We start from the raw sequence: 72,089 nt of genomic DNA, 5'->3' as shown, positions 1-72,089 counted from the left end.
ACACACCCTTGTCGGTAGCACTCCCTTCCTGTAGATAGCGCCACTGTAGCTCCCTGTGGCTGGGGATTCCGCTCCTTGACGGAGTGCTTGATGTCCATATATGAACAGTGACATCGGGCAACTAACTCCTGAAGCGGAATCCCTGTCCACAGCGTTGCCAACGCTGTGACCGGGGATTCCACTCCAGGAGAAGCCCCTGACGTCTCTGTCCATTTAGTCGGGGGGTGCCATCTACTGGGGTTCTGCAAAAAAATCTCCTCCTCCTCCTCACATCCACTTTGCGCTATGAGGAGGAGGAGAGAAAGCACATCCGTGGCAGTTGTCCAGAGGAGTGTCGCGGCACCTGTGGAGGGTTCTCATGGGAACCTCATGCTGGGAACCACCAGCCTAGTAGATCGCAGAGCAGGGAGATACCTCCCTGCTCTGCTATAGTGTTCAATGGTATCTGCGTCTTTAGCAGGGCCGTATTTACAACTCACGCTGCCCTAGGCACTAAGCCTGAATATACCCCCATTAAAGGCCTATTTAGTTTAGCCAATAATCATCATGATTCGCCAGTTTCTGACCAATTATAATGATATTTGGTCAGTGTTAACAAAGGGGAAGATCAATGATAAAAACTTTGCTTATCGTTAATCTCTAATGAGAAAAAAAAAAGGTAATACACCCGGCCGTAGTCATAGCGATGCATATTCTGTTCTGAGCGTAGCCCGGCCTCCAGGGATGACGATGCGTCCCATGTGACAACTGCAGCCAATCAAAGGCTGCAGCGGTCACATGGACTACAGCGTCATCGCAGGAGGCCGGGCTACGCTCAGAGAGAGAGAGGGACTATGGCTGGGAGTATTACCTTTTTTTAAAATTTATTTCTGCAGTTTTTCCGCCCAAAAAACTGCACCAAAATTTGGTGCTGTTTTTCAGGTGAAATTCCCTGCGGTTCTCAGGACGTATACACTGTGTGGTTTTACGTATCCACCCTGTGTGTTCCTACCCTTATAATCAAGTTGCTCTCCCCCACAAATATTATCTCTAAGGGCTTATTTAGACAAACGGGATATACGTCCGTGCAACACGCGTGATTTTCATGCGCGTTGCACGGACCTATATTAGTCTATGGGGCCGTGCAGACATGTGTGTGATTTTTATGCTGCGTGAGTCCGCTGCGTAAAAGTCATGACATGTCCGTTCTTTGAGCGTTTTTTGCGCATCACGCACCCATTGAAGTCAATGGGTGCGTGAAAACCACGCATGCCGCACGGAAGCACTTTCATGCGAACAGCATGATTCACGCACCAGCTGTCAAAAGGATGACCAATGGAGTGTCATAATGATGGCGGCTGCGCGAAAAGCACAACAACTTACCTCCTATTCATTCTCTATGGGAGCGCCGGAAAAAAGCAGAACACTGCACTCGGCTATGTCCGGCGCTCCCATAGAGAATGAATGGAGCGGCAGTGCGCATGCGAATGTAACCGAAATACCCCTTAACGAGGTAATTGACAGCCGCTCCTACATAGTGCCAGCGCGGTTGTTGGCCGCGTTGCGACAGTGTGAGGGCCGCTCCGTGTGGCCGTACCCTAAAGAATCCTTTCTCCCCATACATAACGCTAAGTTCCCCTCCCCCATGATTCATAATAAGCTCCTACACCACAAAATAAAACTATACAGAAGTCCCCCTCCCCACAAAATACATTTATAAAGAATCCCCCACACTCCTATAGCATTTAGGGCAATGTCCCCTCACCCTCAAAATCGATCTGTAAAAAATACACTCAAAGTACCTCTAACCTAGTCTCCCCTCCCCCACAAAATCGATCTGTAAAAAATACACTCAAAGTACCTCTAACCTAGTCTCCCCTCCCCCACAAAATCGATATTTAAAAATAAAAATAAACATCCTGTTACACATCACATAAAGCCCCCTCTCTCCCCCTCCCTCACACTGCACATAAATAGAAATAGATTAAGCTAAAGCTGCTGCTCTTCTTACCTGACTCTGGAGCTCCGTGGAGGAGTCTTCACTGGGGCAGCACCACAGCAGGAAGGAGCTGCGTGAGGTGCTGAGTGTGTGTGACACTGCAGTACAGGCTGTGCTGATTGGTGGAGCAGACAGAAGCACCTGCTGCTCCTCCAATCAGCGCTCACTTCACGCAGCAGTGCAGAGGGAGGAACATTTCTCCTCTATTCTGCTCGTACCCACTGGCGCCCCCTTGCAGCATTGCGGCCGGCGCCCTGTGCGACCGCACGTGTCGCACATAGCTAAGGCCGGCCATGTAGATGTATAACCTTGATCCCTGAATTTCCTATGCATTTCGGATGCTCTTAGATTCAATCTAGTGGGATCAGACACTATCCTTTTGACCCTGAGCATTTGACTCCACGGTAAGGACTCTATCATGGGTCGAGGGTGTTGACTATCAAAGGGCAACAAATTATTTGGATCAGTGCTTTTAACAAATAAATCGGTCTCAAGTTTACCATTATTAATCTGGACCAAAGTATCTAGGAACTGTATAGATGAATAGACCATGGTGAACTGTAACTCCGAGTACCTCCCATTTAATTAATCAAGGAACTGATTTAGGGTAGTAAGATCACCTCTCCATACAACAAAGGTGTCATCTATGTATCTAAGCTAGATTAATACATATTGGAAAAAGTTAGATGTATAAACAAATTTATCCTTAAAGGACGGGTGTCGCAAATATTTTTTTTTTATATATATAATATTGCTTTTAGTATGTCATTAAAATAAATTGTATTTATTTGTGTTTATGTGTTGTACTTTTTCTTTTTTTTTTTCTTTTACTTCTCTATGGGGACTGCCATTTTTTTTTTCATCTCTGTATGTGTCGATTAACGACACATACAGAGATGGAATACGGCAGCTGCAGTGCATAGGACTCAATGAACGGAAGCCGTTCCATTGCCTCTGCTCTCTGGCTCTGTACTGCGCAGACGCAGGTCAGAGTCACACAGCAGATCAGCTGTTTGGAGGCGCCATCATGAAGACCAGCTGCACTGCAGGTAAGGTGTGTGTCTCCGTCTGTCACACTTCTCTCACAGACCGCCGCTCTCGTGACCCCCGAAGGGCCACACCCGGCGGGCCACCCCACCTGGCGGGCGCCCCCCTCCCCGACGGGGCCCCTATAGTCGTGCAGGACTCTGTATAAGGGACACATGATGTAACTGTCCTGGGAAAGCTGGGTGATAAACAATATGCCCGCTATTAGTGTGGTACCCATCTTTCCCAGACACCTGAACGATAAATCTCTCTAGTTGTGCTGCGACTGAGAGGTTTATTAGTCACATCCCCAAACAGTCTCAGTACAACTAGAGAGATTTACCGTTCAGGGGTCTGGGAAAGCTGGGTGACCACCATTACCCCTCCTACTGGAGTGTGAGAGGTTCATTAGTCACATCCCCAAACACTCCAGTAGGAGGGGTAATGGTGGTCACCCAGCTTTCCCAGACCCCTGAACGGTAAATCTCTCTAGTTGTACTGAGACTGTTTGGGGATGTGACTAATAAACCTCTCAGTCGCAGGACAACTAGAGAGATTGCACTTTTTTTTTACGTACCTGTCTGGATAAATCTACGGCAGCTTTTTTACACTGCTAAAGAGTCTCCGTGGTGCTGTGTCCTCCTTGACCATATTGATGTTGTATTAGGCTGTGTTCACACTGAGTTTTTTGCAGGAGGAAAATTCTGCCTCAAAATTCTGTTTGGATTTTGAGGCAGATTTTGTCCTTCCTGCACGCCGTTTGCCGCGATTTTTGCCGCGTTTTTCGCCCACAGCCATTGAGTGATACGGGCAAAAAACTCAGTGAAATACGCTCTCTCTGCCTCCCATTGATGTCAATGGGAGGTCAGAGGCGCAAACGCGCGAAGATAGGGCATGTCCCTTCTTTCTCCCGTGAGGCGGTTTTACCGTTCGTGGGAGAAAACCGCCCCCGCCTCCCATTGATATCACTGGAAGGCATTTTCAGCCGGTTTTTGACGAGTTTTGCGGAGCAGTTTCCGCTCCAAGAAGCTCGTCAAAATACTCTGTGTGAACAGGCCCTTAGCTATCCCATTGACAGCGTGCACACTGGAGCTCACCTGCGTGCTTGTTTTTCTTCTTGAAAATATTAGATAGATAGATAGATAGATAGATAGATAGATAGATAGATAGATAGATAGATAGATAGATAGATAGATGATAGATAGATTAGATTAGATACTCCATGTGCAGTACAGAGCTAGACGGCAGAAACAGAGGACATGCAAACGGGAGCCGTTTGTATGTCCTATGGCCTGTAGCTGCCATATTCTATCTGTGTGTGTGTCGTGAACAGACACATACACAGATGAAATAAAAAATGGCAGCCCCCAGTTAAGTAAAAAATTGTAAATAAAAAAAAACACTTTTTGGGACAAAAAATAAAGTTAATATAATCAATAAAAACACATAAATGAATAAAAAAAATAATCATGACACCTTTTATAATGACAGGGGGGGTAGGGAAACAGACAGTGAGCCCTAATCTACCCACCACTCAGTCCCTGCCTACTTGCAACGACGCGCCCTAGGCGACGGGGTACAACTGGGCGGCGGTCCCTATGCTTAGTAGGTGCACGACAGACAAACAGACAAGGGGACACAAGCAAAGGGAAATTGGGCAGTTGCCCACGGCAACACCGTGAGCACCAAGAGAGGTGAATGAGCCGAGTCAAACCAGGAGTGTACGAGGTACCAAACGCAGAGCAGGAGAGTAGTCAGTAAGCCAGGGTCAGTAAGAAGCAAGGTCAAATAGCTAGAAGGCCAGGAAACCACACAAGAAGAATCACAAGCAAAGGAGGAACAGGAAAGGCAGGTATAAATAGACAGAGGGCGGGAGCTAGCTCCGTCTGGCCAGGCTGCGATAGGCTCTCCCACTCCTAAGCCTGCCATCCTGAGTGGTGGAAGATGGAGTAAGTCTCAGAGACATAGAACCAGGTGCAGACTGATTACCCATGGGCGTATACACAGAAGTTGTGCCTGGCAGATCCTTTACACCTTTCCTATAGAAGGAAAAAAAATGGCCCCTTTTTGTTCGTCTTTGCAAAATAGACGTTAAAGGGAAAGTGTTGCGATTCTTTTTTATGAAGTGACTTATTTTTATGATTTTTTTAAAAAAAATTGTGTCTTTTTTTTTTCACAAAATAGAATATTAAAAAAGAAATAATAATTTTTCCCCATGCTGGCCCCAGAGGGTGCCCTTCCTATAATTACAGCAGGGTGAATCAGGCAAAGTAACCTAATGCAGGGTTGCTGTGAATGTGGGAGGGATACCCTCCCTACCAGTGAGCACACCCTATTAATCAGACTACGGCTATTACTAAAGCGATAATAAAGTATTAAAAAAACAAAGACATAAGAATTAAATTTTTTTTTATTGAAACAAAAACTCCCCCACACTACCCTCTTTGACCATTTTATTTAAAAAAATAAATAAAATGAAAAACCGCAGATCATCGAAGTAGTCCAACGAGTCTATGACATAATCCAAACGGTCCCACGGAACCAGCAAACCAAATAAAAAACCCAAAAAAAAGTTAGCAGCATGAAAAATAAAAAAAGTTATACTTAAAGAGGCTCTGTCAACACGTTATAAGTGCCCTGTCTTGTACATAATGTGATCGGCGCTGTAATGTAGATTACAGCAGTGTTTTTTATTTAGAAAAACTATCATTTTTGACGGAGTTATGACCTATATTATCATTATGCTAATTACTTTCTCAATGGACAACTGGGCGTTTTTTACTATATGACCAAGTTGGCGTTGTGGAGAGGAGTGTATGACTCTGACCAATCAGCGTCATACACTTCTCTCCATCCATTTACACTGCAGATAGCGATATAGCTATATCGCTAAACACACTATAACACTACTCATGTGTCATGACAATGAATATACATTACCTCCAGCCAGGACGTGATGTGTATTCATTCTGCTGACCACTTCTGTAGCGTCTCTGTGATTTACAGCACAGCACAGCGAGATCTCGCTGTGAATGACAGTTTACAGCCTAATCTCGCGAGACTACGCCTGCTATGCTGTAACTCACAGAGACTCTACAGAAGTGGTCAGGAGAATGAATACACATGACGTCCTGGCTGGACGTAATGTATATTCATTGTCATGACACATGAGTAGCGTTTTAGTGTGTTTATGTGGCTGGAGATAGCGATATAGCTATATCGCTATCTGCAGTGTAAATGAATGGAGAGAAGTGTATGACGCTAATTGGTCAGCGTCATACACTCCTCTGTACAACGCCCACTTGGTCATATAGTAAAACACGCCCAGTTGTCCATTGAGAAACTCATTAGCATAAAGCTAATATAGGTCATAACTCGTCAAAAATGACAGTTTTTCTAAATAAAAAACACTGCTGTAATCTACATTACAGCGCCGATCACATCATGTACAAAATAGGCCACTTATAATGTGGTGACAGAGCCTCTTTAACTACAGCAGTCTTCTATCCTTTTTCTTTCTTCTCCCCTGCACCACAATGGAACCTAGAAGTCAATGAACTCTAGTGTGGCGCACAGGACCTAGAGATGTGCCAGAAATATTAATAGCTATTAATAATTCTGGCACATCTGGGAGGTCCCGTGTGCCAGAAAGGGTTAATGCAGCAACTCCTAAAGTTGCAGAAGAGTCCTTGCATTAGCTTTGCGACCGGGATTACTAGCAGTCACATTGAAGGCAGGTCAGTGGCCGCTGGTCAAAGTGGAGATTTAGGTTGAAGTGCGGGGCAGGAGAAAGTGGCAATTCAAATGCACTGCCGGGCAGTCTTGTATTCACAGCTGGCGCGGCCCAGCAATTTATTTAAATTGGCGGCAACTCCTGTGATGACTGTAGGGGCCACCACTCTTCAATAAAATGGCGGCCATGTTCCTCCCTAGAAGCGAGGGTCGCTGTGAACTGCGCATACAGATCAATCTGTTTAAATAGTTCTTCTCACTAACCAATCAATCGGACATACTTCTATTTATACGTACCTTATATTCAGGCATGGTGACTGTGCGCTCACGCCGGGGGGAGTGGCTGGATTGTGCTGCGGTCCGGGCGTCTGTATCTCGGTGGGCGCGGCTTGACGATGTCAGACGTCGTTGATCCCCGCCCTCCTTGATGACGCTCGGCCGGAGACACGCCTCCGGCAATCTCCACACCTGACGTGTGACGCCCGTAACAGCACATACATGACCGTGGATGGTAACGCCTTCTTTATATCTGATTGGCTGATTCTTTCTTTTAATATTGGTCCCCATTGGAGAGACGCCACCCCCGGACGAAGGCATTTCCGCCGAAACGCGCGTCGGGTCTGGCGTTTCTCTCCAGCAGGTTTAACCACATGGGTATGTAATAGCAGCTTCAATGTTTCCATGCACTGTTGTATCTTGCACATGTTACTAGCAGTTGATATAGTTTGGGACTTGCTGCTGATATAATACATTTTGCACCTTATGCTCTATTTACTCATTTATTTTTTCATTCATGCCCATGTACTACATAGTCTTGTGTACATATTATTCCTGCAAAGAGCGACGCCTTGTTCATGCTCTGCATGACTCATCTTTTAATCTACATTGTTACAGTTTTTTGTGAATAAAGTTTGTATGTTCTCCATAATATATTGTCATGTGTTAATTGAACCCCACACCCTGTAGGTTTTATGTTAATTGGTAGGGTCAATGCACCAAGGTTACTTGGCGTACATATTGTTCCTGTCTATACATGAACTTACACAGGGGCGTAACTAGGAAAGACTGGGCCCCATAGCAAACTTTTGACTGGGCCCCCCCCCCCTCTGCTGGGTATCACACAACCCCCCCCCCCTTGTAGATAGTGCCTCCCTATAGATTCCACCACACAGCGCCCCCCTATAGATAGCACCATACACAGCCCCCTGTAGATAACGCCATACAGCCCCCCTGTAGATAACGCCATACAGCCCCCCCTGTAGATAACGCCATACAGCCCCCCCTGTAGATAACGCCATACAGCCCCCTCTGTAGATAACGCCATACAGCCCCCTCTGTAGATAACGCCATACAGACCCCCTCTGTAGATAACACCATACAGCCCCCTCTGTAGATTACGCCATACAGACCCCCCCAAAAAAAAACAAAAACGGCCTATAGTTTGTCCTACAAAAGACATGCATCCCCTATCCACAGGATAGGGGATACATGTGTGATCGCTGGCAGCGATAAGGAGAACGGGGGACCGAAAGTCCCCCCAAGTTCTCCATGACTAACCTCGGACTTCTGGCGTCTGCGCAGCTCAATAAAAATGAAAGGAGCGCTGGTCACGCATGCGCACAAGCACGACCGGTGCGCAAGTCATTTCCATGGAGCTGCAGACAGACTACGGAAGTCCGAGGTTTGTCATGGAGAAGTTAGGGGGGACTTTCGGTCCCCCGTTCTCCTCATCGCTGGGCGTCCCAGCGATCCCACATGTATCCCCTATCCTGTGGTTAGGGGATGCATGTCTTTTGTAGGAACAACCCCTTCAGTGGCGTCGCGCTGTAGCAGCCATAGCGGCTGCTAGCGGAGCCTGCGGCCATGGGAGGGGCCGTGCCGGCAGGTGGCACGGGCCCCCTCATGCTGCAGGCCCCGTAGAAGTCGCTACGGCTGCTATAGCGGTAGTTACGCCACTGCGCATAGGTTTGTACGGCGTAAAACTACAGCTCCCAGCATGGCCGAAACAATGATAAGGATATGCTGGGAGATGCGGTTTCACAAAAAAAAATCATACCACCATCATCTCGCTGCAGATCATACAGTGACTACAATACTGATTAGAGGCAGAATAAACATTTACATTAAGTGACTCACCGGTGACGTCTCAGATTCTAGTTCTTTTCTTCTCCCTCCGTTTCAGACATCTATGATGGATTTCTCCCGGCCATGACCCATTTCTGCAGTTTTCCGTTTAGATGTCTTCAGCTTCTCACTTTTAAAACATTTCTGCACCTGTAAACAAAGTTAAAATTCTCAACACCTCTAAATATAAGGGTATGTGCACACACACTAATTACGTCCGTAATTGACGGACGTATTTCGGCCGCAAGTCCCGGACCGAACACAGTGCAGGGAGCTGGGCTCCTAGCATCATACTTATGTACGATGCTAGGAGTCCCTGCCTCGCTGCAGGACAACTGTCCCGTACTGTAATCATGTTTTCAGTACGGGACAGTAGTTCCACGGAGAGGCAGGGACTCCTAGCATTGTACATAAGTATGATGCTAGGAGCCCAGCTCCCTGCACTGTGTTCGGTCCGGGACTTGCGGCCGAAATACGTCCGTCAATTACGGACGTAATTAGTGTGTGTGCACATACCCTAACTGTCACACACACACACACACACACACCGTGCCCCCTGTAGATAGTGACCTACATAGAAGCCCCTGTAGATAGTGCCCACATATGGACTCCAGAGCTGCAAGGCAATAGTGCTAACCACTGAGCCACCGTGCTGCCCTACATATAGCTTCCCCTACAGTTAGTGCTCCACGTATAGCCCACCTCTGTAGATATTGTCCCACATATAGCCCACCCCTGTAGACTGTGCACTACATATAGCCACCCTGTTGCTAGTGCCCCACAGGTAACCCACCCCTGTATATAGTGTCCCACACATAGCCCACCTCTATAGAAAGTACTCTAAAAAATAGCTCCCCTATAGATAGTGCTCTACATATAGCCCACCCCTGTATAGTGTCTCACATATACTGCCCCACATATAGACCCCCCTGTAGATAGTGGCCCTCATCCCCACATACAGACCTCCCCTGTAGCTAGTGCCCCACATATAGACCCCCCTGTATATAGTGGCCCACATATAGACCCCCCTGTATATAGTGGCCCACACCCCCACATATAGACCCCCCCTGTAGCTACTGCCCCACATATAGACCCCCCTGTAGCTACTGCCCCACATATAGACCCCCCTATATATAATAGCCCACATAAAGACGACCCCCCCCTGTAGATAGACCCCCCCACTATAGATAATGCCATTCACATTTTTATGAGGAAAAAAATATATGAAGTTGACATACTCACATTCTCCGGTTCCCACGCTGTTCACTGGCGATGCAGACATGCTCTCTTCTGAGCATGTCTGCAGGAGCTGAATGAGCGTCCTTCAATGACGCTGATTGGCGGGGCAGAATGACTTGCCCCGCCAATCAGCACCTTCCAAGCATGGAAGCGGCGCGATGATGTCATCGCGCCGCTAGCCAATCAGTGTCATTGTAAGGCACTGGATGGTCAGGCACGGAACATGCCCGGTCATTCAGTGCTAATACATGTATTTGGCTGCCGCTAGCACCGGGGCCCCCTCCGGTGCTAGCGACACCTACAGGCATGAGAGTGCCTGTGTAAGGCTCGGTGGCGCAGGCCCCACAGTAGCGGTGCTACCCCTGTAGCAGCCATAACGGCTGCTAGCGGCGCCACCGGGCATTTGGGAGGGCGTGTCGGCTGGCGGCACGGGCCCCCTCAAGCCCCGGGCCCCGTAGCAGCCGCTACTGCTGCTACCGCGGTAGTTACGCCACTGAACTTACATATTGACTTCACATGTATTTTGACAGGACTTTCCTGAATGTACCAATAGGTCTGAACTGCGCATACCATAGAACATGTGCAGCTAGAACAGCTCTAGCTTAGGAGATAGGGTCGGCTCCCGTGCCAACTTTCCTATGTCGTACAGAGACACATATACAAATGGTAATAAAGAAGGTTACCCCCAGAAAACTAAAAGCATAGTAGTAAATCAATTTACATTAGGGAACACATTGACGCCTTAATGACCGCCAATACATGTTTTCAGGGTACTTATGCCACAGCGCCGTGAAAAGGTGACGCTGTAAAATAAAACTGAATCTATAGACAGCTGGGCACCTACTGTAGCGGACGGGCTTTAAAACAGCATCGATTTTAGACTATGTAGTCAATAGCGACCGTGGCATCTAAATGGTTTGAAAATGTGGGTGCTCCTTCTCTCACCCCATTGGCACACCCGTGATGCGACTGCGGGGTGTCAATGGTTTTATGGCAGTCGGGGGGCCTAACAAAGTCCCCCAGGTCTGCCTATAGTGAATACCCATTAGGCCCTGCCAAAGGCATGGCCTAGTAGAAGCCTGTCAGTTTTACACTGACAGGCATAATACACTGCAATACAGGAGTATTATAAAAGCAATCAAAATGTTGCACAGTAAAGTCCCCTAGCAAAACGAAAAAAAAAAAAAACGATATAAATTTGGTATCACCGCAATTATAACAACCCGCTGGATAAAGTTATTATGTAATTTATACCACACGGTAAACGGCGTAAATTTAAGACTCAAAAAAGAAAAATGAAAAAAATTGTTGGGTCATTAAGGCCTAAAATAGGCTGGTCACTAAGGGATTAAAATAATTAACAAAAATAGGCCCATAACTTAAAACACATCAAATAAAAAATAAATTAAATTTTTTGACACCTTTCCTTTAAACTAATGTGTTTGGTCTATCTTTCCATGGACCGGAGAGTCAGGTCCGTTTTCACAGACCAGATTCACCCAGTGAAGTGAATGGGTTCATGAAAACTATTGGGTGCTGCACGGATGCTGTATTTTGCACATACGTATAGTGCATTTGGAAATCTTCAAACCATTTCACATTTTGTAACGTTGAGGCCTTGTGCTAAAATAAAAAAATAAATTGTTTTCCCCCATCGTTGTGCACTCAATACCCCATATTGACAAAGTGAAAACAGAATTTTACAAATTTTTGCAAATTAATTAAAAATAAAAAACTCACATTTTACTTTGGACCCTTTGCTGTGACACTTGATATTTAGCTCTGGGGGCCTCTCATTTCTCTAGATTAATCAAGGTGTAGAAACATTTCGAAGATGGAGTCCAGCTGTGGTAAATTCATTTGATTAGACATGATTTAGAAAGACACACCCCTGTCTATATAAGGTCTCACAGCTGACAATGTATATCAGAGAAAAAAAAACAAGTAATGAGGAGGAAATAACTGCCTATAGAGCTCAGAAACAGGATTGTGTGGAGACACAGATCCAGAGAAAGGTACAAAAAAATTCTGCACTGAAAGTTCCCAGGAGCACAGTAACCTCCATAATTCTTAAATGGAAGACGTTTAAAACAACCAGGACTCTTTCTAGAGCTCGCCACCTCACCAAACTAAGTAATCGAGGAAGAAGGGCCCTGAAAAGAGAAGTGACCAAGAACCCAATGGTCACTCTGGCTGAGCTTCAAAGATTCTGTGTGCAGATGGGAGAAACTTCCAGAAGGTCAACGATCACTGCAACTCTCCACAATCTGGGCTTTATGGCCAGAAAGAAGCTTCATGAAAGCCCACCTGGAGCTTTCAAAAAAAGCATCTAAAGGTCTCTCAGACTGTGAGAAATAAGATTCTGCGGTCTGATGAAACCAAGATTGAACTTCTTGGCCTCAATTCTAAGTGTCATGTCAGGAAGAAACCAGGCACTGCGCACCACCCGCTCAATACCATCCCTACAGTGAAGCATGTTGTTGGCAGCATCCTCCTGTAGGGGGTAGGGTTGCACGAGGCATCAAAATTTAGATATTGCTTTGATACCGTGCACCCTCGAACGGTTAAATACTGTTAATTAATGCATTTTGATACTAAGCTGTGTAGCCGCACAGCTAAGTATAGTAACACATGAACGTTGTTAGAGTGGGGCTGCGGCTGTGTAATATAGCCATTTCACCGCTCTTGAGTCCTGACAAGTGCGCGCGTGGTCAGCATGATGTGATGCGACCAGCACTGCACTAATGTTTGCCGGCACTAAAGACAGAACATGGGGGGCGCACTACAAAACACCCCCATGTTCTGACTTCAGTGCCTGTGCCACTCATTAGTGCAGCACTGGCCGCATCACCTCATGCTCATTGCGTGCGCGCAATTATTGTCAGGAGCAGGGCAATGACTGTGTTACACAGCCGCAGCCCCGCTCTAACGCCGGAGATCAGCGAAACCTCTCATCTCTGCCGCTACTCCCCTGAATGCTGCGATCAAAGCTGACCGCAGCATTCAAGGGGAAAATGAGAAGGGGGATGCCCTTTGGATTGCGTCACAGGGAATCCCTGTGGCACGATCGAGGGACATACCATATATGGGCAGACAGCCCAGCATCCATTGAAGGACCCCAGGGCTCTCTGACCATATTTCCTGTTGTTAGGGTATACTTGGGTGAATGCTTTAACCCAGTTTCAATCTCATCAACAGGTTTAGAAGGTAGCAGCTGGGCTCCCAAAGTTGCCACAGTAGTGTGCTCCTCATCCTCTCGCTGGCGGTCAATGGCCTCTTTAATTGTCTCTGCAAGAGTTATAGTTGCATCTGCCTGGATGTAATTTCTCAGCGCTTGCCGGAGGGAACAATTCTTTAGTCCGGCCATAAACTGTTCCCTAATCACACGATCATGGTCTGGGATTGTAGCACAACCATCTGGGTCTTTGTGTATCAGTCTCTTCCACATGCTCTGCAGACCTACTGAGAACTGTTGCAAAGTCTCTGTTTCACGCTGACTCTGTGTATAGAATCCCTTACGGAGTTCTGTAGCTGGTGTGACGTCCCCATACAAGGTTTCTAACCTTTGGAATATATCGTCCGCACTCAGACGTAATTCAGTGGGCAGAACTACTACTGCTTCACGGGCATCTCCTTCTAGTGCATTTAGAGCTAAGTCTGCCTGATGAGCCACTGGTACTTGATACAACCATGTCGCGGTCTGGACCCTCTCCTTCCAATCAGACAGCGTCAAATTCTTGCTATCAAACTTTGGCACACAGGCCATTGCGGCACCAATTGGGATAATAACAGGCATGGTGGTCCCTCCTACTATTCTGGCACTGCTGCTTGGAGCATCTCCATTACTCTGCCACATGGTTCTGGATCCTGCCGACTACGCCAAATATGTAGAGCGGCAATAAGGAGAAAACTGGTTTCTTTCGTACTTTATTAAGATGAATTACAGTAGTAATACGCTGAGTGGTCAACTCGAGGCCGGGGACCTCAACTGAACGCAGGAGTCCCACCCTGTACCGGTTGCGTCTAATATTAGTGTCCGACCGGTCGGTCGTTGTTCCTACTGCGCCTCCGTGGGTCACTGCGGGAACCACCCCACTACCTCACGGCCTACTCCAAGAGTAAGGGAGGAGCCCTCTGCTCTTGGTTGCACCACGAACTTAGTGAACGTCGCTGCTACGCCACTGCGAGTCCTAGTGGCAGTTAACCACTACCTTTCACAGTATCACCGGTAACACACTCGAGCAAACATCACAAGCAACCCAATTTACTCTGCCGACAGTGAAATGGTGCCATAGCATTAGTTCGTAGTCCACAATTCAATTTGCAGGCTACTGTCCCAACCAACTCGCCATTAAACAGCAGCTTTGCAGATAACAAAACCCTAACTATTCCTCACAGGGTGCAGTCTCTGTTCCTCTGTCTGTCTCTCTCTCTCTCCACCGAGTCTCATGGCTCCCAGTGACTTCCACTTCCTGTCACACAGCTCTGTCTCCTCAGTCACTGGTCGTGCAGTGACACCTTGTGGCTGCTAATAATATAGCAGGCTAACACAGGATAAAAGACATAGTAGGTACAGATAAAACAGGAGAATTCATACTCCAGACAAGAGGGAACACAGAATAGAAGTACCACTAAACATGAAAGATGCACAGGGAAGACAGTTAAATTTAGAAGGGCAGTATCACCCCCCTTACAGACGCAGTAACGAGGTGGTTTTGAATTGGTAAGTGCCAAAGCCTACGCGTTTCAAACACTAACAGTGTTCTTATTCATGGCTGATATTCATTTGCTGTGTGGGCCTCTATGGTTTATACTCTAGATCCATGATTGGGGCGGTATAATTCTATGTAGCACCTGTGGTAATTAACTATGCATATGAAAAAATAACCCTTAGGGATCTAAATTGATCCTGGGTGAATAGAACGTATGGGAAGAATTATATATACAAATGTTTAGAATCGTGCCATTTACATAACTGTGCAGGAAACTAATTTGTGTATAAGTTCAGACAGCACCAGATATGTGGAAGGATGGGGTTTTGCACAGATAGGGGCCCAACCCGAAGATAATTATAAAAGAGTATCCGGCACACCAATTTTTGAAACAAAAGGTATTTTATTTTGTTTTTAATGCCAGTGGCAGAGTGCGACGTTTCGGTCAAAAGCGACCTTCATCAGGCCCTGGAATAATTAAAGAACAATAGTAAAAATGAGAATGTATATCATACAACACAAGATATAAGGAAAAATAAATACATAGATACATGTTATGCTGAACAAGTGTATGAAGATGTTTAGGCTTATCAATTACACCAAAAGGCAGAGAAAACAATAAGTAAAATATCGAGTAAAAATAATAGTAAAACTGAACCACAATCAGGAGTAGGTAGAAAACATCCAAATACAGGTATGGATAAAGCATTACATTGTCGCAACAAGAACTACATCGAAATGAATTGAACAAAGCAGTCCAATTGAGTGGTGGTATCTAAGGACACAGGTTGAGGAAAAATATTCTTATATATAGACATGAGTGTAATAATCCACTAGATGAAAGTGTAAGCTCAAACATCAAAGGATCCAGCTGTAGAAACACTCTGAAAACTATCACTTTGCATCATCACCATAGACTCATAGACACATTGTATCAGGAAGGTAAAGTGACAGGTGTATACCCTAGACTCTATGCAAAGTGATAGTTTTCAGAGTGTTTCTACAGCTGGATCCTTTGATGTTTGAGCTTACACTTTCATCTAGTGGATTATTACACTCATGTCTATATATAAGAATATTTTTCCTCAACCTGTGTCCTTAGATACCACCACTCAATTGGACTGCTTTGTACCTAGAGTCCTAGAGTCATAGCGAGAGGAAGGCAGACGTTGGAAATACAATGAAATAGACTAAGGACCAAAGAAGGGACAGAGACTAAGTCTAAGTATCGTGAGTATGGAGTTGTGAGTAGATTATTACCTGAGCAGTGCTGGAAAACTGTATAGACGAGCGCTAGCGGTGCTGAGAGTGGCTGGCCGCTGTATCATGGCGCTGAATGTGAGCGTACCATGCTCACTTTAATTATGGCGCCAAGGAGATTCCCTCTGACGTGGGTGCAGTGGGCGGGGCGCTGATGTCATAGATGACAGGTCAGCGTGATAGACGCCAGTGAGCATGACTCATGGAGAGCCATGATTGGACACAGCGTCCTATGCTGCTCACACTGTAGTGAACAGGGAAGTAAACAGTAGAGATGCTGAACGGTTGCTAGGTAACCTGTCGGGGAAGGAAGAGAATGTGTCAGCGGCAGGGGCGGACATACCGCATGTGCAGCCGGTGCAGCTGCACAAGGGCCCCGCGTGGGAAGGGGGCCCGTTCCTCTGCTGGCCGACTCAGTTCTCAGCTGCGCGATGCTGAGGACTGAGACAGAGGCCCGTGGACAGTAGCTGCGAGCCAGTGGCGTAACTACCACAGTAGCAGCAGTAGCAGCTGCTACGGGGCCCGGGGCATGGGGGGGCCCGTGTCGCCCTGACAGTCAGGCACATTACATTATATGCCACTGCCAGGCCTGGAGGCACGGGCCCCCTCATGCCTAGTAGTAGCATCACGAGTCACGAACATCACGAGTCACTAACATTACACTAGGCATCCGGGGGGGGGGCCCGGTGACAGCCACGGGGGGGGGGGGGGGGTGTCCGGGGGCACGGTGATATTCACTGCACACTGTGCACTCCACTGATAGTCCTCCCACACACAGTGGAAGAGGACATGGTAGGAGGAGCGCTCAGGCAGGGGAGAGGACAGGGGGCGGAGCTAAACGACCGACGCGAGACTTAGGGCGGAGGACAGTACAGTCAGGAGCCAAGGACTGCCGGAGTAAAGTCAGGACTGCCGGAGTACTAGCATCCCATAGGACGGGCGGAGGACGTGCAGACTGCAGAGGACAGGTACATGATGTACATCAAATAAAAAAGTTCATTTGAGAAGGGAAAAGTTTTTAGGTAGAAAAATCTGCCTCATAATTCCTTCCGGAATTTTGAGGCATATTTTGAACACTTCCCGCGTTTTTGTTGCGTTTTTTGGTGACGTTTTTCGGCCTTCGGGCCGTGGGCAGAAAAACGCAGCAAAAAATGCATTTTCTGCCTGCCATTGTTGTCAATGGGAAGTTGGAGACAGAAACGTCCGAAGAAAGGGCATTAGGCTATGTTTACACTGAGTATTTTGACGAGTTTTTTGACGCGGAAACCGCGTCGCAAAACTCGTCAAAAACTGACAGAAAATGCCTCCCATTGATTTCAATGGGAGGCGTCGGCGTCTTTTTCCCGCGAGCAGTAAAACTGCCTCGCGGGAAAAAGAAGTGACATGCCCTATCTTCGGGTGTTTACACCTCTGACCTCCCATTGACTTCAATGGGAGGCAGAGAAAGCGTATTTCGCGGTGTTTTATGCCCGCAGCGGTCAATTGCCGCGGGCCAAAAACGCCGCAAGAATCGGCGTGCAGGCAGAGGAAAATCTGCCTCAAACTTCCAAACGGAACTTTGAGGCAGATATTCCTCCTGCAAAATACTCTGTGTGAACATAGCCTAACGCTTCTTTTTCCCGCAGGCGTTTTTTATGGTTTTCAATAGGAGGCACTTTCTGACGTTTTTTGCCATGGTTTTCGCGTAAAAAAACTCAGTGTGAACTCCCCCTAACATAGTGGCGTAACTACCGCTATAGCAGCCGTAGCGGCTGCTACGGGGCCCGCGGCATGAGGGGGCCCGTGTCGCCCGCCGGCACGGGCCCCCACCATGGCCGGAGGCTCCGCTAGCTGCCGCTATGGCTGCTACAGCGCAACACCACTGAACACTACGGCAGAGCAGGGAGGTATCTCCCCGCTCTGCCATTAAACATAAGACATGTATCCCCTCTCCACAGGATCTCCACAGGACATGTATCCCCTCTCCACAGGATATACACAGGACAGGGGATACATGTGTGATCGCTGGCATTGATAGGGAGAACGGGGGACTGAAAGTCCCCTGAAGTTCTCCATCACAAACCTCGGACTTCCGGGGTCTGTGTCGGCAGCTCCGTAGAAATTAATGGAGCGTCGGTCGCGCTTGTGCGCATGCGTGACCAGCGCTCCTTTCATTTTTCTTGAGCTGCCGACACAGACGCCGGAAGTCAGAGGTTAGTCATGGAGAACTTCAGGGGACTTTCAGTCCCCCGTTCTCCCTATCGCTGCCAGCGATCACACATGTATCCCCTGTCCTGTGTATATCCTGAGGAGAGGGGATACATGTCTTTTGTCTTTTCACACTGTAGGTCGCATTTTTTGGGGGGGTTGGGGCTGTATGGCGTTCCCTACAGGGGGGGCTGTATAGCGTTCCCTACAGGGGGGCTGTATGGTGGTCCCTACAGGGGGGGCTGTATGGCGTTCCCTACAGGGGGGACTGTATGGCGTTCCCTACAGGGGGGCTGTATGGCGGTCCCTACAGGGGGGGGCTGTATGGAGTTCCCTACAGACCCCCCTGTAGGGAACGCCATACAGACACCCTGTAGATAACGCCATACAGACCCTCCTGTAGGGAAAGCCATACAGACATCTACAGGGGGGACTGTATTGCGCTATCTACAGGGGGGACTGTATGGCGCTATCTACAGGGGGGACTGTATGGCGCTATCTACAGGGGGGACTGTATGGCGCTATCTACAGGGGGGACTGTATGGCGCTATCTACAGGGGGCTGTATGGCGTTATCTACAGGGGGGGCTGTATGGCGTTCCCTACAGGGGGGCTGTATGGCGGTCCCTACAGGGGGGGGGGCTGTATGGAGTTCCCTACAGGGGGGCTGTATGGCGTTCCCTACAGACCCCCCCTGTAGGGAACCCCATACAGACCCCCTGTAGATAACGCCATACAGACCCCCCTGTAGGGAAAGCTATACAGACCCCCCCCCCCCTGTAGATAACACCATACAGCCCCCCTGTAGATAACGCCATACAGCCCCCCTGTAGATAACGTCATACAGCCCCCCTGTAGATAACGCCATACAACCCCCCCTGTAGATAACGCCATACAGTCCCCCCTGTAGATAACGCCATACAGTCCCCCCTGTAGATAACGCCATACAGTCCCCCCTGTAGATAACGCCATACAGTCCCCCCTGTAGATAACGCCATACAGTCCCCCCTGTAGATAACGCCATACAGACCCCCCTGTAGATAACGCCATACAGTCCCCCCTGTAGATAACGCCATACAGTCCCCCCTGTAGATAACGCCATACAGTCCCCCCTGTAGATAACGCCATACAGTCCCCCCCTGTGGATAACATCATACAGCCCCCCTGTAGATAACGCCATACAGCCCTCCCCCTGTAGATAACGCCATACAGTCCCCCCTGTAGATAACGCCATACAGTCCCCCCTGTAGATAACGCCATACAGCCCCCTCTGTAGATAACGCCATACAGCCCCCCCTGTAGATAGCGCCATACAGCCCCCCCTGTAGATAGCGCCATACAGTCCCCCCTGTAGATAACGCCATACAGCCCCCTTTGTAGATAGCGCCATACAGCCCCCTCTGTAGATATCCTCATTGGTGTGCTGCTGAGGACAGTAGTTCCACAGCAAATCGCTGTTGAGGGCATTGATTGGCTGCAGCGGTCATGTGCCATCGACCGCGCGTCACCACAGCAGCTTTGTAAACACAGAAAGGGATAGGGGCTGCGGAGGGGGAACGGAGGCGCCGGAGGAGGTGAGTATAGGTTTTTCATTTTCTTTGCCCACATTTAGGGACTTAGTTTAGATAAGAATTTAACCCGGAAAAAAATGTGTTACTTGTGTTCTAAACTGGTAATAAAATGTACAATATAAATCTTCCTTCATAATTTTTATTAGTAAGGTTTATTTTTATATGCATATATATGTTTAGGTAACTTTGTCGGTATTGGGGGGGGGGGCGGGGGGGCCCTGGCACATTATCTGCACAGGGGCCTTTTGCAGTCTGTGTCCGCCACTGGTCAGCGGTACCAATAACAGTGGGGCTAAGAGAGCTCTGCAAAGGTAAGGATCGACATATGTGTGTCTTCTATGTGTCAGGGGTCTATTTACTATATCAATCTGGCGTAACATAGGGGAAATGTCTGAAGCTAGGTGGAGAAATAGTGTCTACACAAGTTACATGCGTAATGGCAGTCAATGAAACCTCAGTGATATTAGTAAGGTTGATGTGTACTGTGATAAGGGAGCTGAAAGGTAGAAAAAAGAAGAAAAGGGAAGAAATATAGAAACGCCTCATTCACATGACAGGGTCCGAGTGTCGGCCGATAAAATCGGCCGTTTTGGGCAGTTTTTCATGGCCGGTTTGCATCCGTTTTGCATCCGTTCCGATTCCGTTCCGGGCCGTGTTGCCGTTTTTAACAGCCGATTTTGACCCGTTTTGCATCCGTTTTTTTCCCTGTCCGTTTTAAAATCGGATGAATTTCATTTAAATTTGATGCCACACACAGCCCTTTGTAGATAATGCCACAAAGCCCGCTGTAGGTAATGCCACCCAGCCCACTGTTGGTAATGCCACCCAGCCCCCTGTTGGTAATGCCACCCAGCAGGTAATGCCCCCCAGCCTCCTGCAGGTAATGCCACCCAGCCATCTGCAGCTAATGCCACCCAGCCCCCTATAGGTAATGCCACCCAGCTCCCTGTTGGAAATGCCACCCTGCCCCTTGTAGGCAATGTCACCCTGCCCCTTGTAGGCAATGCCACCCAGCTCCCTGTTGGTAATGCCACCCAGCTCCCTGTTGGTAATGCCACACAGCCCCCTGTAGTTTGCATCCACCCCCCCCCCCCACATTCCAGGAGAAGTCACTGACTTCAATGTCCATATATGGACAGTGTAGTCACTGACTTCACCTGGAGAAGAATCCCCGGCCATAGAGTCGGGAATTCCGCTTCAGAAGTGAGTGACGTCACTGTGTCCATATATGGACAATGTAGTCACTCACTTCTCCTGTAGCGGAATCCCCGGCCATAGAGTCGGGGATTCCGCTGCAGAAGTTAGTGACATCGCTGTGTCCATATATGGACAGTGTAGTCACGCACTTCTCCTGTAGCGGAATCCCCGGCCATAGAGTCGGGGATTCCGCTGCAGAAGTGAGTGACTTCGCTGTGTCCATATATGGACAGTGCAGTCACGCACTTCTCCTGTAGCGGAATCCCCAATCCCCGGCCGGGGATTGGGGATTCCGACTCCTACAGGGAGCAAAAAAAGACCCTCCTCCTCCTCACATGCACTCTGCACTGTGAGGAGGAGAGAGAGCGCGCGAGCGACGGAATACATGGCCGTCACTCGGGACACATTCCGGTGATGGCAGTGTATTACCCGGCCCCATAGACTTCTATGGGAGCTGGGCGGCCGAAAATAGGGCATGTCCCATTTTTTGATGGCCAGATTTCCCGGGCCGTCAAAAAATCGGTTGTGTGAATAGCCCCATTAGGGGTCTATTGTTCCTAATGCAGCCGGGTGACGGACGATTTATGAATGGCTGTCACCCGGCCGGGAAACCCTGTCGTGTGAATAAGGGCTAAGGTTGATGTGTACTGTGATAAGGGAGCTGAAAAGTAGAAAAAAGAAGAAAAGGGAAGAAATCTAGAAACAGATAGACACAAGCTTGTTCCTATTATATCCGTAAAAGGGATACCGTGGTAGCTTAGTGGGTCTATGGTGGTTCTTGGTGAAACAGGGTAATTCAGTCAGCGTGTCTGGAGGAAAAGGCAATTGTATCGTCATGATTAAAGCTACATAACGGTTTAGAATACATAGCAGTTTAGAAAACATGTTAATGGTACATTGTAATTATATTTATACCAGATATTTTTACGAATTCTTTAACCCCTTCCCTCTTTAGCCACTTTTGACCTTCCTGACCGAGCCTCATTTTTCAAATCTGACATGTGTCACTTTATGTGGTAATAACTCCGGAATGCTTTCACCTATCCAAGCGATTCTGAGATTGTTTTCTCGTGACACATTGGACTTTATGTTACTGGCAAAATTTGCTTGATATGTTCAGTATTTAATTGTGAAAAACACCAAAATTTAGCGAAAAATTGCAAAAATTAGCATTTTTCTCAATTTAAATGTATCTGCTTGTAAGACAGGCAGTTATACCACCCAAAATTGTTGCTAATTAAGATCACCCATATGTCTACTTTAGATTGGCATAGTTTTTTGAACATCCTTTTATTTTTCTATGACCTCACAAGGCTTAGAACTTTAGCAGCAATTTCTCACATTTTCAAGAAAATTTCAAAAGGCCATTTTTACAGGGGCCAGTTCAGTTGTGAAGTGGCTTTGAGGGCCTTATATATTAGAAACCCCCAAAAAGTCACCCCATTTTAAAAACTTCACCCCTCAAAGTATTCAAAACAGCATTTAGAAAATGTCTTAACCCTTTACACATGTCACAGGAATTAAAGCAATGTAGAGGTGAATTTTACAAATTTCATATTTTTTTGCAGAAATAAATTTTTAGTACAATTTTTTTTATAACACAGAAGGTTTTACCAGAGAAATGCAACTCAATATTTGTTGCCCAGTTTCTGCAGTTTTAGGAAATATCCCACATGTGGCCGTAGCGTGCTACTGGACTGAAGCATCGGCCTCAGAAGCAAAGGAGCACCTGGTGGATTTTGGGGCCTTATTTTTGTTAGAATAAATTTTAGGCACCATGTCAGGTTTGAAGGGCTCTTGCGGTGCCAAAACAGTCAAAATCCCCCAAAAGTGACCCCATCTGGGAAACTACACACCTCAAGGAAATTATCTAGGGGTACAGTGAGCATTTTGACCGCACAGCTTTTTTACAGAAATTATTAGAAGTAGGCCGTGAAAATTAAAATCAAAATTTCTTCAAAGAAAATGTAGGTTTAGCGATTTTTTTTCTCATTTTCACAAAGACTAAAGGAGAAAAAGCACCGTAAAATTTGTAAAGCAATTTCTCCCGAGTAAAACGTGGTAATAACCGGTTGTTTGGAGACACGGCGAGGCTGAGAAGGGAAAGAGCGCTATTTGGCTTTTGGAGCTCAAGTTTAGCAGGAATGGTTTGTGGAGGCCATGTCACATTTACAAAGCCCCTGAGGGGACAAAACAGTGGAAACCCCCCACAGGTGACCCCATTTTGGAAACTACGCCCATTGAGGAAATTATCTAGGGGTATAGTGAGCGTTTTGACCCAACAGGTTTTTTGCATAAATTATTGGAAATAGGCCCTGAAAATGACAATCTAAATTTTTTCAAAGAAAATGTAGGTTTAGCTAATTTTTTCTCATTTCCACAAGGACTGAAGGAGAAAAAGCACCGTAAAATTTGTAAACCAATCTCTCCCGAGTAAAACAATGCCCCACATGTGGTAATAAACAGTTGTTTGGAGACACGGCAGGGCTGAGAAGGGAAAGAGCGCTATTTGGCTTTTGGAGCTCAAGTTTAGCAGGAATGGTTTGCGGAGGCCAGGTCACATTTACGAAGTCCCTGAGGAGACAAAACAGTGGAAACCCCCCACAAGTGACCCCATTTTGGAGACTACACCCATTGAGGAAATTATCTAGGGGTATAGTGAGCTCTTTGACCCCACAGGTTTTTTGCAGAAATTATTGGAAGTAGGCCCTGAAAATAAAAATCAACATTTTTTCAAAGAAAATGTAGGTTTAGCTAATTTTTTCTCATTTCCACAAGGACTGAAGGAGAAAAAGCACCACAAAATTTGTAAAGCAATTTCTCCCGAGTAAAACAATGCCCCACATGTGGTAATAAACGGCTGTTTGGAGACACGGCTTGGCTTAGAAGGGAAAGAGCGCTATTTGGCTTTTGGAGATCACATTGAGCAGGAATGGTTTGCGGCGGCCATGTCACATTTGCAAAGCCCCTGAGGGGAAAAAACAATGAAAACGCCCAAAAAGTGACACCATTTAGGAAACTACACCTCTTGAGGAATTCATCTAGGGGCGTAGTGAGCATTTTGACCCCACAGATGTTTCATAGAATTTATTAGAATTGGGCAGTGAAAATAAAAACAATACTTTTTCTTCAATAAGACGTAGCTTTAGCGCAAATTTTTTCATTTTCGCAACAAATAAAGGAAAAAAAGAACCCAACATTTGTAAAGCAATTTCTACCGAGTACGGCAATACCCCATATGTGGTCATAAACTGCTGTTTGGGCACACGGCAGGGCTCAGAAGGGAAGGACCGCCATTTGGAGTGCAGATGTTTCTGGATTGGTTTCTGGGCGCCTGTGGGCCCAAAACAGTGGAAACCCCCCAGAAGTGACCCCATTTTGGAAACTACACCCCTCAATGCATTTACCTACGGGTGTAGGGAGCATGTTAACCCTGCAGGTGTTTTGTAGAAATTAGTGTGAACTCGATGTTGCAGAGTGAAAATGGGATTTTTTCCACAGATATGTGGACAATATGTGGTGCCCAGCTTGTGCCACCATAACGAGACAGCTCTCTAATTATTATGCTGGGTTTCCTGGTTTTAGAAACACCCTACATGTGGCCCTAATCTCTTGCCTGGACAGTCGACCAGGCTCAGGAGTGAAAGCGTACCATGTAAAATTGAGGCCTAATTTGGCGATTTACAAAGTATTGGTTCACAACTGCAGAGGCTCAGATGTGAAATAATAAAAATAAACCCCTGGGAAGTGACCCCACTATGGAAACTGCACCCCTCAAGGCATTTATTAAGGGGTGTAGTGAGCATTTTCACCCCACAGATCTTTTCCATAAATGAATGCGCTGTGGATGGTGCAAATTAAAAATTTATATTTTTCCCATTCAGTGGCAAATATGTCGTGCCCAGCTTATGCCACTGGAGACACACACCCCAAAAATTGCTAAAAGGGTTCTCCCGGGTATGACGATGCCATATATGTGGAAGGAAACTGCTGTTTGGGCACGCTGTAGGGTTCAGATGGGAGGAAATGGCATTTGGCTTTTGGAGCGTGGATTTTGCTTGGTAGTAGTTTTGTTTGGAGTCTTACTGGTGTTTCCGTTTATAATGTAGGGCATATGTAAGCCGGGCGGAGTATATAAGGGGCATAGTCAGGTGGTATAATAACGGGGTAAAAAAAAACAATAAAATAATCCATAGATGTGTGTTATGCTGTGAAGCAATCCTTTCTGCACAGGCCGGTGTCGCACTGATAAATGGTGTCATTTCTTATCCCCCTTTTGGTCCACACTCCGCGCCTTTGTAGTTTGGGGAATTTTGCTGGGAAAGTGTTGTCCTGGTATAATACGGGCACCGTCGCTTCCAGCGGATATGTTTGGGCCCTCCCTTTCCTGGTTCCCTAATTTTAGGTCCTTGAAAAATCGCCTCTTCAAACAGAAGAAATGTTCCCCTCGGGCACAACTGCATATTTTTTTATTTCCTGACTTATTGGAGCCATAACTAATTTTATTTTTCATAGACGTAGCGGTATGAGGGCTGGTTTGTTGCGGGACGAGCTGTAGTTATTATTGGTACCATTTTGGGGTACATGCGACTTTTTGATCACCTTTTATCCTATTTTTTGGGATGCCAGGTAAACAAAAAAACGCAATTCTGGCACAGCTTTTTTCGTTTTTTTTTTATACAGCGTTCACCATGCGTTATAAATGACATGTTAACTTTATTCTGTGGGTCAGTACGATTCCGGCGATACCTAATTTATAGAACTTTTTCATGTTTTACAACTTTTTGCACAATAAAATTACTTTTGTAAAAAGAATGTATTTTTTCTGTCGCCAAGTTGTGAGAACCATAACTTTTTAATTTTTTTGTCGACGGAGGTGTATGAGGGCTTGTTTTTTGCGGGACGAGCTATAGTTTTTATAGGTACCATTTTTAGATACGTGCGACTTTTTGATCACTTTTTATTCTAATATTTGTAGCGCAAAGTGACCAAAAAACAGAAACTCTGGTAACGTTTTTTACGGGTTTTTTTACGCTGTTCACCGCGTGCAATAAATAATATAATATTTTGATACCTCCGGTCGTTACGGTCGTGGCAATACCAAATACATATGGTTTATTATTATTTTTCAATAATAAAGGACTTGATAAGAGTAAAAGGGGGATTGTGTTTTATTTGATTACTTGAAACTTTTACTGTTTTCAAACTTTTATTTTGTGCACTTTTTTTTACACTTTTTTATACTTTTTTTACACTTTTTCTCAAGTCCCACTAGGGGACTTGAAGTTCCAACGGTCAGATTTTTTTTTTTCTAATACATTGCACTACCTATGTAGTGCAATGTATTAGATCTGTCAGTCATTCACTGACAGCAAGCCGATTAGGCTTCGGCTCCCGGCGGGGCCTAAATCGGCTTCCGTAATGGCAGAGCAGGAGACCATTGTGTCTCCTGTTGCCATAACAGCAGTCGCCAGTCCCGATTGCCTGTCAGGGCTGGCGATCTGCTAGTAACCGCTACGATGCAGCAATCGCTTTCGATTGCTGCATCGAAGGGGTTAATGGCAGGGATCGGAGCTAGCTCCGGTTCCTGCTGTTACAGGTGGATGTCAGCTGTACAGTACAGCTGACTTCCACCGCTGATGACGCCGGATCAGCTCCTGACCCGGCGCCATCTTGCCGGCAGCTACGGAAGCCGATCAGGCTCCGCCGCCGGGCGGATCTTGACCGGCTTCAGTGCTAGGCAGACCGGGAGGCCAGTATTAGGCCTCCAGTTGCCATTGCAGCCACCGGAACCCCGGCAATTTCATTACTGGGGTTCCGATGAGCTGCAAACACCTTAAGTGCAGCGATCGCGTTTGAGCGCTGCACTTAAGGAGTTAATGGCGGGGATCGAAGCTAATTTCGGTCCCCGCCGTTACAGCCGGATGTCAGCTGTAAGATACAGCTGAGATCCGGTGATGATGGCACCGGCTCAGCTTCTGAGCCGGTCCCAAACATTTGGCGTACATGTACGGCAAGATGCGGGAAGTCAGTACTTTCCATGACGTACATGTACGGCAAATGTCGGGAAGGGGTTAATATCATGAGATCCAACGTAAATATTGTTAAACAGAATCTGACTTTATAGGAAACTACTGAGTACGTAGTCCCTATTAAGTCCCTTAGGTTCCAATGTTTGTAGCTTGTGAATCCAGAATGCTTCCCTACATTTAAGGGTTTTGATCCTATCGCCGCCTCTTATCGGGACTGGTATATGTTCAATTACCTGAAACCTGAGCTGTGCAATGTTATGATGTTCTTTGATGAAATGTGCTGGGATGGGGAGCAGTGTCTTACTGCATCTAATGTTAGACTTATGCTGACTGAGTACTCAGGAACGTTTGGCGTTGTCATTTTTTGGTAGAGCCTATATCTGCCTTGACTAATTTATTCCTAAGATTTTGTGATTTTTTTGTGCATGGTAAAAATGGATTTTTGAATTCATCGATCTGGGGGTACGCTTCTTTGAGTAAGGGCCAATGTCTCCTTATTATGTGGTGTATTTTTTGTGAGCAGGGGTGGTAAGTGTGTACAAACTAAATACGTTTGTTTACTTTGTTGGTCCTGACCGAAGTGTTTTCCTTTGCCTTGATCAATGTATCGACAGGATAGCCTGTGTTCCTAAATTTTAGGGTCATTTCATCCATTTTTTGGGATCTGGTTTGCTCATCATCCACAATCCTTTGTACCCGATTGTACTGAGATTTGGGTATGGATTTTTTTATGGATTGGGGGTGGCAGCTGGTGTAACGGAGTAAGCCATTCCTATCAGTTTCCTTAATGTGTAGGTCGGTAGTTAGCTTGCCAGCCTCATTTTTTATGACCTGTGTGTCAAGAAAGCTAATGGATGTAGTGTCATGAGTCATGGTGAATTGTAATTCAAGCCAAACATTATTGTAGGTAGTTAGTAAACTCCACCAATTTATCAAGAGGGTCGGGCCAGAGACAAAAAATTTCATCGATATATCTTTTCTACTTGATCATATGTTGTTGAAAGTCAGTATGGGGGTAGATGAAGTGTTCTTCAAAACTGGCCATATAGCTGTTGGCATATGGTGGTGCAACATTAGAGCCCAAAGTCGTGCCCTGTTTCGGTACGTAGTAGGTGTCCTCAAAGAGGAAATAGTGAGTATCAGGGTGAGTAGATCCGTACAGAGATCGAGTCTTTACCTGATCTTGTCAAAATCTCATGTACTGCAGTCAAACCTTTGTTGTGTTGTATGGATGTGTATAGACTGCATACATAAAAGGTGACTGAAAGAATATAAGGTGGGATCTCATTAAGCGTATGTATGGCTGTCAAGAAGGCGCTGGTGTCTAGAAGAAATGACTTCGTGTTTTTTATCAAGGGGGTTAGACGTTTTTCCATGAAGATGGCTAGTGGGGACAATATAGAATCTGTGGAGGCTACTATGGGGCGTCCTTGAGGGTTCTCGAGTCTTTTATGGATTTTGGGCAGTGTGTAGAAAACTGGTGTGATCGGCTGTTGGTTGGTTAGGTAACTGGCTGTATCCTGATCAATTGTGCCTGCCAGCGTGTTCTTCTCTATAGTAACCCTAATTCTAGTGGCTATCTTATGTATGGGGTCCTGATGAATGTGTTGGTAAACAGTTCTATCCCCCAATTGTCTATGGATTTCCTCCACATAAAGGGATTTGCCCATAATCACCAACGCTCCTCCTTTGTTCGCTGGTTTGATGACCAGGTCTTTGTCATCCACCAGTGAGGAGAGAGCTTGTCTGTCTAGGCTGCTGAAATTGTATTGGCACTTGTAGTAGCCTAGGCCAAAATCATGGCTAAATCGGTTCACATCCCTGTGTACCAATTTGATGAAAGTCTCCTGGGGAGGAGAGTTTTTGGGAGGTGAGAACAAGCTCTTGTTCCTTAGTCCCAAGTCTTTAGAAGTGACCATCGGGGTCACTGCGGTTGTGGTCCTTTCCTCGTGTCTTGGGGTCTCCTCCTTATTGGAGAAAAAGACCCGGAGGCGCAAGGACCTATAGAAACGATTCAGATCCATGTCAAGCTGGAACAAATCGTATCTATATGTGGGGCAGAACGACAGGCCTCTCTGTAGGAGGAGTAGTTGTCCCGTGCCCAGGGATTTAGACGAGATATTCACAACTAAGGATTATGTTGTGGTGCTCATACCTGAGACCTCGTCGCCATGGTCCGATTCACGTCCTCTACGATGTTTGCCTCCTCGCCTCGTCCTCTTCTTGGTCTTCTGCCGCGGCGTCGACTTTAAAAATTACTGTTGTAATTGTATCCTCTTTGGTAGAAATTTGATCCTTCGCCTCCTGATCCAGATAGTGAGGATTCTGAAGACCAATGATGACCTCTCGCGTTCATTCCAACCGATGTGAAGCCTTCTTGCCATTTGTAGACCCTGTTATTCCGGTAGTCGTCCAGGTCCCTTTGGAATTTCCTTTTCCTTTTTGGTTCTCTATTTCGCTCCTGTAAGGTTTGTCTTCAGTTTTTCGTCAAAATTTGTGTAGTCGATTGAGGACAATGTGGTCCTAAGTTGTTGTTCCGCTGCTGACACCTCTTTTCTCAAATTTGCTATATTTTTCTAAAGGTATGATACAGTTAGTACCATCAAATCAAAGGAGCATTTGTTGAGGATTTGTTCGAATTTTGTGCAGTATTCGGGGCTCTCCTTAAATATTGTTGGTCTGATGGGCATACGTAGGCCACGTGGGATAAGTTGGACCTTGATATATTCGACCAATGTTGCGCTATGTAGCTCCTGATTAATGAGCCTACGTGATGTCTTCTCCAAGTCCCGGCTCCTAGTCTCCGTCGGTGGTGTCTGTAGGAAGTCTCTCGATGTAGTGACCTGTGACAGGATGTTGGCCATCTGTTCCTGGCTGTAGGAAAGTGTCAGATTTGACATGTCTTCTTCTGTGCTCTTCTGAACGGGTAAATCAATTTGTGTATTGGACAGCACCAGATATGTGGAAGGAAGGGGTTTTGCACGGATAGGGGCCCAACCCAAAGATGAGTATAAAAGACTATCTGGCACACCAATTTTGAAACAAATGTATTTTGTTTTTGTTTTTAATGCCAGTGGCAGAGTGCGACGTTTAGGTCAAAAGCGACCTTCATCAGGCACTGGAATAATTAAAGAACAATAGTCAAAATGAGAATGTACAGTATATCATTCAAGATATGGAGGGAGGGAAAAACATGGATATAAAAAATAATTACATAAATACATGTTACGCTGAACAAGTGTATGAAGATGTTTAGGCTTATCAATTACACCAAAAGGCAGAGAAAACAATATGTAAAATAACAAGTAAAGATAATAATAAACATAACCACAATCAGGAGTAGGTGGAAAACATTCAAATACAGGTATGGATAAAGCATTACATTGTCGCAACAAGAATTACATCGAAATTAATTGAACAAAGCAGTCCAATTGAGTGGTGGTATATATTCTTATATATAGACATGAGTGTAATAATCCACTAGATGGCAGTGTAAGCTCAAATATCAAAGGATCCAGCTGTAGATACACTCTGAAAACTATCACTTTGGATAATCACCATAGACTCATAGACAGATTAAATCGGGAAGGTAAAGTGACAGGTGTATACACTAGAGTCATAGCGAGAGGAAGGCAGATGTTGGAAATACAATGAAATAGACTAAGGACCAAAGAAGGGACAGAGACTAAGTCTAAGTAACGTGAGTATGGAGTTGTGAGTAGATTATTACCTGAGCCGTGCTAGAAAACTGTATAGACGAGCGCTAGTGGTGCTGAGAGCGGCTGGCCGCTGTATCATGGCGCTGAATGTGAGCGTACCATGCTCACTTTAACTATGGTGCCAAGGAGATTCCCTCTGACGTGGGTGCAGTGGGCGCTGATGTCATAGATGACAGGTCAGGGTGACAGACGCAAGTGGGCGTGACTCATGGAGAGCCATGATTGGACACAGCCAGGGCCGGCCTTAGGGTAGATGGCGCCCCGTGCGAAATTATCTTTCGGCGCCCCACGCCATTATAAAAAATGCCCCATAAAAAAGCATAATTCCTCCCCACAGGATAATGCCCTATATAGTGCCCCCACACAGTGTAATGCCCCTTTATTGCCCCACACACAGTATAATAATAATATTTAATAATGTAATATATTTTAACGCCTTCAAGGACACAGTATTTTGTCCTCTAATTGTGCCCACACAGTGTTATGCCCTTTAAGTGCCACACACATTATATTGCCCCCTGTAGTGCCCCTACACAGTATTATGTCCGCTTAGTGGCGTCCACAGAGTAGAATGCCCCCACAGTAGAAAGTGCCCCCTGTAGATTGTGCTGTACAGCCTCCCTGTAGACAGTGCCATAATCCCCCACCTCCTCCTTCTATACAGTGCCATACAGCCCCCATCTGCCCCTTGTAGTGTCATACAGCCCCACCTCCCTCTTGTACTCGGTGCCCCCCACCGCCCCCTTGTAGACAGTGTCATACAGCACCCACCTCCCCATTGTAGAAAGTGACATACAGCCCCCACATCCCCCTTGTAGACAGTGCCATACTGCCCCCCACCTCCACCTGACAGGATCCTTGCGTAGGCCGGCTTGATCCAGAGATGTCATCACGCCGACTGCGCAGGGATCCTGTCCCTGCGCCTCATAGGCTGCAGGCGCCTCTGTAGCTTGCTACAGAGCTTCCCAACCTTTTCGGACTTCAGCCACCCCTGGAAAAAATAAATTCCTCAGGGCCCCCCTACCAAAAATTGTTTAGAGAAAGACAGAAAATAGCTAAAAAAATAAGCACTACATTCTTAGGGTATGTTCACACAGCGTTTTTTGTAAGGCAGAAAAAATCTGCTTTTGAATTGACAGCGTTATTTGATGGGGTTTTTTTTGCGTTTTTTTTTAAGCCGTTGAAGCGAATGTAAAAGACGCAGCAAAAAAAGCTCCAAAACGAGTGCCACAGCTATTTTCTTCCTACTATTAATTTCAATTGGAGGTTAGACCATCAGCCCCCCACTCACAGTGAAATAACCATCAGCCCCTCCACTCATAGTAAAATGACCATCAGCCCCTCCACTCACAGTAAAATGACCATCAGCTCCCACACTCACAGTAAAATGACCATCAGCCCGCCACTCACAGTAAAATGACCATCAGCCCCTCCACTCACAGTAAAATGACCATCAGCCCGCCACTCACAGTAAAATGACCATCAGCCCCTCCACTCACAGTGAAATAACCATCAGCCCGCCACTCACAGTAAAATGACCATCAGCCCCTCCACTCACAGTAAAATGACCATCAGCCCCTCCACTCACAGTGAAATAACCATCAGCCCGCCACTCACAGTAAAATGACCATCAGCCCCTCCACTCACAGTAAAATGACCATCAGCCCGCCACTCACAGTAAAATGACCATCAGCCCCTCCACTCACAGTAAAATGACCATCAGCCCGCCACTCACAGTAAAATGACCATCAGCCCCTCCACTCACAGTGAAATAACCATCAGCCCGCCACTCACAGTAAAATGACCATCAGCCCCTCCACTCACAGTAAAATGACCATCAGCCCCTCCACTCACAGTGAAATAACCATCAGCCCGCCACTCACAGTAAAATGACCATCAGCCCCTCCACTCACAGTAAAATGACCATCAGCCCGCCACTCACAGTAAAATGACCATCAGCCCCTCCACTCACAGTGAAATAACCATCAGCCCGCCACTCACAGTAAAATGACCATCAGCCCCTCCACTCACAGTGAAATAACCATCAGCCCGCCACTCACAGTAAAATAACCATCAGCCCGCCACTCACAGTAAAATGACCATCAGCCCCTCCACTCACAGTAAAATGACCATCAGCCCCTCCACTCACAGTAAAATGACCATCAGCCTCTCCACTCACAGTAAGGCTGGGTTCACACACACTATTTACGGACGTAATTCGGGCGTTTTAGCCCCGAATTAAATCCGAAAATGCGGCTCAAAAGCGTCGGCAAACATCTGCTCATTCATTTGAATGGGTCTTACGATGTTTTGTGCCGACGGACATTTTTTTTTACGCGCCGCTGTCAAAAGACGGCGCGTAAAAAAGACGCCCGCGTCAAAGAAGTGCATGTCACTTCTTGAGACGTAATTGGAGCCGTTTTCCATTGACTCCATGGAAAAACAGCTCCAATTACGTCCGTCATGGACGCAGCGAAAAGCGCCTGCACTTGCCATTACGGCTGAAATTCCGGAGCTGTTTTCTCCTGAAAACAGCTCCGTAATTTCATCCATAACGGAGGCTGCCGTGTGAACATACCCTAAAATGACCATCAGCCCGTCCACTCACAGTAAAATTACCATTAGCCCCCCACTCACAGTAAAATGACCATCAGCCCGCCACTCACAGTAAAATGACCATCAGCCCGCCACTCACAGTAAAATGACCATCAGCCCGCCACTCACAGTAAAATGACCATCAGCCCGCCACTCACAGATGCCCCCGGTAGATAGTACCACACAGCCCCCTGTAGATAGTGTCACACAGCCCCCTTGTAGGTCGTGCCACATAGCCCCCTTGTAGGTCGTGCCACACAGCCCCCTTGTAGGTCGTGCCACAAATGCCCCCTTGTAGGTCGTGCCACACAGCCCCCTTGTAGGTAGTGCCACAAATGCCCCCTTGCTCCACAGCCCCCTTGTAGGTAGTGCCACACAATCCTCTTCTAGGTAGTGCCACAAGGCCCTCTTGTAGGTAGTGCCACACAGCCCTTTTGTAGTTCGTGCCACACAGCCCCCTGTAGGTCATGCCACACAGCCCCCTGTAGGTCGTGCAACACAGCCCCTTTGTAGGTAGTAGGGATGTCACGATACCTGAATTTGGACTTCGATACCGATACTTCGTGTAGTATTGCGATTTCGATACCAAAACAATACTTTGCCAACAGTAAAAAAAAAAAAAAGTTCTGCCATTTTCTGATGTGAGGCGCGCGGTGTGATGATGAATTTAACCTCCATTTGCCTCACATTAATAGTAATTAACCCCATCATGTTTCTCAGTCATAATGGGTTAATGTGTGAGGTACATGATGGGGTTAATTACTATTAATTTGAGGCACATGGAGGTTAAATTCATCACACCTCGGGCCTCACATTAGTCCCCATGCACACGACCGTAAAAAACCTCAGTTTTTGTGGACCGCAGTTGCAGTCCGCAAAAACGGAGCCATTCACTTTCATTGAACACTGACACCTTTCCGTAGCACTACGGAAGGGTGTCCGTGCCGTGGAAATGTTCCGGGAATAATGGAACATGTCCGTTTTTTCGCATTTTGCGGGCCGTGCTCACATACTTTGTATGGGAGCACGGCCCGAAAATGCGGCTGTCAGTCAGCGGCCGGCCGTGCCCGCAATCACGGGCCGTGATTGCGGGCACGGTCGTGTGCATGGGGCCTTAATAAGTGAAAGAAGTTTTTTTTTACAGCGTACACATCATAAATGACGCCAAAAAATTGTTGTGCAGGTCAGCTTTGATCGCAGCATTCAGGAGAATAGCGGCGGAGATGAGCGGTTTCTCTTATCTCAGCCGTTATAGAGCGGGGCTGCGGCTGTGTAATACAGTCATTGCCCCGCTCCTGACATTAAGTGCACGCGCGGTCAGCATGAGGTGATGCGGCCGGCGCTGCACTAATGAGCGGCGGCGCAAACACCGAAGACAGAACACGGGGGTGTTTTGCAGTGCGGCCGCCATATTCTGTTTTCAGTGCCGCCGCTCATTAGTGCAGCGCTGGCCGCATCGCATCATCCTCGAGACGCGCACTTGTCAGGACTCAGGAGCGGGGCAATGGCTGTATTACACAGCCGCAGCCCCGCTCTCATTCATCATATATTACTATACTTAGCTGTGTGGCTCGAACCATTTGGGGATGCACAGTATCGAAACAGTATCGAAGTTTCGATGCATTGTGCATTCATAGTAAGTAGTGCCACAAATCCCCCCCTTGCCGCACAGCCCCCTTGTAGGTAGTGCCACACAGCCCCCGTGTAGGTAGTGCCACACAGCCCCCGTGTAGGTAGTGCCACACAGATCCCTTGTAGTTCCACACACACCCTTGTAGGTAGTGCCACACAGCCCCCATGTAGGTAGCACTCCCTTCCTGTAAATAGCGCCACTGTAGCTCCCTGTGGCTGGGGATTCCGCTCCTTAACGGAGTGCTTGATGTCTCTGTCCATATATGAACAGTGACATCGGGCAACTAACTCCTGAAGCGGAATCCCTGTCCTCAGCGTTGCAGACGCTGTGACCGGGGGATTCCACTCCAGGAGAAGCCCCTGACGTCTCTGTCCATTTAGTCGGGGGGTGCTATCTACAGGGGTTCTGCAAAAAAATCTCCTCCTCCTCCTCACATCCACTTCGCGCTATGAGGAGGAGGAGAGAAAGCAAGTTGTCCAGAGGAGTGTCGCGGCACCCCTGGAGGGTTCTCATGGGAACCTCATGTTGGGAACCACCAGCCTAGTAGATCGCAGAGCAGGGAAATACCTCCCTGCTCTGTTATAGTGTTCAATAGTATCTGCGTCTTTAGCAGGGCCGTATTTATAACTAACGATGCCCTAGGCACTAAGCCTGAATATACCCCCATTAAAGGCCTATTTAGTTTAGCCAATTATCATCATGATTCGCCAGTTTCTGACCAATTATAATGATATTTGGTCAGTGTTAACAAAGGAGAAGATCAATCATAAAAACTTTGCTTATCGTTAATCTCAAATGAGAAAAAAAAAGGTAATACACCCGGCCGTAGTCATAGCGATGCGTATTCTGTTCTGAGCGTAGCCCGGCCTCCAGGGATGACGATTCATCCCATGTGACAGCTGCAGCCAATCAAAGGCTGCAGCGGTCACATAGACTACAGCGTCATCGCAGGAGGTCGGGCTACGCTCATAGAGAGAGAGAGGGACTACGGCTGGGAGTATTAGCTTTTTTTCAAATTTATTTCTGCAGTCTTTCCGCCAAAAAACTGCACCAAAATTTGGTGCTGTTTTTCAGGTGAAATTCCCTGCGGTTCTCAGGACGTATACACTGTGTGGTTTTACGTATCCACCCTGTGTGTTCCTACCCTTATAATCAAGTTGCTCTCCCCCACAAATATTATCTCTAAGGGCTTATTCAGACGAACGGGATATACGTCCGTGAAATGTGTGTGATTTTCACGCGCGTCGCACCGACCTATATTAGTCTATGGGGCCGTGCAGACATGTGCGTTATTTTTACGCAGCATTCATCCGCTGCGTAAAAGTCACGACATGTCTGTTCTTTGAGCGTTTTTCGCGCATCACACACCCATTGAAGTCAATGGGTGCGTGAAATCTACGCATGGTACACGGAAGCACTAACGTACGAACAGCGTAATTCGCGCAACAGCTGTCAAAAGGATGAATGAAAACAGAAAAGCACCACGTGCTTTTCTGTTTACAAACATCCAAATGGAGTGTCATAATGATGGCGGCTGCGCAAAAAGCACACAGCCGCGCATCATATGATGCTGCCGCACGGAGCTGTCAAGTGCATTTTGCGCAGGCAAAATGCCGCGTTTTTTGCGTGCGCAAAAGGCACACGCTCGTGTGAGTCCAGCCTAAGGGTAAGGCCACACAGAGCGGCCCTGACACGGTCGCAACGCAGCTAACAACCACGCCGGCACCATCTTCAGTGCGGCTGTCAAACAGCCTGTTAGTGGCCGCACGTATTCCAGTTACATTTGCACGCGCACTGCCGCTCCATTCATTCTCTATGGGAGCGCCGGAGATATCCGATTGCAGATAAGCTGTTGTAATTTGCAAAATCGTGCGGCCATAAAGGGTGTATTAATTCATGGCCGCACGATTTTGCAGATAAAGGGACGGTTTACCCGTGTTAACGTGCGGCCATGAATTAATACACCCTTTATGGCCGCACGATTTTGCAAATTACAACAACTTACCCCCTATTCATTCTCTATGGGAGCGCCAGAAAAAGCAGAACACTGCACTCGGCTATCTCCGGCGCTCCCTTAGAGAATGAATGGAGCGGCAGTGCGCATGCGAATGTAATCGGAATACCCCTTAACGAGGTATTTGACAGCCGCTCCTACATAGTGCCAGCGCGGTTGTTGGCCGCGTTGCGACAGTGTGAGGGCCGCTCCGTGTGGCCGTACCCTAAAGAATCCTTTCCTCCCATACATAAAACTAAGTTCCCCTCCCCCATGATTCATAATAAGCTCCTGCACCACTAAATAAACTATACAGAAGTCCCCCTCCCCACAAAATACATTTATAAAGAATCCCCCCACACACTCCTATAGCATTTAGGGCAATGTCCCCTCCGCCACAAAATCGATCTTTGCAAAAAAAAAAACATCCTGTTACACATCACTAAAAGCCCCCCTCTTTCCTCCTCCCTCACACAGCACATAAATAAACATAGATTAAGCTAAAGCTGCTGCTCTTACCTGACACTGGAGCTCCGTGGAGGAGTCTTCACTGGGGCAGCAGCACAGCAGGAAGGAGCTGCGTGAGGTGCTGAGTCTGTGTGACACTGCAGTACAGGATGTGCCGATTGGTGGAGCAGACAGAAGCACCTGCTGCTGCTCCTCCAATCAGCGCTCACTTCACACAGCCATGGACAGGAAGGAACATTTCTCCTCTCTTCGGCTCGTAATCACAGGCGCACCCCCTTACAGCATGGTGGACGGCGCCCTGTGCGACCGCACGTGTCGCACATAGCTAGGGCCGGCCATGGACACAGTGTCCTATGCTGCTCACACTGCAGTGAACAGGGAAGTAAACAGCAGCGATGCTAAATGGTTACTAGGTAACCGGTCGCGGAAGGACTCTACAAAGGTAAGGATCGACATATGTATGTCTTCTATGTGTCAGGGGTCTATTTAATCTATCAATCTGGCGTAACAGTGGAAATGTCTGAAGCTAGGTGGAGAAATAGTGTCTACTATGAAGTCAGATACTTTTTAACAATATTTACGTTGGATCTCATGACGAGAGCAGGCACATTCAGCTTAGAATGGCCATTGACATGAAATAGTCCTTTTTAATCAATTGTGAAACAAAATCTAAACAACATAATAAAAAGTCAACCGCTCCACGGAATCCCAGACAGTCTCCCACAATGGTACTAGCAAGGACTTAAGCTGTGTAACTTCTGCGATCTGATGAGGGCAGGAACATTCAGCTTAGAATGGCCATTGACATTAAATGCTTTAATCCATAGTCCTTTTTAATCGATTGTGAAACAAAATCTAAACAACATAATTAAAAGACAACCGCACTACGGATTCCCAGACAGTCTCCCACACTGGTACTAGCGAGGACCTTAAGCTGTGTAACTTCTGTGAACTGATGAGAGCAGGCACATTCAGCTTAGAATGGCCATTGACACTAAATTCTTTAATCCATAGTCCTTTTTAATCGATTGTGAAACAAAATCTAAACGACATAATAAAAAGTCAACCGCACCATGGATTCCCAGACAGTCTCTCACACTGGTACTAGCGAGGCCTTAAGCTGTGTAACTTCTGCGATCTGACGAGAGCAGGCACATTCAGCTTAGAAGGGCCATTGACATTAAATCCTTTAATCCATAGTCCTTTTTAATCGATTGTGAAACAAAATCTAAACGACATAATTAAAAGTCAACCGCACCACGGATTCCCAGACAGTCTCCCACACTGGTAGTAGCGAGGCCTAGCGAGGCCTTAAGCTGTGTAACTTCTGCGATCCGACGAGAGCAGGCACATTCAGCTTAGAATGGCCAGTGACGTTAAAAGCTTTAATCCATAGTCCTTTTTAATCGATTGTGAAACAAAATCGAAACGACATATGAATTCAACCGCACCACGGATTCCCAGACAGTCTCCCACACTGGTACTAGCGAGGTCTTAAAGTGTTATTCATCTGCGATTTGAAGAGAAAAGGCACATTTCAGCTTAGAATGGCCTTTAACTTTTAAAGCTTTAGTCTATTTTTATTTTAATCGATTGTGAAACAAAATCTAAACGACATAATAAAAAGTTAACCACACCACGGATACCCAGACAGTCTCCCACACTGGTACTAGCAAAGCCTTAAGCTTTGTAACTTCTGCAATCTGACAAGAGAAGGCACATTCATCTTAGAATGGCCTTTGACATTAAATGCTTTAATCCATAGTCCTTTTTAATCGATTGTGAAACAAAATCTAAACGACATAATAAAAACTCAACCGCACCACGGATTACCAGAGAGTCCCCCACACTGGTTTTAGCGAGGCCTTATGCTGTGTAACTTCTGCGATCTGACGAGAGCAGGCATATTCAGCTTAGAATGGCCATTGACATTAAATGCTTTAAACCATAGTCCTTATTAATCGATTGTGAAACAAAATCTAAACGACATAATAAAAGGTCAACCGCACCACGAATACCCAGACAGTCTCCCACACTGGTACTAGCGAGGCCTTAAGCTGTGTAACTTCTGCGATCTGACGAGAGCAGGCACATTCAGCTTAGAATGGCCATTGACGTTAAATGCTTTAATCCATAGTCCTATTTAATCGATTGTGAAACAAAATCTAAACGACATAATAAAAACTCAACCGCACCACGGATTCCCAGACAGTCTCCCAAACTGGTTTTTAGCGAGGCCTTAAGCTGTGTAACTTCTGCGATCTGACGAGAGCAGGCACATTCAGCTTAGAATGGCCATTGACATTAAATGCTTAAATCCATAGTCCTTATTAATCGATTGTGAAACAAAATCTAAACGACATAATAAAACGTCAACCGCACCACGAATACCCAGACAGTCTCCCACACTGGTACTAGCGAGGCCTTAAGCTGTGTAACTTCTGCGATCTGACGAGAGCAGGCACATTCAGCTTAGAATAGCCATTGACGTTAAATGCTTTAATCCATAGTCCTTTTTAATCGATTGTGAAACAAAATCTAAACGACATAATAAAAAGTCAACCGCACCACGGATTCCCAGAAACAGTCGACCACACTGGTACTAGTGATGCCTTAAGCTGTGTAACTTCTGCGATCTGACGAGAGCAGGCACATTCAGCTTAGAATGGCCATTGACAGTAAATGCTTTAATACATAGTCCTTTTCAATCGATAGTGAAACAAAATCTAAACGACATAATAAAAAGTCAACCGCACCACGGATTCCCAGACATTCTCCCACACTGGTACTAGCGAGTTCTTAAGTTGTGTAACTTCTGCGATCTGACGAGAGCAGACACATTCAGCTTAGAATGATCATTGACATTAAATGCTTTAATCCATAGTCCTTTTTAATCGATTGTGAGACAAAATCTAAACGACATAATAAAAAGTCAACTGCACCACGGATACCCAGACAGTCTCCCACACTGGTACTAGCCAGGGCTTAAGCTGTGTAACTTCTCCGATCTGACGAGAGCAGACACATTCAGCTTAGAATGATCTTTGACATTAAATGCTTTAATCCATAGTCCTTTTTAATCGATTGTGAGACAAAATCGAAACGACATAATAAAAAGTCAACTGCACCACGGATTCCCAGACAGTCTCCCACACTGGTACTAGCGAGGCCTTAAGCAGTGTAACTTGTGCGATCTGCCGAGAGAAGGCACATTCAGCTTAGAATGGCCAATGACATTAAATGCTTTAATCCATAGTCCTTTTTAATCGATTGTGAAACAAAATCTAAACGACATAATAAAAAGTCAACCGCACCGCGGATTCCCAGACAGTCTCCCACACTGGTACTAGCGAGGCGTTAAGCTGTGTAACTTCTGCGATCTGACGAGAGCAGGCACATTCAGCTTAGAAGGGCCATTGACTTTAGATGCTTTAATCCATATTCCTTTTTAATCGATTGTGAAACATAATCTAAACGACATAATAAAAAGTCAACCGCACCTCGGATTCCCATAAAGTCTCCCACACTGGTACTAGCGAGGTCTTAAAGTGTTATTCATCTGCGATTTGAAGAGAAAAGGCACATTTCAGCTTAGAATGGCCTTTAACTTTTAACCCCTTTATGCTTAGCCTATTTTAAACCTTAATGACCAAGCCATTTTTTAAGTTTTTCCATCGTCGTATTCCAAGAGCTATAACCTTTTTATTTTTGCGTCGACATAGCTGTATAAGGTCTTGTTTTTTGCGGGACAATTTGTATTTTTTAATAGCACCATTTTGGGGGACATATTATTTATTGATTAACTTTTATTAACTTTTATTTGGGGGAAAATAGAAAAAAACCTGATATTTCGCCACTCTTTTTCGCGTCTTAAATCTACGCCGTTTACCGTGTGATATAAATAACACAATAACTTTATTCAGCGGGTTGTTATGATTGCAACGATACCAAATTTGTATAGCTTTTGTATGTTTTACTACTTTTACACAGTAAAAACGCTTTTTTTTCAAAATAATTTGTTTTTGTGTCTCCATATTTGAAGAGCCGTAACGTTTTTATTTTTTCGCCGATGCGGTTGTATGAGGGCTTTTTTTTTGCGGGAAGACTTTTAGTTTTTATTGGTACCATTTTGGAGTAGATGCGACTTTTTGATCACTTTTTATCACATTTTTTTAAAGTCAGTATTCACAGAAAACAGCAATTTTTCCATAGTTTTTTATTCCATTTTTTACGGCGTACACCATGCGGGTTAAATAATGTAATAGATTTATAGTCGGGGTCGTTACGGACGCGGCGATACCAAATATGTGTAACTTTTTAACTTTATTTTGTTTTTTTAATAGTAAAGCATTTTGTAAGTGGAAAAGCTGGGTTTTTAATTTTTTGAACATTTTTTTTAAAATTAACTTTATTAAACTTTTTTTTCACTTTTTTACTAGTCCCACTAGGGGACTATAATATGCGATTCTGCGATCGAATTTATAATACACTGCAATACTTTTGTATTGCAGTGTATTACTGCCTGTCCGTTTAACACGGACAGGCATCTGCTAGGTCATGCCTGCGGCATGTTCTAGCAGGCATTCACTCCAGGCAGACCTGGGGGCCTTTATTAGACCCCCGGCTGCCATTAGAGACACAGACACTCGGCGATCGTATCGCCGGGTGTCGGTGGGAGAGAGAGGGAGCTCCCTCCCTCCCTCCCTATCTCCAAAACAACTCAGATGCGGTGCACGCTATTGTGCACCGCATCTGAGGGGTTAAACGGGTGAGATCGATACTAATATCGATCTCACCCGGCAGAGCAGGGACGCTCCCAGCCCTCAGCTGCCTCTGGCAGCTGAGAGCAGGGAGATTTGACAGCTCCCTGCTCTGTTTACTTATTCCGATGCCGCAACGTAAAAAGTCTATGGCATCGGAATAAGGCCCGTTAGTGACCGACGTAGAAACACGATGGGCCGGTCACTAACGGGTTAAAGCTTTAATCTATTTTTATTTTAATCGATTGTGAAACAAACTCTAAACGACATTATAAAAAGTCAACCGCACCACGGATTTTCAGACAGTCTCCCACACTGGTACTAGCGAGGCCTTAAGCTGTGTAACTTCTGCGATCTGACAAGAGCAGGCACATTCAGTTTAGAATGGCCTTTGACATTAAATGCTTTAATACATAGTCCTTTTTAATCGATTGTGAAACAAAATCTAAACAACATAATGAAAACTCATCCGCACCACAGATTCCCAGACAGTCTCCCACACTGGTACTAGCAAGGCCTTAAACGGGGTAACTTCTGCAATCTGATGAGAGCAGGCACATTCAGCTTAGAACGGCCATTGACATTAAATGCTTTAATCCATAGTCCTTTTTAATCGATTGTGAAACAAAATCTAAACGACATAATAAAAAGTCAAATGCAAAACAGATTACAAGACAGTCTCCCACACTGGTACTAGCGAGGCCTTAAGCTATGTAACTTTTGCTATCTGACGAGGGCAGGCACATTCAGCTAAGAATGGCCATTGACATGAAATCCTTTAATCCATAGTCCTTTTTAATCGATTGTGAAACAAAATCTAAACGACATAATAAAAAGTCAACCGCACCACAGATTCCCAGACAGACTCCCACACTGGTACTAGCGAGGCCTTAAGCTGTGTATTTTCTGCGATCTGACAAGAGCAGGTACATTCAGCTTAGAATGGCCATTGACATCAAATGCTGTAATCCATAGTCCTTTTTAATCGATTGTGAAACAAAATGTAAACGACATAATAAAACGGCAACCGCACCTCGGATTCCCAGACTGTCTCCCACACTGGTACTAGCGAGGAATTAAGCTTTGTAACTACTGCGATCTGACGAGAGCAGGCACATTCAGCTTAGAAGGGCCCTTGACATTAAATGCTTTAATCCATAGTCCTTTTTAATCGATTGTGAAACAAAATCTAAACGACATAATAAAAAGTCAACCGCACCACGGATTCCCAGACAGTCTCCCACACTGGTACTATCGAGGCTTTAAGCTGGGTAACTTCTGCGATCTGACAAGAGCAAGCTCATTCAGCTTAGAATGGCCATTGACTTTAAATGATTTAATCCATATTCCTTTTTAATCGATTGTGAAACATAATCTAAACAACATAATAAAAAGTCGTCCGCACCACGGATTCCCATAAAGTCTCCCACACTGGTACTAGCGAGGTCTTAGGCTGGGTTCACACAATCACATTAACGTCCGTAATGGACGGACGTATTTCGTCCGGAAGTCCCGGACCGAGCTCAGTGCAGGGAGCCGGGCTCCTAGCATCGTAGTTATGTACGATGCTAGGAGTCCCTGCCTCTCTGCAGGACAACTGTCCCGTACTGTAATCATGTTTTAGTACGGGACAGTAGTTCCACGGAGAGGCAGGGACTCGTAGCGTCGTACATAACTACGATGCTAGGCGCATTCAGCTCAGCGAACGCGGCGATACCTATTATGTCTAGTTTTTGTCTTTTTTTTCATTTTTTTTCTAATTATAAAGGGCTTGATCAGGGAAAGAAGGCGATTATTGTTTTTATTTCGTAAAACTTGTATTTATTTATTTATCTAAAACTTTTTTTAAACTTTTTTTTCACACATACTAGGGGACTGGAAGATCTGATCTTCTGATCCCCTGTACAATACACTGCACTACTTCTGTATGTACTGATGTAGTGCAGTGTATTGTAACTGTCACTTTACAACTGACAGTTGAGCCTATTACGTCCTTGGGCAGGACCTAATAGGCTCCCGTACCTGGCAACCAGGAAGCCGTTGCTAGGCTTCCTGGTTGCCATTGCAACCATCAGAACCCCGCTAAATTTCGAGGGGGGGGGAATGGGGTGCAGAGGGAGCCCCCTCCCTCTGTATGAATCACTTAAATGCCGCTGTCGCTATTGACAGCGGCATTTAAGGGGTTAAACTACAGCGATCGGAGAGGACAGTGATCGCTGTAGTTGCAGTGGGATGTCGGCTGTATATTACAGCCGACATCCGATGAAGATGGAGCGAGCACAGCTCCTGTGCCCGCTTCATCCTCAGGGCGTTACTATACGCCCATTTTCGGGAAGGGGTTAATAAAAAGTGTTTTTATTAGACATTAAATGCTTTAATCCATAGTCCTTTTTAATCGATTGTGAAACAAAATCTAAACTACATTATAAAAACTCAACCGCACCACGGATTCCCAGACAGACTCCCACACTGGTACTAGCAAGGGCTTAAGTGGTGTAACTTCAGCGCTCTGACCAGAGAAGGCACATTCAGCTTCGAATGGCCATTGACATTAAATGCTTTAATCCATAGTCCTTTTTAATCGATTGTGAAACAAAATCTAAACGACATAATAAAAAGTCCACCGCACCACTGATTCCAAGACAATCTCCCACACTGGTACTAGCGTGGCCTTTAGCGGTGTAACTTATGCGACCTGACGAGAGCAGGCACATTCAGCTTAGAAATGCCATTGACATTAAATGCTTTAATCCATAGTCCTTTTTAATCGATTGTGAAACAAAATCTAAACGACATAATAAAAATTCAACCGCACCACGGATTCCCAGACAGTCTCCCACACTGGTACTAGCGAGGCCTTTAGCGGTGTAACTTATGCGACCTGACGAAAGCAGACACATTCAGCTTAGAATGGCCATTGACATGAAATGCTTTAATCCATAGTCCTTTTTAATCGATTGTGAAACAAAATCTAAACGACATAATAATAAGTCTCCCACACTGGTACTAGCGAGGCCTTTAGCTGTGTAACTTCTGCGATCTGACGAGAGCAGGCACATTCAGCTTAGAATGGCCATTGACGTTAAATGCTTTAATCCATAGTCCTTTTTAATCGATTGTGAAACAAAATCTAAACTACATAATAAAAAGTCAACCGCACCTCAGATTCCCAGACAGTCTCCCACCCTGGTGCTAGCGAGTTCTTAAGCTGTGTAGCTTCTGCGATCTGACGAGAGGAGGCACATTCAGCTTAGAATGGCCATTGACATTAAATGCTTTAATCCATAGTCCTTTTTAATCGATTGTGAAACAAAATCTAAACGACATTATAAAAAGTCAACCGCTCCACGGATTCCCAGACAGTCTCCCACACTGGTACTAGCGAGGCCTTAAGCTATGTAACTTCTGCGATCTGACGAGAGCAGTCACATTCAGCTTAGAATGGCCATTGACATTAAATGCTTTAATCCATAGTCCTTTTTAATCGATTGTGAAACAACATAATAAAAAGTCCACCACACCGCGGATTCCCAGACAGTCTCCCACACTGGTATTAGCGAGGCCTTAAGCTGTGTAACTTCTGCGATCTGACGAGAGCAGGCACTATCAGCTTAGAATGGCCATTGACGTTAAAATCTTTAATCCATAGTCCTTTTTAATCGATTGTGAAACAAAATCTAAACGACATAATAAAAAGTCAACCGCACCACGGATTCCCAGACAGTCTGCCAAACTGGTACTAGCAAGGCCTTAAGCGGTGTAATTTCTGCGATCTGACGAGAGCAGGCACATTCAGCTTAGAACGGGCATTGACATTAAATGCTTTAATCCATAGTCCTTTTTAATCGATTGTGAAACAAAATCTAAATGACATAATAAAAAGTCCACCGCACCACGGATTCCCAGACAGTCTCCCACACTGGTATTAGCGAGGGCTTAAGCTGTGTAACTTCTGCAATCTAACGGGAGCAGGCCAATTCAGCTTAGAATGGCCATTGACGTTAAATGCTTTAATCCATAGTCCTTTTTAATCGATTGTGAAACAAAATCTAAACGACATAATAAAAAGTAAACCGCACCACGGATTCCCATAAAGTCTCCCACACTGGTACTAGCGAGGTCTTAGGCTGGGTTCACACGAGCACATTAACATCCGTAATGGACGGACGTATTTCGGCCGGAAGTGCTGGACCGAACTCAGTGCAGGGAGCCGGGCTCCTAGCATCGTAGTTATGTATGACGCTAGGAGTCCCTGCCTTTCTTCAGGACAACTGTCCCGTACTGTAATCTTGTTTTCAGTACGGGACAGTAGTTCCACGGAGAGGCAGGGACTCCTAGCGTCGTACATAACTACAATGCTAGGAGCCCGGCTTCCTGCACTGAGTTCGGTCCGGGACTTCCGGCCGAAATACGTCCGTCCATTACGGACGTTAATGTGCTCGTGTGAACCCAGCCTTAAAATTTTATTCATCTGCGATTTGAAGAGAAAAGGCACATTTCAGCTTAGAATGGCCTTTAACTTTTAAAGCTTTAGTCTATTTTTATTTTAATCGATTGTGAAACAAACTCTAAACGACATAATAAAAACTCAACCGCACCACAGATTTCCAGACAGTCTCCCACACTGGAATTAGCAAGGCCTTAAGCTGTGTAACTTCTGCAATCTGACCAGAGAAGGCACATTTAGCTTAGAAAGACCATTGACTTTAAATTCTTTAATCCATAGTCCTTTTTAATCGATTGTGAAACAAAATCTAAACGACATAATAAAAAGTCCACCGCACCACTGATTCCAAGACAGTCTCCTAAACAGGTACTAGCAAGGCCTTAAGCGGTGTAACTTCTGCGATCTGACGAGAGCAGGCACATTCAGCTTAGAACGGGCATAGACATTAAATGCTTTAATCCATAGTCCTTTTTAATCGATTGTGAAACAAAATCTAAACTACATTATAAAAACTCAAACGCACCACGGATTCCCAGACAGACTCCCACACTGGTACTAGCAAGGGCTTAAGTGGTGTAACTTCTGCGCTCTGACCAGAGCAGGCACATTCAGCTTTGAATGGCCTTTGACATTAAATGCTTTAATCCATAGTCCTTTTTAATCGATTGTGAAACAAAATCTAAACGACATAATAAAAATTCCACCGCACCACTGATTCCAAGACAGTCTCCCACACTGGTACTAGCGTGGCCTTTTTCGGTGTAACTTCTGCGATCTGACGAGAGCAGGCACATTCAGCTTAGAAATGCCATTGACATTAAATGCTTTAATCCATAGTCCTTTTTAATCGATTGTGAAACAAAATCTAAGCGACATAATAATAAGTCAACCGCACCACGGATTCCCAGATAGTCTCCCACACTGGTACTAGCGAGGCCATAAGCTGTGTAACTTCTGCAACCTGACAAGAGCAGGCACATTTAGCTTAGAATGGCCAATGACGTTAAATGATTTAATCCATAGTCCTTTTTAATCGATTGTGAAACAAAATCTAAACGACATAATAATAAGTCAACCGCACCACGGATTCCCAGACAGTCTCACAACACTGGTACTAGCGAAGCCTTAATCTGTGTAACTTCTGCGATCTAACGAGAGCAGGCACATTCAGCTTAGAATGGCCATTGACATTAAATGCTTTAATCCATAGTCCTTTTTAATCAATTGTGAAACAAAATCTAAACGACATAATAAAAAGTCAACCGCACCACGGATTCCCAGACAGTCTCCCACACTGGTACTAGCGAGGCCTTAAGCTGTGTAACTTCTGCAATCTGACGAGAGCAGGAACATTCAGCTTAGAATGGCCATTGACGTTAAATGCTTTAATCCATAGTCCTTTTTAACCCCTTCCCGCTCCTTGACGTACTATTACGTCATGGCAGCTGTATCGTTCGCGCTCCATGACGTAATAGTACATCACGGGAGTAACGGCCGTTTCGGCCGTCCTCCCGACACATACAGGAGCTGTGACGCTGCTGTCTTGTTCAGCAGCTGTCACAGCTCCTACAGTGGGGACCGATCGCTGTGTCCCCGCCGATTAACCCCTTAAAAGCCGCGTTCTATAGAGATCGCGGCTTTTTAGGGGTTAAGCTGCCATCGCCGGCCTGCTACGCGATAGCGGCCGGCGATGGTGACTATGGCAACCGAACCCCAAACAATGGCGTCTGGCTATGCCATAGACGGAAGCCTAGTGGGTCCTGACAACGTCAGGACCCACTATGCTTGCTGTCAGTGAGTAGCTGACAGTTCTAATACACTGCACTACACATGTAGTGCAGTGTATTAGAATTGCAATCAGGGCCTCCTGCCCTCAAGTCCCCTAGTGGGACAAAGTACTAAAGTAAAAAAGATGTGTAAAAATAAGAAAATAAAAGATTTAAAAGTAATAAAAGTAAAAATCCCCCCTTTTCCCTTATCAGTCCTTTATTATTAATAAAAATATATAAACAAACAAATAAACTATACATAATTGGTATTGCCGCGTCCGTAACGGCCTGAACTACAAAACTATTTCGTTATTTATCCCGCACGATGAACGCCGTTAAATAAAATAATAATAAACCGTACCACAATCACAATTCTTTGGTCACTTCACCTCCCAAAAAATGGAATAAAAAGAGATCAAAAAGTCGCATGTACCTAAAAATGGTACTGATCGAAACTACAGTTCGTTACGCAAAAAATAAGTCCTCGCACGGCTTTATTGTTTGAAAAATAAAAACGTTCTGGCTCTTAGAATAAGGTAACACAAAAAGTGAATGATTGTTTACAAAACGTATTTTATTGTGCAAACGCCATAAGACATAAAAAAAAACTATAAACATCTGGTATCGCCGTAATCGTATCGCCACGCAGAATAAAGTGAATATTTTATTTATACCGCACGGTGAACGCTGTAAAAAAAAAATAATAAAAAAACAATAGTAGAATTGCTGTTTTTTAGTCACCACGCCACCTAAAAATAGAATAAAAACTGATCAAAAAGCCGCATGCACCCCAAGAAAACTACAATGGATTCCTCAAGGGGTCTAGTTTCCAAATTGGGGTCACTTTTGGGGTGTTCCCAATGTTTTGGCACCACAAGACCTCTTCAAACCGGACATGGTGCCTAATAAAAAAGAGGCCTCAAAATCCACTAGGTGCTCCTTTGCTTCCGAGGCCGGTGCTTCAGTCCATTACCGCACTAGGGCCACATGTGGGATATTTCTAAAATCTGCAGAATCTGGGCAATACGTATTAATTTGCGTTTCTCTGATAAATCCTTTTGTGTTATAAAAAAATGGTATAAAGAGGATTTTCTGACAAAAAAAAAAATGTAAATTTCACCTCTACTTTGCTCTTAATTTTTGTGAAACACCTAAAGGGTTCATAAACTTTCTAAATGCTGTTGGGAATACTTTGAGGGGTCTAGTTTCTAAAATGGGGTGTTTGATAGGGGTTTCTAATATATGGGCCCCTCAAAGCAACTTCAGAACTGAACTGGAACCTAAAAAAATAAATAAATGAGGCAATACTTCGCTTCTTACATTATACTGATAATGAGCCGTGCCCACCCCGAGATTACCCCAGTTTTGACCGTTTGTATAAACGGAGACCCCTATTAGACCGTTTCAGTGCCTGGTTTTCCCAAGCATACACCCCGAGAAGTGTATTTCTATTGATGAGTCCCTGGTACATTTTAAAGGGAGGATTCAATTCCGCGAGTACCTGCCGGGTAAGAGGGCAAGGTATGGCGTGAAGATGTATAAGCTGTGAGAGTGCATCCGGGTATACCTACAGGTTTAGGATATATGAAGGAAAGGCCACCCCCAAACCAGACTGCATCCTGGACTACAATAGGTACATGGGAGGGATGGACTTGTAAGATCAAGCCCTGAAGCCCTACAGCGCTATGCGATGTGGTATAAGAAGCTGGCCGTGCACATCATACAGATGGCTTTGTACAATGCGTACGTGCTACGTCGATGTGCAGGCCAGACGGGAACTTTCCTGGAATTTCAAGAGGTGATTATCAAGAACCTAATCTTTAGGGACCAAGAAGGGGGGGCACCCAGTACTTCTGGAAGCGGGTCCACACGCATCGTACCAGGGCGGCAACACTTTCCAGGGGAAGTTCCCCAAACTGGCAAGAAGGGAAAAAGTCAAAAGAGGTGCAAAGTCTGCTATAAGAGGGCGATAATAGATGACACAATATATCAATGTGACACGTGTCCCGAATAACCAGAGCTCTGTATGAAAGAGTGTTTTAAAATTTATCATACATCCCTTGCACAGCTTATCCCCCCTCGTCTTTCCCCTCTGAGCCCTGCTGTGTGCCCAGGCAGCTGATAACAGCCACATGTAGGGTATTGCCATACCCGGGAGAACCCACATTACAGTTTATGGGGTGTAGGTCTCCGGTCAAAATGCTCACTACACCTCTAGATGAATGCCTTAAGGGTGTAGTTTTTAAAACGGGGTCACTTCTTGCGGGTTTCAACTGTAATGGTACCTCAGGTGCTTCTGCATACATGACTTCACACTAGAAAATCCCCAGTAGGCCAAATGGTGGTCCTTTCCTTCTGAGCCCTCCCATGGGCCCAAACGGCAGTTTATCACAACAAATGGGGTACTGCCGCACTCAGAACAAATTGCGCAACAGAATGGGGTATTTTGTTTCTTGTGAAAATAAGAATTTTTGAGCTAAAATGACATATTATTGGAAAAAATATATATTTATTTAATTCCCAGCCCAATTCAAATAAGTTCTGTGAAGAAACTATGGGGTCTAAATGGTCACATTACCCATAAATGAATTCCTTGAGGGGTGTAGTTTCCAAAATGGGGTCATTTGTGATTGGTTTCTATTGCTTTGATAGCTCTGGGGCTCTGCAAATGCGACATGGCAGCCGAAAACCAATCCAGCAAAATCTGGACTCCAAAGAACACACAGCGCTCCTTCCCTTCTGAGGCCTCCCATGGGCCCAAACGGCAGTTTATTGCCACAAATGGGGTATTGCTGCACTCAGGAGAAATTGGGCAACAAAATTGAGCATTTTGTTCCCTGTGAAAATAAGAAATTTTGATAAAAAATTACATCTTATTGGAAAAAATGTCATTTTTTTAATGTCACAGCCCAATTGAAATAGGTGCTGTGAAAAAACTGTGTGCTCAAAATGCTAACAACAACCATAAATTAATTCCTTGAGGGGTGTAGTTTCCAAAATGGGGTCACTTTTGGTGGGTTTCCATTGCTTTGATACCCCTGAGGCTCTGCAAATGCGACATGGCACCCGAAAACCAATCCAGCAAAATCTGGACTCCAACAAACATATAGCGCTCCTTTCCTTCTGAGCCCTCCCATGGGCCCAAACGGCAGTTTATCACCACAAATGGGGTATTGCCACACTAAGGACAAATTGGGCAACCAAATGGGGTATTTTGTTCCCTGTGAAAATAAGAAATTTTGATCACAAATGACATTTTATAGGGAAAAATGACATTTTTTTCATTTCACAGCCCAATTCAAATTCGTGCTGTGAAAAAACTGTGCGGTCAAAATGGTAACAACAACCATAAATGAATTCCTTGAGGGGTGTAGTTTCCAAAATGGGGTCACTATTGGGGGATTCCTACTGTTTTGGCACCTCAACACCTCTTCAAACCCGGCATGCTGCCTAAAATATATTCTAATAAAAAAGAGGACTCAAAATGCACTAGGTGCTTCTTTGCTTCTAGGGCTTGTGTTTTAGTCCGCGAGCGCAGTAGGGCCACATGTGGGACATTTCTAAAAACTGCAGAATCTGGACAATACATATTTAGTAGTGTTTCTCTGGTAAAACCTTCCGTGTTACAGAAAAAAAAATGAATAAAATTGAAGTTCCGCAAGAAAAATGAAATTTGCAAAGTTCACCTCCACTTTGCTTTAATTCCTGTGAAATGCCTGAAGGGTTAAAAAACTTTCTAAATGCTGTTTTGAATACTTTGAGGGGTCTAGTTTTTAAAATGGGGTGTTTTATCAGGGTTTCTAATACATAGGCCCCTCAAAGCCACTTCAGAACTGAACAGGTACCTTAAATAAAAGGCATTTGACATTTTCTTAAAAATATGATAAATTGCTGTTTATGTTCTAAGCCTTGTAACGTCCAAGAAAAATGAAAGAATGTTCAAAAAACGATGCCAATCTAAAGTAGACATATGGGAAATGTGAACTAGTGACTATTGTGGGTGGTATAACCGTCTGTTTTACAAGCAGATGCATTTAAATTCTTAAAAATGCAATTTTTTCAAAATTTTCTCTAAATTTTGCAATTTTTCACCAATAAACACTGAATATATCGACCAAATTTTACCACGAACATGAAGCCCAATGTGTCACGAGAAAACAATCTCAGAATCGCTTGCGTAGGTTTAAGCATTCCCACGTTATTACCACATAAAGTGAAATATGTCATATTTGAAAAATGGGCTCTGAGCCTTAAGGCCAAAACTAGGCTGCGTCCTTAAGGGGTTAATAGATTGTGAAGCAAAATCTAAACGACATAATAAAAAGGCAACCCCACCACGGATTCCCAGACAGTCTCCCACACTGGTCCAAGCGAGGCCTTAAGCTGTGTAACTTCTGCAATCTGACGAGGGCAGGCACATTCAGCTTAGAATGGCCATTGACAGTAAATACTTTAATACATAGTCCTTTTTAATCGATAGTGAAACAAAATCTAAACGACATAATAAAAAGTTAACCGCATCACAGATTCCCAGACAGTCTCCCACACTGGTACTAGCGAGGCCTTAAGCTGTGTAACTTCTGTGATCTGACGAGAGCTGGCATATTCAGCTTAGAACGGCCATTGACCTTAAATGCTTTAATCCATAGTCCTTTTTAATCGATTGTGAAACAAAATCTAAACGACATAATAAAAAGTCCACCGCACCACGGATTCCAAGACAGTGTCCCACACTGGTACTAGCGAGGCCTTAAGCTGTGTAACTGCTGCGATCTGACGAGAGCAGGCACATTCAGCTTAGAATGGTCATTGACATTAAATACTTTAATCCATAGTCCTTTTTAATCGATTTTGAAACAAAATCTAAACGACATAATAAAAAGGCAACCACACCATGGATTCCCAGACAGTCTCCCACACTGGTACTAGCGAGTCCTTAAGCTGTGTAACTTCAGCGATCTGATGAGAGCAGGCACATCCAGCTTAGAATGGCCATTGACCTTAAATGCTTTAATCCATAGTCCTTTTTAATCGATTGTGATACAAAATTTAAACGACATAATAAAAAGTCCACCGCACCATGGATTCCAAGACAGTCTCCCACACTGGTACTAGCGGGGTCTTTAGCGGTGTAACTTCTGCGATCTAACGAGAGCAGGCACATTCAGCTTAGAATGGCCGTTGACATTAAATGCTTTAATCCAAAGTCTTTTTTAATTGATTGTGATACAAAATCTAAACGACATAATAAAAAGTCAACCGCACCACGGATTCCCAGACAGTCTCCCACACTGGTACTAGCGAGGCCTTAATCTGTGTAACTGTTGCGATCTGACAAGAGCAGGCACATTCAGCTTAGAATGGCCATAGACATTAAATGATTTAATCCATAGTCCCTTTTAATCGATTTTGAAACAAAATCTAAACAACATAATAAAAAGGCAATCGCACCATGGATTCCCAGACAGTCTCCAACACTGGTACTAGCGAGGCCTTAAGCTGTGTAACTTCAGTAATCTGATGAGAGCAGGCACATTCAGCTTAGAATGGCCATTGACATTAAAAGCTTTAATCCATAGTCCTTTTTAATCGATTGTGAAACAAAATCTAAACGACATAATAAAAACTCAACCGCACCACGGATTCCCAGCCAGTCTCCAACACTGGTACTAGCGAGGCCTTAAGCTGTGTAACTTCTGCGATCTGACGAGAGCTGGCACATTCAGCTTAGAATGGACTTTGACGTTAAGTTCTTTAATCCATAGTCCTTTTTAATCGATTGTGAAGCATAATCTAAACAACATAAAAAGTCAACCGCACCACGGATTCCCATAAAGTCTCCCACACTGGTACTAGCGAGGTCTTAAAGTGTTATTCATCTGTGATTTGAAGAGAAAAAGCACATTTCAGCTTAGAATGGCCTTTAACTTTTAAAGCGTTTGTCTATTTTTATTTTAATCGATTGTGAAACAAACTCTAAACGACATTATAAAAAGTCAACCGGACCACGGATTCCCAGACAGTCTGCCACACTGGTATTAGCGAGGTCTTAAGCTGTGCAACTTGTGCGATCTGACGAGAGCAGGCACATTCAGCTTAGAATGGCCATTGACTTTAAATGCTTTAATCCATAGTCTTTTTTAATCGATTGTGAAACAAAATCTAAACGACATAATAAAAAGTCAACCGCACCATGGATTCCCAGACAGTCTCCCACACTGGTACTAGCGAGGCCTTAAGCTGTGCAATTTCTGCGATCTGTCGACAGCAGGCACATTCAGCTTAGAATGGCCTTTGATATTAAATGCTTTAATCCATAGTCCTTTTTAATCGATTGTGAAACAAAATCTAAACGACATAATAAAATCTCAAGCGCACCACGGATTCGCAGACCGTCTCCCACACTGGTATTAGCGAGGCCTAAAGCTGTGTAACTTCTGCGATCTGACGAGAGCAGGCACATTCAGCTTAGAATGGCCATTGATATTAAATGCTTTAATCCATAGTCCTTATTAATCGATTGTGAAACAAAATCTAAACGACATAATAAAAAGGCAACCACACCACGGATTCCAAGACAGTCTCCCACACTGGTACTAGCGAGGGCTTAAGCTGTGTGACTTAAGCAATCTGACGAGAGCAGGCACATTCAGCTTAGAATGGCCTCAGACATTAAATGCTTTAATCCATAGTCCTTTTTAATCGATTGTGAAACAAAATCTAAACGACATAATAAAAACTCAACCGCACCACGAATTCCCAGACAGTCTCCCACAATGGTACTAGCAAGGCCTTAAGCCGTGTAATTTCTGCGATCTGACGAGAGCAGGCACATTCAGCTTAGAATGGCCATTGACATTAAATACTTTAATCCATAGTCCTTTTTAATCGATTGTGAAACAAAATCTAAACGACATAATAAAAACTCAACCGCACCACGAATTCCCAGACAGTCTCCCACACTGGTACTAGCGAGGCCTTAAGCTGTGTAATTTCTGCGATCTGACGAGAGCAGGCACATTCAGCTTAGAATGGCCATTGACTTTAAATACTTTAATCCATAGTCCTTTTTAATCGATTGTGAAACAAAATCTAAACGACATAATAAAAAGTCAACCGCACCATGGATTCCCAGACAGTTTCTTACACTGGTACTAGCGAGGCCTTAAGCTGTGTAACTTCTGCGATCTGACGAGAGCAGGCACATTCAGCTTAGAATGACCATTGACAGTAAATGCTTTAATACATGGTCCTTTTTAATCGATGGTGAAACAAAATCTAAACGACATAATAAAAAGTCAACCGCACCACGGATTCCCAGACAGTCTCCCACACTGGTGCTAGCAAGGCCTTAAGCTGTGTAACTTCTGCAATCTGCCGAGAGGAGGAACTTTCAGCTTAGAAAGACCATTGACATTAAAAGCTTTAATCCATAGTCCTTTTTAATCGATTGTGAAACAAAATCTAAACGACATAATAAAAAGTCAACCGCACCACGGATTCCCAGACAGTCTCCCACACTGGTACTAGCATTGTTCCACAACAGTTCTCCCGCCAGGGTGTGGAAGTGGATGGCGTACTCGCCCACGAAGGTGTCTCTTTGGCGTAGATTTAGCAAGGAAGCCGCTGCAGATATGACTCGTCCATGCTCCTCAAACACCATGCGAAAAGTATGGAGGAATCCCTGGAAGTCACGGTTCTCTGGTCCTTGTCTCTCCCAAATAGGATTCGCCCATGCAAAAGCCTTGCCAGTGAGGCTAGAGATGATGAAAGCCACGCTTGAGTCATCAGACGAAAATGCCCTTGCATACAGGCTGAAGTGGATCTGGCACTGGTTCAAAAATCCACGACAGGTACCTGCGTTTCCATCATAGCGGTCAGGAAGTGGCAAAGTAAAACGGGCATCAACACTGCCAGGATGTGTAGTCTGACGATCAACACTGCCAGGAGGTGTATTAGGAGGAACGGCAGCTTGTGCCTCCTGCTGATGTGCGAGAATGGAGGAGTTGGTCCTGTCGAGACCGGAGGTCCAGCATATCCGCCCGCATGTCTTGTGACGTCATCTTGGTCTTGGATCGACCAGCGGGGTCCATGGCCTGAGCGTCACGTTGGGTTCGTGGACCCACTGGGCCGTTCCGCCTTGGCGGTATGGCAGCTGGCCAACAGGGTGCAGGTAACAGTCTATAGTTCGTATAGGGTACCTGTGGCCGCTCGGACAGTAGCAAGGCAGGCTCGGTTGGGACTAGGCAGTAGGCAGACATTAGGCATGGTGTAGCATGACAGGCGTGGTATGCAGCACAGCACGACTACAGCTCAGCACGGCACTTGACCAGGATAGCACGGGATACAGGATACAGGTACGGGAAACACTAGGAACTGGAAGACACTAGGAGACCATTTGCATAGACAAACTTAGGATATGACAACAATGTTCAGGCATGGGAGAAAGGGGCTGGGCCCTTCTTATAGTCCAGGGTGTTCATGGGCTAATTAAACATAAAAGTCCGGTGCGTGCGCTGCCCCCTTAAGAGCAGGCACGAGTGTGCGCGCTCACCCTATGGGACCCGGCCGAGGTGAGCGGAAGTGAGGAGGAGACTGGGGCCAGTGCTCGCAGAACCATGGCTGCGGCTGTCAGGAGGTGAGTGAGCCTGACGGCCCGTGGCCATGGAGATAACAGTCCCGTTGTCACGCCATCCTGCAGTGCGGCCAGTCCTCCTCGAGCGGAATGACGCAGCGGCACGATGACGTCATGGCGCCGACTGCATCATCACTAAAGCACCGAATGGCGAGGCATCATGTGCCTCGCCAGGGCAGCGCTAGTGAACTCAATTGTATCCGCGTCCTAAGGATGCAAATACACTTGAGTGCAAGGGACCGATTCCGGTTTCCCGTTTCACCTGGTTCTGTGAACCGGCTGAAATTTTAACAACCCGTTCGGGGGAACCGGGGCGATCCGGCCATATCCCTCCACTACTCTTTAGGAAACCCAGCATCCTATCCCCCACAAACAAACCCAACAAAACAAAGTAAGACATTAGACAGTAATTTCAGCCTTGCACATGAGAAGGCGGGGGGTATTGAAACAAAGCCACAGCCAGATAAAATGCATTTTAAACCGTGCAGAATTCCAGATGAACCAGCGTCTAGAAATAGGAAGCAACAAAGCAGCCAAAACACTCCTCGTCTCAGAGCTGCATTGCTATTATCGGTAGACATGAAACATAGATGAACTACCAGAGTATAAGGATATAACACAGTATAACTTGCAAAACAGCTCAGACCAGCAACCAGCTTTGAAGTTTGAAGCTTTACATTGTCAAGGATCAACTTGCTTCATCACTAGAGATGAGCGAACTTATCAAAAGTTTGGTTCGGCTAGTTCGCCGAATTTCACAAAAAAGTTCGATTCGGACCGAATTAGTTCGGACCGAGCCTGTCACTTCCGTGCGCAGAGCATGCTACTGTCCAGGGTGCTGATAGAGTTAATGGGCTGCACTAACTCTTTCAGCAACCTTGACAGTACATGCTCGGCACGCGGAAAATACAATTTTAAAGTAATAAAAAAATAAAAATAATACGTTCGTACTTACTTTCCTCCTGTCCGGCCTCCAGCGATGACGTTTCATCCCTTTCGCCGCTGCAGCCAATCACAGGCTGTAGTGGCGGTCACGCACGTCAGGATGACGCTTCATCCCACGTGACCGCCTCTGCAGCCAATCACAGGCTGCAGCGGCGACATGGATGAAACGTCATCACTGGAGGCCAGACAGGAGGAAAGTAAGTATGAACGTATTATTTATTTTTTTGGGCATGTATGTATGTTGGCATGTATGTATGTATGTTGTCATGTATGTATGTATGTATGTATGTATGTATATATGTGCATGTATGTTGGCATGTATGTTGGCATGTATGTACACTACCGTTCAAAAGTTTGGGGTCACCCAGACAATTTTATGTTTTCCATGAAAACTCACACTTATATTTATCAAATGAGTTGCAAAATGACTAGAAAATATAGTCAAGACATTGACAAGGTTAGAAATAATGATTTTTATTTGAAATAATAATTTTCTCCTTCAAACTTTGCTTTCGTCAAAGAATGCTCCATTTGCAGCAATTACAGCATTGCAGACCTTTGGCATTCTAACTGTTAATTTGCTGAGGTAATCGGGAGAAATTTCACCCCATGCTTCCAGAAGGCCCTCCCACAATTTGGATTGGCTTGATGTGCACTTCTTGCGTACCATACGGTCAAGCTGCTCCCACAACAGCTCTATGGTGTTGAGATCTGGTGACTGCGCTGGCCACTCCATTACAGATAGAATACCAGCTGCCTGCTTCTTCCCTAAATAGTTCTTGCATAATTTGGAGGTGTGCTTTGGGTCATTGTCCTGTTGTAGGATGAAATTGGCTCCAATCAAGCGCTATCCACAGGGTATGGCATGGCGTTGCAAAATAGAGTGATAGCCTTCCTTATTCAAAATCCCTTTTACCTTGTACAAATTTCCCACTTTACCAGCACCAAAGCAACCCCTGACCATCACATTACCTCCACCATGCTTGACAGATGGCGTCAGGCACTCTTCCAGTATCTTTTCAGTTGTTCTGCGTCTCACAAATGTTCTTCTGTGTTATCCAAACACCTCAAATTTCGATTCGTCTGTCCATAACACTTTTTTCCAATCTTCCTCTGTCCAATGTCTGTGTGCTTTTGCCCATATTAATCTTTTCCTTTTATTAGCCAGTCTCAGATATGGCTTTTTCTTTTGCCACTCTGCCCTGAAGGCCAGCATCCTGGAGTTGCCTCTTCACTGTAGACGTTGACACTGGCTTTTGTGGGTACTATTTAATGAAGCTGCCAGTTGAGGACCTGTGAGGCGTCTATTTCTCAAACTAGAAAACTCTAATGTACTTGTCTTGTTGCTCAGTTGTGCAGCGGGGCCTCCCACTTCTCTTTCTACTCTGGTTAGAGCCTGTGTTTGCTGTCCTCTGAAGGGAGTAGTACTCACTGTTGTAGGAAATCTTCAGTTTCTTGTCAATTTCTCGCATGGAATAGCCTTCATTTCTAAGAACAAGAATAGACTGTCGAGTTTCACATGAAAGCTCTCTTTTTCTAGCCATTTTGAGAGTTTAATCGAACCCACAAATGTAATGCTCCAGATTCTCAACTAGCTCAAAGGAAGGTCCGTTTTCGTGCTCCTCTAAACAGCAAAACTTTTTACAGCGGTGCTAACATAATTGCACAAGGGTTTTCAAGTGTTTTCTAATCATCCATTAGCCTTCTAACACAGTTAGCAAACACAATGTACCATTAGAACACTGGAGTGATGGTTGCTGGAAATGGGCCTCTATACACCTATGTAGATATTGCATTAAAAACCAGACGTTTGCAGCTAGAATAGTTATTTAGCACATCAACAATGTATAGAGTGTATTTCTGATTAAGTTAATGTTATCTTCATTGAAAAAAACTGTGCTTTTCTTTCAAAAATAAGGAAATTTCTAAGTAACCCTAAACTTTTGAACGGTAGTGTATATATGTGCATGTGTGTATGTATATTTGCATGTATATATTTGCATGTATGTATGTATGTTTGCATGTATGTATGTTTGCATGAATGTATGTTTGTATGTATGTATGTTTGCATGTATGTATGTTTGCATGAATGTATGTTTGCATGTATGTATGTATGTTGTCATGTATGTATTTATGTATGTATGTATGTAGTCATGTATGTATGTATGTATGTATGTATGTATGTTGTCATGTATGTATGTATGTATGTATGTATGTATATATGTGCATGTATGTTTGCATGTATGTTGGCATGTATGTATATATGTGCATGTTTGTATGTATATTTGCATGTATATATATATATATGTATGTATGTATCTATGTTTGCATGTGTGTATGTTTGCATGTATGTATGTTGTCATGTATGTATGTATGTATGTATGTATGTATGTATGTATGTATGTATGTATGTATGTTGTCATGTATGTATGTATGTATGTATATACAGTGAAGGAAATAAGTATTTGATCCCTTGCTGATTTTGTAAGTTTGCCCACTGTCAAAGACATGAACAGTCTAGAATTTTTAGGCTAGGTTAATTTTACCAGTGAGAGATAGATTATATTAAAAAAACAACTGAAAATCACATAGTCAAAATTATATATATTTATTTGCATTGTGCACAGAGAAATAAGTATTTGATCCCCTACCAACCATTAAGAGTTCAGCCTCCTCCAGACAAGTTACACGCTCCAAATCAACTTGGTGCCTGAATTAAAGACAGCTGTCTTAAATGGTCACCTGTATAAAAGACTCCTGTCCACAGACTCAATTAATCAGTCTGACTCTAACCTCTACAACATGGGCAAGACCAAAGAGCTTTCTAAGGATGTCAGGGATAAGATCATAGACCTGCACAAGGCTGGAATGGGCTACAAAACCATAAGTAAGACGCTGGGTGAGAAGGAGACAACTTTTGGTGCAATAGTAAGAAAATGGAAGACATACAAAATGACTGTCAATCGACATCGATCTGGGGCTCCATGCAAAATTTCACCTCGTGAGGTATCCTTGATCCTAAGGAAGGTGAGAGCTGGGCCGAAAACTACACGGGGGGAACTTGTTAATGATCTCAAGGCAGCTGGGACCACAGTCACCAAGAAAACCAGAGGTTAGAGTCAGAAAACCATTGGTAACACATTACGCCGTAATGGATTAAAATCCTGCAGTGTCCGCAAGGTCCCCCTGCTCAAGAAGGCACATGTACAGGCCCGACTGAAATTTGCAAATGAACATCTGGATGATTCTGAGAGTGATTGGGAGAAGGTGCTGTGGTCAGATGAGACTAAAATTGAGCTCTTTGGCATTAACTCAACTCGCCGTGTTTGGAGGAAGAGAAATGCTGCCTATGACCCAAAGAACACCGTCCCCACTGTCAAGCATGGAGGTGGAAACATTATGTTTTGGGGATGTTTCTCTGCTAAGGGCATAGGACTACTTCACCGCATCAATCGGAGAATGGATGGAGCCATGTACCGTCAAATCCTGAGTGACAACCTCCTTCCCTCCACCAGGACATTAAAAATGGTTCGTGGCTGGGTCTTCCAACACGACAATGACCCGAAACATACAGCCAAGGCAACAAAGGAGTGGCTCAAAAAGAAGCATATTAAGGTCATGGAGTGGCCTAGCCAGTCTCCAGACCTTAATCCCATCGAAAACTTATGGAGGGAGCTGAAGATCCGAGTTGCCAAGCGACAGCCTCGAAATCTTAATGATTTACAGATGATCTGCAAAGAGGAGTGGGCTAAAATTCCATCTAACATGTGTGCAAACCTCATCATCAACTACAAAAAACGTCTGACTGCTGAGCTTGCCAACAAGGGTTTTGCCACCAAGTATTAAGTCTTGTTTGCAAAAGGGATCAAATACTTATTTCTCTGTGCACAATGAAAATAAATTTATATAATTTTGACAATGTGATTTTCTTTTTTTTTTTTTTTATATAATCTATCTCTCACTGGTAAAATTAACCTAGCCTAAAAATTCTAGACTGTTCATGTCTTTGACTGTGGGCAAACTTACAAAATCAGCAAGGGATCAAATACTTATTTCCTTCACTGTATGTGCATGTATGTTTGAATGTATGTTGGCATGTATGTATATATGTGCATGTGTGTATGTATATTTGCATGTATATATTTGCATGTATGTATGTATGTTTGCATGTATGTATGTTTGCATGAATGTATGTTTGTATGTATGTTTGCATGTATGTATGTTTGCATGTATGTATGTATGTTGTCATGTATGTATGTATGTTGTCATGTATGTATGTATATATATATATATATATATATATATATGTGCATGTATGTTTGCATGTATGTTGGCATGTATGTATATATGTGCATGTTTGTATGTATATTTGCATGTATGTATGTTTGCAGATGTGTATGTTTGCATGTATGTATGTTTGCATGTACGTATGTATGTTTGCATGTATGTATGTTTGTATGTATGTATGTTTGCATGTATGTATGTTTGCATGTATGTATGTTTGCATGTATGTATGTTGTCATGTATGTATGTATGTATGTATGTATGTATATATGTGCATGTATGTATGTTTGCATGCATGTTTTTATTTTTGCATGTATGTTTGCATGTATGTTTATATATATGTGCATGTATGTAATTATGTTTGCATGTATTTATGTTTGCATGTATATTTGTGCATGCTTGTATATATGTATGTATCTTTGCATGTTTGTTTGTATGTATGTATGTATGTTTTCATGTGTGTGTGTGTGTGTGTGTGTGTATGCATGTATGTATGTATGATAGTGTGCATGTATGTATGTATATATGTGTGTATGTTTGCATGTATGTATCTTTGCATGTTTGTTTGTATGTATGTATGTATGCTTTCATGTGTGTGTGTGTGTTTGTGTGTGTGTGTATGCATGTATGTATGTATGATAGTGTGCATGTATGTATGTATATATGTGTGTATGTTTGCATGTATGTATATTTGCATGTATATATGTGCATGCCTTTATGTATGTATGTATGTTTGTATATATGTATGTATGTTTGCATGTATGTTTGTTTGTATACATGTCTGTATGGCCATGTATGATACTGTCTGCTGGCGCCATGTATCTAAGTCAACTTCGCGGCAGGCTTCTATACATGGTATAACAGTCAGTATGACACATTAAACTGAATCTAAGCCTACGACATGTTTTATTTCTTTTTTTTTCTTTACAGGTTTGGTGTTTGGACTACGTCGGTTTCGAGGACTACTTAGATGACATTTTTTTTTCTACAATAGAATGGTTAATGAGGGTTGTGTTGGGGGTGCTTTATTTCAATAAAATATTTTATCTATATCTTTGTCTTTTTCTTTTCAAATTTTATTACTACCACTTTAGTAATGGCCGCTGTCTGAGTGACAACATCCATTACTAAGGCGAGGCTTAGTGTTAGCCGGTGCAGAGGCTAACTCTAACCACCATTATTACCCAGGTACCCACCACCACCAGGGGTGCCGGGAAGAGCCAGGTACAATCCAGTACCCGACCATCTGTTGTGATGCTCGGGTTCTGGGGCGGTCGCAGGCTGGTATTATGAGGCTGGGAAGGGCCAAAAACAATGGACCTTCCCACCCTTGTAATGCTAGGCTGCTGCTGCTGTGTTGTATCTGGCTGGTTATAAAAGTGGGGGGGACCCCACGTCATTTTTTTAAATTATTATTTTTTTTTTTTAAAAAGACATGGGGTTCCACCCAATTTATCATAACCAGCCACATACAACATAGTGTTATTAGCCTGGGAATGGACAAAACCAGTGGCCCTTCCCACCCATGTAATGCCAGACTGCTGCGGCCTTGTATATGGCTGGTTATTAAAAATGTGGGGGACCCGTCTATTGTTAAATTTGTTAAATTAAAAAAAAAACGACGTGGGGGTCCCCCCCCCCATTTTTATAACCTGCCCGATACAACACAGCAGCAGCAGCCTAGAATTACAAGGGTGGGAAGGTCCACTGTTTTTGGCCCTTCCCAGCCTCATAATACCAGCCTAAGGCCGCCCCAGTACCCGACCATCACAACAGATGGTCGCGTACTGGATCGTACCAAGCCCTTCCCGGCACTCCTGGTGGTGGTGGGTAACGGGGTAATAATGGGTGGTTAGTGCTAGCCTCTGCACCGGCTAACAATAAGTACCGCCTTAATAATGGACGCTGTCAATCAGCCAACTGCCATTATCTAGGCACTAATAAAGTTTTAAAAAAAACACAAAGACAATTGTTTTTTATTGAAATAAGAAATCCCCAACAAAACCCTCGTTAACCATTTTATTAAAATTTGAAAAAACGTAGATCTACGCAGTAGTCCAACGAATCGAAGATGTAGTCTAATCGGTACATCAAAATCTGCAACAACATAAAAAAACAGTTATCAATGTGAACAATACCAATACTTCTACTCACCTACACACATATATACACGCACACACAAACAAACAACCATACACAAACACACACATATATACACAAACACAACAAGATATACACACACACACACACACACACACACACATATACACAGTTATACACAAACACAACAAGATATACACAAACACACACACATATACACATCTCCAAACACACACATATACACGAACACACACATATACACAAACACACACACACATATACACAAACACATATACACAGTTATACACAAACACAACAAGATATACACAAACACACACACATATACACACACATATACACAAACTAACACATATACACAAACACATATACAAACAAAAACACACATACCCAAACACACACATATACACAAACACACACATATACATAAATACACACATATACACAAACACATATACACAAACACACCCATATATACACAAACACACACACACACACACACACACACACATATACACAAACACACATATAAAAACAAAAACAGACAAAGACATATACCCAAACACACATATATACACAAACACACACATACACAAACACACACACTGTTTCTTTTAAATGCTGCTGGGGAACCCGCTCGATCCACTATATAAGGCTGCGCTACAGTGCAGCATTTAAAAGAAACAGGATCCTGACCTGTCCATAGAGTTTAAGGCAGCACAGAGTATTTCAGGAGATGAGCGTGCAGATTCAGTGCTGCTGTGAACTCTGCTCTTACCATTACGTAGCTCTCAGTCTGTTACCTCTCCTCCACTCCTGTCCTCAAGAACACCTTCACATGATTGGCAAGTCACCACGTAATGGTAAGAGCAGAGTTCACAGCAGCACAGAGTATTTCAGGAGATGAGCGTGCGGATCTTGTGCGGGGTGGTGACTTGCCATGTGAAGGTGTTATTGAGGACAGGAGTAGAGGAGAGGTAACAGACTGAGCTACGTAATGGTAAGAGCAGAGTTCACAGCAGCACAGAATCTGCACGCTCCTCTCCTGAAATATTCTGTGCTGCTGTGAACTCTGCTCTTTCCATTACGTAGCTCTCATGCTCATCTCCTGAAATACTCTGTGCTGCCTTAAACTCTGTGGACAGGTCAGGATCCTGTTTCTTTTAAATGCTGCACTATAGCGCAGCCTTATATAGTGGATTGAGCGGGTTCCCTAGCAGCATTTAAAAGAAACAGGATCCTGACCTGTCCACAGAGTTTAAGGCAGCACAGAGTATTTCAGGATATGAGCACGGCCGGCCACAGGAAGCCGGTCGTTTTTCCGAGCCGTGCTCCCATTATGCACACGACCGTAAAAACACCCGTTATTGCGGGTCGTAATTACGACCCGCAATAACGGGCTCATAGACTTCTATAGACCCATAGACTTCTGTTAGCCACGGGTACCTTCCCGTTTTCTCATGGGAAGGTGCCCGTGCCGTTAAAAAGATAGAACATGTTCTATTTTTCTATTTTACGGGCCGTGCTGCTATAATTATAATGACAGCGCGGCTCGCAAAAGCGGCCGGCTGTCCGTGGCCTGCCGTGCCCGGCCGTGCTCGTAATTACGAGTCGTAATTACGAGCATGGCCCGTAAAATAAAAAAATAGAACATGTTCTATCTTTTTAACGGCACGGGTACCTTCCCATGAGAAAACGGGAAGGTACCCGTGGCTAACAGAAGTCTATGGGCCCGCTATTTCGGGTCGTAATTACGACACGTAATAACGGGTGTTTTTACGTTCGTGTGCATGAGGCCCCGTAATGACGGGTGGCTGCATGTGTGCACCCGTCATTACGGCAGCGTTGCTAGGCGACGTCAGTAAATAGTCACTGTCCAGGGTGCTGAAAGAGTTAACTGATCGGCAGTAACTGTTTCAGCACCCTGGACAGTGACTACCGATCACAATATAGAGTAACCTGTAAAAAAAAAGACGTTCATACTTACCGGGAACTACCTGCTTCCTCCAGTCCGGTCTCCTGGCCGTTGCCTTGGTGACGCGTCCCTCTCGACATCCGGCCCGACATTCCTTGATGACGATGCAGCCCATGTGAGAGCTGCAGCCAATCACAGGCTGCAGAGGCCTCTGCAGCCAATCACAGGCTGCAGAGGCCTCTGCAGCCAATCACAGGCTGCCGCGTCAGATAAGAAGGTCGGACTGGAGGAAGTAGAGGGACTCGTCACCAAGACCAGGTACGTATGAAATGCTTTTTATTTTATTTTTAATCAACAGCCTCTTTTCTCTATCAGTGATTGATAGAGACAAGTGGCTGCCGATTTGTATAATATTTTTGACCGGGTTCGGTCAAAACGGGTTCGGCCGAACCCGGTGAAGTTCGGATTCGCTGTGAACCAAACTTTTCCGGAAGTTCGGACCGAAACCGGGTTCGGTTGTCCCGGTTCGCTCATCTCTATTCATCACTAAGCGAGAAGACACACTTCTGAAAAAACCCAACTCATATAATCTCTCAAGTATCCTCACTTCCCTCTTGTCGCAACCGTCTTTCATGTCGCTCAATCCAGGACATCGCTTCCACTGGCATAATAAAAAAGTGAGTCTCATCCAGTGCAGCAACACGTAACGTGGCTGGATGCAGCATACCATACGCCACATTCAGAAGGTGTAATTTGCGTTTGACTTCAAGAAACTTAGCTCTTCCCTGTTGCACTTCTGCTGAGTAATCAGGGTAAATAGACATGTTAGTACCCTGAACGGTAGGATCTGCGTGATCCCGCGCTTTACGGAGTACTGTGTCTCTGTCCTTGTAATGTAACAACTTGATCAAAATGGGGCGAGGAGGTGGTAAAGGCCTGGTGGGGACCCTGTGAGCCCTATCAATAGCAAATAATGGTGTCAAATTAATGCGACCAATTTTCTCCTGAAGCCATATTTCAAAGTAGTCGTCAGGATTCCAATCTGATATTATTGCGACGTGATCTATTCTCCAGATCATCAGCTTTCGCCTTCAAATCCGCAATTTCTTGTGTTGTCTAGTTTCTCTAACCACTGGTGCCACAGTATCCTCCAACTCTGAGACACGACCCTCCATCGCTGTTGTGCGTTCCGTGACCTGCTGTCTATCATATTTGCTTATAGCCATGGATTCCATAATGCCCCCCACATGCAACTGAAGGGTACAAAGGGCAGAATTGCATTGTTTGACCGCCATAAACACGTCCTTAAGCGTGGGCTCAGGTGCGACCTCAGGCTGAGTAGAAGTCTCTGTTTGAGGAATATTAGCAGTATTTATCAATCCCCGTGCATGTACTTCAGATGCATTCTCCTCAACTAACAGACCTATAGACAGATCAACATTAACAGGGTCAGTAGATGTCCCGTCCTGTATTGACGCGGTTATAGATTGAGCATATTGCTCCAGGCGTGCCGCTATCTCCTTTTGCATATCAGGTTTACTGGGTTCTTTAACAGACATAGCAGCACCCTCCAGATTGCCTTTATCTTTTGCACCCTGTCCATTCTGCACTTCTCGGTCCAAGAAAGATTCAAAGGTTCGGCATAAAGCAAAAAGTCTCCATGAATGAAAGTTCTGGTAGTTTTAAATAGGGTTATTCAGGATGTATGGCGGGAGATCCTGCAACACACGTCTGGCTACATGCTAGGCTAGGCCATGCCCCCCCCCCCCCCCCCCGCTGCCAGACTCTTGTTTACTAACAAACAAAAGTATCTAGGGCATGTTGACATTCAACAGGTCCGACCATTCTCTCCCCCGACATCAGGAAGAGTCAGGTCACCGCCATACACATCAGATGATAGGCTGGTCCTGTTGAAATCGGCGGGCTCGGCTGACATACATCTAATTTATAATGCCTCTCAGAAGATACTTATTCTCCTTGTGGAGATCCAGCTAGTAGGGAGTCTTTAGGGAAATTCTACCCAGAAAAAATATGCATAATGGCCAGTGGCGTAGCTAAAGACTCATGGACCCCAGTGCAAAAGTTCTTCTTGGGCCTTTCCCAAACTACTCTTTTTGGCCAACGGCCCGTAGCTTTTAGCGGCATCGCTGGGTCTCTGAAGTGACCCATCGATGCAGCACTTGTAGTCAGGGGCGTTGTTACAGTCTTAATACATCAGGGATAAAAGCCCCAAGACATATATTTCCCCCCCAAATTCATATATAGCATTAGATACAGCGGCTCAGCAGACACTATCACACATGATTAGATACAGGACCCAGAAGATAGTATCACACATGATAGGCTTTGATACAGGGCCAGCAGACAGTATCACGCATGATAGACTTAGATACAGGACCTAACAGACAGTATTGCACATGATAGGATTATATACAGGGCCTAGCAGACAGTATGACACATAATAGGCTTAGATACAGGGCCCAGTGGACAGTATTACACATGATAGGCTTAGATACATGGCCCAGCAGACAGTATCACACATGACAAGCTTAGATACAGGGCCCCAGAAGACAGTATTACACATGATAGAATTAAATACAGGGCCCAGCAGACAGTATCACACATGGAAGGCTTAGATACAGGGCCCCGAAAGACAGTATTTTTATTCTTACCCTCCTCGCTCCTGAATCAAGTCTTCATCATCTCCGGGCGCTGCGTACATTGTGTACGGCGCACATAACATTGTGAAGCTGAAAGTTATCAGGACTAAATATTGCACACAAACCCGACTCAGGAGCCAGGAGGGTATGTATACTGTTACTGTAGTAACAGTTTACAACATAAGCCCCAGTTACTACAGTAACTGTGGATAGACATGCCCCCCCCCCCCCGCCACCCCCGCTTTGGGTTCCAGACGCAAATGTGGCCGCTAGGGGGCACTATAGAGAAAGTTTTATTTCTTCTGGAGGAGAACTATTTTGCTTTCATTTATAATGAATGATTCATGAAAAAAGTTGTGCAGCACTTCATCTTGTGGGAAATTGCATTATTGCAGATTCTACTGCAAAATGTCTGAGCTTTGTTAGTTCAACCGTCATAGGGTAGATTTCATCAGTGGCGTCGCTCTGGGCCTGGGGGGCCCACAGGGCCTCCGTAGCCACACAGCGCTGACCGCACTGGTCCCGCTTCCTGAATGCTGGAGCAAGGCACTGACGTCTCCATGCTCCAGGATTCACTCTGTTGGGAGCGGCTCGGTGCAGGCAGGCTTGATGTAGTGGCCTCATCGCGCCTATCTGCGCCGAGTCGCTCACAGCACAGACCGGAGGAGAAGGATCCGCCACCCGTTGTGGTAACGGGGATAGGTAAGTAATTATGTTATTATTTTTCTATTATTCACAATAGGGCATTATACTGAGTAGGGAAGGGGGGTTTATATGGTGGCTGCTACAGGAGCATTTTAATATATGGGGGTATTATACTGTATGGGTGGCCAGGGGCGTAGCTAAAGGCTCATGGGCCCCGATGCAAAAGTTCTTATTGGGCCCCCCCCCCTCGCAAACTTCTCATGGCCGACGGTCCGCAGCTTTCAGCTGCATTGCTGGGTCTAGGATTAGATACAGTGGCTGAGCAGACAGTATCACACATGATAGGATCACACATGATAGGATTAGATACAATGACTCAGTAGATAGTATCACACATGATAGGATTAGATACAGTGGCTCAGCAGACAGTATCACACATGATAGGATTAGATACAGTGGCTCAGCAGACAGTATCACACATGATAGGATTAGATACAGTGGCTCAGCAGACAGTATCACACATGATAGGATTAGATACAGTGGCTCAGCAGAGAGTATCACACATGATAGGATTAGATACAGTGGCTCAGCAGACAGTATCACACATGATAGGATTAGATACAGTGGCTGAGCAGACAGTATCACACATGATAGGATTAGATACAGTGGCTCAACAAACAGTATCACACATGATATGATTAGATACAGTGGCTCAGCAGACAGTATCACACATGATAGGAGTAGATGCAGTGGCCCAGCAGACAATATCACACATGATAGGATTAGATACAGTGGCTCAGCAGACAGTATCACACATTCTAGGATTAGATACAGTGGCTCAGAAGGCAGTATCACACATGATAGGATTAGATACAGTGGCTCAGCAGACAGTATCACACATGATTGGATTAGATACAGTGGCTCAGAAGGCAGTATCACACATGATAGGATTAGATACAGGGCCCAGCTCGCTGACATTGCGGGTCCAGCGCTGGACCCAGGATAGGTAAGAATAATAATTTTGCTTCTTTATGTGTTACAGATTATTTTTGTGTGTTTGTGTTTTTTTTACAGGTTCGGTTGTTGGACTTCGGATTCGAGGACTTCAATGACGGCGTTTTTTTATTCTCAATAAAATGGTTAACGGGGGTTGTGTTTTTTTATTTCAATAAAATATTTTTTCTATGTGCTTGTATCTTTTTAAACTTTATTATCACCGCCTTAGTAATGGCCGCTGGCTGATTGACAACCTCCATTACTAAGGCGGGGCTTAATGTTAGCAGGTGCAGAGGCTACACTAACCCCCATTATTACCCCGGTACCCACCGCCACCAGGGGTACTGGGAAGAGCCGGGTACAAACCAGTACCCGACCATCTGTAGTGACGGGCAGGCACCGGGGTGGCCGCAGGCTGGTAGTTTTAGGCTGGGGAAGGCCAAAAACAGTGGCACCTACCACCCTGGTAATGCTGCCTGCTGCTGCTGTGTTGTATCTGGCTGGTTATGAAAATTGGGTGGGACCCCACATCGTTCTTTCCAATTATTTTTTTTTAAATGACGTGGGGTCCCCCCCATTTTTCATAACCAGCCAGATACAATAAAGCAGCAGCAGCCTAGCATTACCAGGGTGGGAAGGGCCACTGTTTTTGGCCTTTCCCCTCCTGATAATACCAGCCTGCGGCCACCCCAGTGGCCGACCATCACTACAGATGGTCAAGTACTGGATGGTACCCGGCTCTTCCCAGCACCCCTGGTGGCGGTGGGTACCGGGGTAATAAAGGGGGTTAGTGTTAGCCGCTGCACCGGCTAACACTAAGCCCCGCCTTAGCAATGGACGCTGTCAATCAGCCGGCGGCCATTACTAAGGCGGTAGTAATATAGTTTAAAAAAACACAGACATAGAAAAAATATTTTATTGAAATAAAAAAAAAACACACAACCCTCATTAACCATTTTATTGATAATAAAAGAAAGCCGTCATCGAAGTAGTCCTGGAATCCGCCGAACCTGTAAGAAAACACACAAAAAAAACGATTAGTAACACATGTGTTAGGCTTATATTCAGGGCCCATGTGTGATACTGTGTGTGGGACCCTGTATCTGAGCCTATCACAAGGTAGGCTTAGATACAGGGTCCAGCGGACAGTAATCTTATATAGTATAAGATTACTGTGTGCTGGGGCCCTGTATCTAAACGTACAGTGTGGTAGGCTTATATACAGGGCCCATCAGACAGGATCACACATGGGCCAATTTATCTAAGCCTACCATGTGATTGGCTTAGATATAGGGCCCAGCAGACAGCATCACACAATCTGTGATCCTGTCTCATGGGTCCTCTACGCCTGCTACATCGTAGGCTTAAAGAGGTTGTCCAGTCCCTAAACATTGATTGCCTATCCTTAGGGTAGGCCATCAATAGCTGATGTGTCGGGGTCCGTCTCCCG

General features: G+C 44.9%; 10 pseudogenes; all 10 read right to left on the bottom strand.

The window, feature by feature from the left end:
- Positions 1–39,462: 39,462 nt before the first annotated feature.
- LOC142744594 (5S ribosomal RNA) lies at positions 39,463–39,581 on the bottom strand (annotated as a pseudogene).
- Positions 39,582–39,835: 254 nt separating this feature from the next.
- On the bottom strand, positions 39,836–39,954 carry LOC142746049 (5S ribosomal RNA; annotated as a pseudogene).
- Positions 39,955–40,767: 813 nt separating this feature from the next.
- LOC142747084 (5S ribosomal RNA) lies at positions 40,768–40,886 on the bottom strand (annotated as a pseudogene).
- A 2,174-nt stretch (positions 40,887–43,060) lies between these two features.
- Positions 43,061–43,179, bottom strand: LOC142746688 (5S ribosomal RNA; annotated as a pseudogene).
- A 2,380-nt stretch (positions 43,180–45,559) lies between these two features.
- Positions 45,560–45,678, bottom strand: LOC142746932 (5S ribosomal RNA; annotated as a pseudogene).
- A 56-nt stretch (positions 45,679–45,734) lies between these two features.
- Positions 45,735–45,853, bottom strand: LOC142747053 (5S ribosomal RNA; annotated as a pseudogene).
- Positions 45,854–47,928: 2,075 nt separating this feature from the next.
- On the bottom strand, positions 47,929–48,047 carry LOC142744902 (5S ribosomal RNA; annotated as a pseudogene).
- Positions 48,048–55,179: 7,132 nt separating this feature from the next.
- On the bottom strand, positions 55,180–55,298 carry LOC142746094 (5S ribosomal RNA; annotated as a pseudogene).
- A 67-nt stretch (positions 55,299–55,365) lies between these two features.
- LOC142744566 (5S ribosomal RNA) lies at positions 55,366–55,484 on the bottom strand (annotated as a pseudogene).
- A 67-nt stretch (positions 55,485–55,551) lies between these two features.
- LOC142747192 (5S ribosomal RNA) lies at positions 55,552–55,670 on the bottom strand (annotated as a pseudogene).
- Between the last annotated feature and the right edge of the window lie 16,419 nt (positions 55,671–72,089).

Source organism: Rhinoderma darwinii, chromosome 2 (genome assembly GCF_050947455.1).
Source record: "Rhinoderma darwinii isolate aRhiDar2 chromosome 2, aRhiDar2.hap1, whole genome shotgun sequence".
NCBI lineage: Eukaryota > Metazoa > Chordata > Amphibia > Anura > Rhinodermatidae > Rhinoderma > Rhinoderma darwinii.
This window is presented reverse-complemented; position numbering and strand designations above follow the sequence as displayed.